General features: G+C 36.3%; 2 protein-coding genes, 1 long non-coding RNA gene and 1 pseudogene across 3 annotated transcripts; 2 read left to right on the plus strand and 2 right to left on the minus strand.

Moving 5' to 3' along the window:
* Positions 1-4,167: 4,167 nt before the first annotated feature.
* On the plus strand, positions 4,168-5,874 carry LOC126733044 (UDP-glycosyltransferase 91A1-like). The gene has a single exon (XM_050436162.1). The coding sequence runs from the start codon at positions 4,308-4,310 to the stop codon at positions 5,724-5,726; it is 1,419 nt and encodes a 472-aa protein (XP_050292119.1). The 5' UTR covers positions 4,168-4,307; the 3' UTR covers positions 5,727-5,874.
* Positions 5,875-23,947: 18,073 nt separating this feature from the next.
* LOC126689926 (UDP-glycosyltransferase 91A1-like) lies at positions 23,948-31,967 on the minus strand (annotated as a pseudogene).
* Positions 31,968-39,486: 7,519 nt separating this feature from the next.
* On the minus strand, positions 39,487-41,306 carry LOC126733045 (UDP-glycosyltransferase 91A1-like). The gene has a single exon (XM_050436163.1). It carries the CDS (start codon positions 41,208-41,210, stop codon positions 39,777-39,779), a length of 1,434 nt encoding a protein of 477 aa, XP_050292120.1. The 5' UTR covers positions 41,211-41,306; the 3' UTR covers positions 39,487-39,776.
* Positions 41,307-43,064: 1,758 nt separating this feature from the next.
* LOC126733047 (uncharacterized) lies at positions 43,065-45,085 on the plus strand. Its single transcript, XR_007659608.1, has 2 exons — positions 43,065-43,962; positions 44,572-45,085. It is a non-coding gene; the product is annotated as an uncharacterized LOC126733047 (long non-coding RNA).
* The last annotated feature ends 27,004 nt before the right edge of the window (positions 45,086-72,089 follow it).

Here is a 72,089-nt window from a genome sequence, read left to right on the forward strand (position 1 = left end):
AGGTCTGTGAAGTCTACACACATCCTCCATTTTCCACTTGCTTTCTTCACTAGGACGACGTTCGCGAGCCACTCAGGATAGTACACTTCCTGGATGAACCCTGCCGCCAATAGTTTGGTAACTTCGTCTGTAACTGCTTGATCTTGTTCTAGGGCAATGACTCTTCGCCTTTGCTGGACGGATTTCCGTTTTGAATTCACATTCAACTTATACTGGATGACTTCTGGAGCTATGCCCGTCATGTCCTCGAGGCTCCATGCGAAGACATCTATATTCTCTTTAAGAAATTAGATAAGTCTTGTTCTCATCTCAGGGCTTAGCGTCCTCCCTATTTTTGTCGTCTTGTTCGCTTCTCCTTCAGCCAGTTCCACTATTTCTAGGGCTTCCATTTTGTCTTCGTCCTTCTCTTCGATCATTCATGTGTGGTTCTCCTTTACAGCCAGGATGGCTTGATAACATTCTCTGGCCAGGACTTGATCTCCTTTTACTTCGCCAACACTGTTATCTGTTGGGAATTTCACCTTCAAACAGTAGGTGGACGTGGCCGCTTTCGACTTTTTGAGCGTGGGCCGTTACTGTCAACGTCATTATGCCTTTGGGGTATACCCTATCTCCACTGAAGCTGACGAAGGGGGACTCAAACGAGCGCAGTCTCCTTGGGTCTAGCCTTAGTTACTGGAAGGCGGGGAGGTAGATGATGTCTGCAGAGCTACCGTTGTCCACGAGGATCCTCTTGGTATTGAATCCCTCTATATTCAGCATTATGACCAAAGGATCATTGTGGGGCTGCTTCACTCCCCTGGCGTCTCCTTCATTGAAGGACATGTCCCTGTCTATTCGTCGCTGCTTAGACGGAGGTATGGTGTGGGCACTATTTACCTGCCTTTGGTATGCTTTCTTGAGGGATTTAAATGATCCCCCTGAGAATAACCCTCCTGTAATCGTCTTTATCTCCCCGATCACATCCTGTAGAGGTTGGGACGGGCGGTCGTCATCTCGGGAAGAGGACCCATACTGGTTCTTGTTACCGTCCCTGAACTTACTATATTCTCCATTCTTCACATATTTCTATAATTTCCCTTTCCGTATCAACTCCTTTATCTGCTCCTTTAGGTCTCTACAATCTTCCGTGTTGTGGGCGTGATCTTTGTGGAATCGGTAGTACTTGTTCTTGTCACGGACATTAGGGGATGAGTGCAATGGTCTTGGCCATTTGAGATAATGCTCGTCCTTAATCTGCGTTAAAATTTTGTCAAAGGCATAACCAAAGGAGTAAATCTTACCGTCCGAGGCCCTTTATCATCTCTCCTCCTATTCCCGTCATTGTTCCGATGATCTGGACGCTCTCTCTTTTGACCCATACAGTTGTCTTCTTTCTTTGCCTTGTCTCCTTGCTTCCCTACATCCTTTATGGCTGCTAAAGCATCATCAGCATTCATGTACTTTTATGCCTTCAGGAGCATTTCTACCATCGTTTTTGGTGGATTCTTTGCGAGGGAGGCCACGAGATCTCTGGATCTCAATTCCGCTTTGAAGGTCGTCAGCTGTACCTTGTCATTAGCTTCGTCCACCTCCAAAGTCTCCCGAGTAAAGCGTTTCACGTACGACCTCAGAGTTTCATTCTCTCCCTGCCTAACGGTGGGTAAGTGGTCCGTCGGCCTCTTTGGACGCTGTCCCCCTATGAAATGACGCAAGAAGGCATTGCTTAACTACTCGAAGCTGTCTACGGACGAAGTCGACAACTTTGTGAATTATTCCCTTGTAGCTCCTTTGAGAGTGGTGGGAAAGGAATGACACAGTATTTCGTTCGGTGGCTGTTGAAGACCTAGATTCGTCTTGAAGGTATTAAGGTGATCCTGAGGGTCTTTGAGTCCGTCGAACGGCTTAAGTTGAGGTAAGCAAAACTTCGACGGTACAGGGCATTCAAGTACCGCCGTGGTGAAAGGCGAATCCGTGGCCCTTACCATTCTGTCTACGCTTCGGTCTGTCTTCTCCTTAATAGCACTCCTCAGTTCGTCCATCTCCTTCCTCATTTCTCGAAGGAGATCTGAATTCTGCTCGTCCAGAGTAGTTGGCCTCTGAGGGGTACCCCTCTTGTGGCTATCCCCTTCTCCTTCCAGGTTATCTTTGGACCGGTTCTCTTCCTGTTGAGCCTATTGGACCTGTTGGAGTCGTAGCTTCATTTCCTGGTTTTGCTTGGTGAGTTCTTCAATGGTGGCCGCAAGGGCTTGAACTTGCTGGGCCAAGGCTGCAGAATCTGGATTGGGTTCCATCTGAATGTGGAGGGTTGATGGAAACTATGTTTTCAAATATGAATTTGAAAATGTCGTTTCCCACAGACGGCGCCAAACTGATGAAACGTGAATTCGTCAGTCGAGATGGGCAGATGGAATCGGCTTCTTGTTAGCGTGAATGTATCCTCTATGATGGTCACCGGTGTGGTGCCTGCCACAATGCCTTCGATGCTAAAGTTAGAACAGAAAAGCACTTTGCGAAATGAAATGTATAAGTCAGATAACAATAGGTGTAGTGTGTTTTTATGTACCTTCTGTTGACAATGTGAAGGCTTTATATATGTGGTTTTGGTTGCTAGCCGTTGGGGTGTTAATGCCTTTCTTAATAACGCCTCCTGCCCAATAATGGGGCTTTTAATAGACTCCCAACGGTCTGCTTGGCTGGTTTCGTAATTGCCCAAGTCACTGGCTGGCTTCATTGAATGATTTTCCTGCCCTCGTCAGTGATGACTGGTTTCCTCGTCACTAGGGATGACCTCGTCATTAGTGTTGACTTCGTCAAGGGGACGTAATCTCGTCACTCCCATCAAGGGGGATAGCGTTAATGTTAGGGCAAACTCTCTATACTGGAAATGGACTGTTCACAAGTTGGGCATATTTTGCAAGAAATAAAGATGCTGGTGGCTGATCTTTGCAATGGTTTTTTCTTATGTGTTAGACCATCTGGTAACTTAGTGATGCACTCTTTAGTTAAGTTTGCTAAATCTATTTCTAATTATGTAATTTGGATAAAAGATTTCCCTCCTCCTGCCTTAGAAGCTCTGTCTTTTGAGGTAAATGTTTCTCTGTTGTGAATGATAGTGTAGTTTTTCCCTTACAATAAAAAAGGATGGCAAAACTCAATAGTACAGAACAGATTTAAAAGCTAATTCTCCAATACCATCTAATCGGGACTCCCATTGTGGAAATAAGGTTAGAGGCTTAGCAATCAAACTGTGGTTTAAATTTACAATACAAAAACCTTTCATCCACAATCCAGGCTTTCGCCATTTTTTTCCTCTTTTCTTTGATTAGTACTTGAGCCTCAAGTTTATAAGTCTATACACTTGAACAATTTCAAGTACCTTTCAACTCCAACCAGTACCTATTTCCTTTTACTTAATTTAGAAATCCTGAATTTTCTCTAGTTTTCAAAACCTTTTTACTCTTGAAATCACAACTATAGCATCCCAAAATCCCCCTACAATTCTTGCTGCCAAAAAAATCCTTAAACGGAGATTTTTGTTTCTACCAATCCTGTAAGAGTCATTATTTCTATTCCAAATTGAACCTCAAACCTCGTAAAATTATAGGCCCGTGGCCCGCGGGCTTGATAAAATAATAAGCTCATTGGCCCATTAACAAACATCAATAAGAAGGGGGAAGCATGTTCGGCAAGCAAAGGGATGTGACGTCCAGCATACATCACCTCCAAATTAATGCTATCTACCGACTAGACTGGCCGCATTATTTATAGAATGACAGGAGATGGAGCCAGAACTTTGACGGGGCGAAAGGTTCTGCAGAATCTCAGTCTCTCAGACCTGCGAAGGTGCAGAGCCAACGATGCTACAGCATCGATTGCACTAGGTTCAGTGTTCAAAAATAAAAACACGCGTTTGGCAACATCATATCTGTGTTTAGTGTAGCTTGAAAATTGTGGTTGAAAATATGGTTTTTAAATGATGCTTTTTCGAAATCACCCGTGGGCCCGTGGCCTCTTTGTAAACAACAAACAACATTGAAAGTGACAATACCGTAAATACCTTCAAACACAGTAAAGATCACCCACCTGATGTGACATATCTGTGTTCAGTTCTCTTCCTCTCATAAGCCCCTCTGCCCTCGTCAAATAAAAAAATTTATTTTGTATAGGATGTCAGCTTTTTTTTTTAATTAAACACATATATCAAATATATATTACTCCTGACATCACGTGCAATCAACGTTAAAATAAGCTATTATTAATCAATCACGTCCTTCTTCTTCATTCAGCTATCCAACCAACCTTGGATTCCATTGCCTTGCGCTTCCATGACCAGCAACGAGAAGAAGCTTCACATAGCCATGTTCCCATGGCTAGCCTTTGGGCATATGATCCCCTACCTAGAGCTCGCCAAGCTCATAGCTCAAAAGGGTCACCGCATCTCCTTCATATCCACCTCTCGAAACATTGATCGCCTCCCCAAACTCCCGCCCAATTTGGCTTCCCTCATAGATTTGGTGAAACTTCCATTACCCCACGTGGACAACCTCCCAGAAGATGCCGAGGCCACCATTGATGTCCCTTCAAACAAGGTCCCGTACCTCTCAAAGGCATACGATGCTCTCCAAGACTCTGTGGCTCTGTTCCTAAAAGACTCACAGCCAGATTGGCTTCTTTACGACTTTGCTCCTTATTGGTTACCAAGAATAGCTCGGGAACTAGGCATCCCAAACGCTTTCTTCAGTATATTCATCGCTGCCTTACTGAGCTTCATGGGGTCGAAAGCCCTTTTCGGCGACCGCAAGAACCCAGAGGATTTTACAGTGCCGCCCAAGTGGGTCCCATTCCCAACCACGGTGGCGTATCGGTTCTTCGAGAGTATGAAAATCTTCGAGTGCACAGAGGCCGACGTGTCAAACGTGTCTGTTTTTTCCCGTTTCGTGGAAGTACTTGATGGTTGCGACATAGTGGTTGTGAGAAGCTGCATGGAGCTCGAGCCAGAGTGGCTATGTCTTCTTGAGGATCTTCACAGGAAACCGATTCTCCCAATTGGTCAACTTCCCACTATAGTGCTCAACAGCGAGGATGAAACCGACACATGGTTGTGGATGAAAGAGTGGCTGGACAAGCAAGCCAAAGGTTCAGTAGTGTACGTAGCATTTGGGAGCGAGGCAAAGCCTAGTCAAGAGGAACTCACTGAGATAGCTCTTGGTTTGGAACAGTCCAAGTTACCCTTCTTCTTTGTACTAAGAACTCGACGTGGGACAGCTGATACTGGGTTGATCGAGTTACCAGAGGGGTTCGAGGAGCGAACCAAAGGACAAGGGGTGGTTTGTACGAATTGGGTACCTCAGCTCAAGATTTTAGCTCATGACTCCGTTGGTGGATTTTTCACTCACTCTGGGTGGACCTCAGTGGTGGAAGCACTTCAGTTTGGGAGAGCTCTCATATTGTTGACTTTCTATTCAGACCAAGGGATTAATGCTAAGGTTCTGGAAGAGAAACAAATTGGGTATTTGATACCAAGGAACGAGCAGGATGGTTCGTTTACAAGGGACTCGGTAGCTAAGTCACTAAGGCTGGTGATGGTAGAGGAAGAAGGCAAGCTGTACAGGGACAAGGCTCAGGAGATGAAGGGTCTGTTTGGAGACAGGCAGAGTCAGGATCTATACTTGGAAAGTTTCCTTGATTACCTGAAAACCCATCAACGTCTCTCCAAATTGCCATCTGAAAACATTTGCAGTTGAATAAATCCTAGCTATATACCAGTAGCCAACAACATTTGGAAATCGTTATTTCTTCTCTTTGCTTCATTAATGGTGGGTTTGTTAAGGTATCAGCTTCCAGGGATTATGGTTAAGCTTTCTTGTAGCTTATTGCTTTTCTCGATTGTCAGCTTTTTGCTTTTCTGTCTAAATAAAGTTGTCTTCGTTTATTTAAAATTTAAAAAAAAAATTGTGGATCATTTGAAAATTTTGGGTTTGGTTTCAAAAATTACTTTGAAAAATATAAGAAATCCAGGCATCTTAGGGGGTGGGGTTTTGATATATGTGTTTGAAAATATATATTTTTGTTGTTTGAAAATATGTGTAGGTGAAAAAGTGTATGAAAATATATGTAACGTTGTTTAAAAATTAAAAATGTGTGTTTGAGTTGGTATACCAAGCACACCTTGGTGTTCTAATAATTATGCATGTTAGTTTTGGATCATTGTTCAAAAAACTGAAACCAATTCATAACATATTTTTCCACTTCAACCGGTCATACATTTTTTTCGTACCATTTCAAGGGAGAAGGCATATTACAAAAGTGCATAAACAACTGGAGAAAAACAGCAATGGGGCATTGGCCCACGGGTTGCCACTTTAGCTATAGATCACAGTTCTTTTACAACCACATGGAGTACCTAGAACACATCACAGTGAAAGCCACTTTGAGTCAAAAAACAAAGATCAGCTAATCTAGTACTATCTAGCCAATCAGAGGCTCTTTTCATCTTGAATGTTTGCAGAAGACTCTTGCTATCACTTAGAAACAAAACATGCTGAAAACCTTGATCTTTTGCTACTAGTCCAGCTTCAATCACTACCTCCAGCAATGCCCCAATTGATGTTCTAGCATTACTACTAATTGCTCCGAAAAACACCTTACCCCCTTGAACCGTTAATGCTTCATAAGCAGTGTCATTTCTATATGGTCTCCTGCTCCTAGCTCTTGCAAGCTTGATGCTTAGTTGCCAGTCCCCTGCTGCGGACTGATTCTCTAGTTTGGTGCATTTGTCATCTCTGCCCCTGGAGTGCTATAATTTGAGAGGGTGTCCTTGTACCTGCAAGATAAGTTTTAAGCAATTAGAATCACTTCCACTGGATTTGGGGTAATTCCTTGATGAACCACTATGTTCCTATAAGTCTAGATAGTCTAGAGAGTGGTAAAAATATCCTGCAAATAACACAGAATCCGAATCACTCAGATTATGTCTTGAGAGGAGTTGTTTTAACCAATGTTGAACAGAGATACTGGTGTAATTTGATGTGTGAACGGCTAGGGTAGAACCATGCCAGCAAGCTTTTACAAAGGGGCAGTGAAGAAAAAGGTGAGTATGGCTTTCTTCCTCCTCATTACACATTGGGCACAACCTTGTTGTTGAGATGCCCCTGGCATGTAGATTGAGGAGGGTAGAAAGACAGTTATGTAGAAGTTTCCAAATAAAGATGCTTTAGAGTACCTTTACTTTCGAAAAGGACCTCCACCAACCCATATGTGCTTGAAAGTGCCTAGATTGACTTAATGCATCCCTAGTTAAAAGTTCATAAGCTTTTTTCACTTGCTAATCCCCATTTTTTGAGAACTTCCAGTGGAGTTTATCCTGCATAGAATTTGTCTTGGAGATATTGTTAGGACATATGTGTTTCACTTGTTAGGACATATGTGTTTCACTTGTTAAGACCATATGTCATTTTTTTATGTAATTGGCTAATCCTTTGACAAAACGCACTTTACTTGTATTTGGGTAGATTTAGGATATGTTTAATAGTTCAAGAAACATGTTGTTCAAGTCTAGTATTAAAGCCATGAAGATTGGACCAAGAAACAAGTAAAGAAAAGATGTTCACTAAAGCTGGATAGATAGCTCGACACCTGCGGACAGATATCTCGACACCTCTTGACAGCTAGGTTATCTATCGAGCTCTTCAGTTGAGAGATATCGCAATCTTGACACCTCTCGATAGCTAGGTGGATCGATCGAGAAAGCTCCTGTCTCCTCGACAGCTCCTGAATAGCTGTATCTGTTGAAGTTTAAAGCTTGACACCTCCCGATTGATCGAGGTTACGGGAATTTAGATTTTCAAATCTGATTTTCAGCCTATGATGACATGTATGTGTAGGGTTTCTTTTTTCACAACCCTAAACCTATATAAGGCTTATTTTAGAAGCCGTCACATAAGAAAATATAAGGAGAACATATGCTAAAGGTGACCGATGCCTTATTCTCTCTAAAAGAAGCTACTACGTCTTTGCGCCTTAGAGTTTTATAACCAAGTGCTTCTTGATCTTCATTGTTGATGAAGTGAAGAACTTTGTAGCCAACATTCTTCTTCCTCAAGTTGGTGAGTAAGTCACATACTGGGATTCGTGCAAAAGAGTTAGTCACGTACTGCGATCCGTACAACAAAAAGGGTGGCATTCATATATTGAAGAGTTCAAAGGTTCTGGAGCAGTAGAAGGTTTTTGCTGTGAGTTCATTTACGGGGATTGTAGAGTTTAGGGACAAATGTTTTGTACTAGATCTGAAACTTCTCTTTACTATAATGAATTGCTTTTTGGGAAGGTTTCCCCCTAGGTTTTTTTACTGTGAAACTAGTTTGTTTCCTTGATTTTCCTGGGTCATCATATCTTGTCTTATTTATTTTTCCGCTGTATGATTTTGATATGATATTGATGTTTGTTTGTTTTAACAAGTTTTATTCATAATAAATCTAATTAACAAACTTGGATTTAAAACTTGTTAATTCTATCAACCGGGGTCTAAATTTTCCAACAGATACGAATTTGAAGAATTACAAAGGCCTTAGGAAACGGGTACAAACTTCTAACAAAATCTACCTTCCAATTCCTAGTATCGTGATCAATTAAATCCCCCACAGTACCTATGGGGAGATGAGGTTGGGATAAGTTCATATTTGGGTGTAAGGTCCAGTTCCTATGGTTTAGAAGGATGTTATATCCATTCCCAACTCTCCACTTTCCTTCCCTCAAAAACTGATTTTCTTGTTTGATGATATTGTAGGAGGCAAAATTTTAAGCCAATCATAAAATGCCACATCAAAATTTAGTGGCAAATTCTAAATTAATGTCACTAAATTAATCAAATTAGATGATGACATGTGTCATCCAACTTGGCATCACATTGGCACATCAAAATTTGCCACGTGTAATTTGGCCCACAAAATAAAGATAAATTTCATATTTAAAATTTATGGATAATTAACTTTATTAAAATAAATAAATAAATAAGATAAAGATAAATTTTTTTGTTCAAAATTTGATAGATAATTATCTTTATTAAAATAAATAAATTAAATAGAGATAATTATTTATCTTGGTTGATTATTATCTTTATCAAAATGTGATCTTTATCAAAATAAATAAATAGAGATAATTATCTCTAAGAAGAATTTGGACTAATCAAAAGTCTTTGAAAGTATGTCTACTACATACTTTCAAGCATATCAATTCAAAGTGGAGCTTATCCTCTGAAATCACTATAAATAGAGGACATCCCCTTTCATTTTGACCACAAAGTTTTCAAGAGGCCCAAGATCTGGAGAAATTCGGTCTCAAGAAACTTTGAAGAACTTGAAGAACATTCGAAGGGCTTGAAGAACTTGAAGGACAATAAATCTCTCATAAGCTTGAAGCTAGAGATTTATTGTGAAGACTGATCAATCCATCTACCAATTAAAGTCAAGAAGATTCTTGTTCGAGTCAAATTCAATAAAGATAGAATCAGAGGATTTTCTTTTGTAAAAGAATTGAAATAGAAATTGTACTCATTATACATCAATACAAATTTATATTTGCAAACCATATTTCTTTTCAATTGTTTGACTTTCTGCAATTGGGAAATTTTGTGTTTACAAATATTTCTCCAAACCTATGAGTGATGGGGTTTTGACCTACAATCCTGGATAGAACAAGTAGGAAAGTACCTAGACTTAAAGGTTTTAGCTAAGAGGGATTGGGGATTCTAACAAATTCCCCAACATTGTTTGTTAAGCATTGCCTGATTCATGTATTTGAACTTCTTAATTCCCAACCCACCAAGTTTCTTAGGTTTGCTAATCTTATCCCAGTTAATTAGATGAAGCTTGTTCTCACCATGATCATGACCTCACCAGAAGGCACGGATAATTGAGTCCATTTTACTACAAACATGTTTTGGAACTTTAGAACATGAAAAGGAATATAATGGTAGGGATTGAAGAACAGAAGCTATTAAAGTTGTTCTACCTGTTTGGGATAAAAGTTTCATTTTCCAACCTTGAAGTTTTGCTTTTTGTTTATCAATAAGAAATTGGACGTCAGCAACCCTGCTACCTCTCAACTTGAATTGGACACCAAGATACTTGTTAGGTTGTTGGACCAGATTGACTTAAAGAGTCTTGGCAAGGCTTGCTTGTTCCTTCATAGGCATGTTTGGTGAACAAAATACATTAGATTTAGCCAGATTGATAGATTGACACGAGATGGAGCAATACCACTTCAGGATGAGCTGAAGATTTTGAACAAAAATTTTATCCTTCCTTCCTTAGGGAAAAATCTGAGCAATGGAGGAAAATGTTGGAAAAGAAATCAAGAAATTGAAAATAACTCCAAAACTTCTAACATGTAATTTGATTTTCGTAGTAAAAAATGTAAAATTATGATACAGTTCTAACAAACAGTACCCGTCTTGGGCTTTGTGGTTAGTTTAATCATTTATGTGTTGTTTGTCTCTTTAGAAGAAGGAATAGCAACTAATTAAAACAAAATTTTCTCATTTGAATTTTTTTTTTTTTAACGAGAATTAACCTCATGTTTTATTTTATATGAAAACTGGTCGACTGCTTGTGTGTTTTAATAATTTTCAAACTTCTATACTTAAATTTTATGATTAGTTTGGATTGAGGGGAAGGAAGGGAGAGTAGAGAAGAGTAGAACAGAATTAACCCAAAATTAGCTTATTTTCAACTAACTCTACTCTAATCTCCCTTCATTCCAAACAGACCCCCAAGATAATTTAAACTTCTTGAAATTTTGTAGAACTTCAACTATAATTGAATTAATCTATATTTAGAGACACAATATTTTTCACAATTGTTAATATGATATGTTGTGATTTATGGATAATAAAAGTAGTGCCAATAGTAGAATAAGTGAAAATGAGTGCTCACACATTTTAAAAACTCAAACTTATAGAAATAATTTTTAATCCAAGGATAATTTAAAATTTTTAAAATTTTTGTATTACTTCAATTAGAGTAAAATTTCCATAATAAAAAAAAAAAGTAGATTCTATATATTTATACAACAAGTCTAGGTACACAATATAATTTACAACTACTAATACTTTCTATTGTGATTTGTTCATAATAAAAATGGTTTTAGTTGTAGGCCAAAATGAAAGTGATATTGCTCCAATCACAACACCATTAACATTTGTGTAAAAAGTTGTGACTCTAACATTATTCATATTTATATCTATATAATAAAACTAGCATAATTTTCCATAATAAAACTAGCATATTTCTAATGATTTATTTTTTATTTTTTATTTTTTGGTTTAGTGTCATAATTTTCCATTCATCTTAATTTGAGATTTACACGTTTGTACAATTGCACTTACAAACTATTGATACAACCAAGAGTGTTACGAGATTAGCTCCAAAAATAAACACTGAAATAGCATTGAAATCATAATTTTTTAATATTAAGTAAATGCATAGAAATGATTCTAATTAGCTCAATTGGTAAAGTCTTTTTTTATTAAAAAAGAGATTTGACATTTGAACCTTGCCTATACCATTAACCAATAACTGTCTTAGACTGATGATAAAGAGCAATTTATCGTGGAGTGGACGTCATAGGTTGAAAATTTTTTATTAAAAAAAAGTAAGTGCACCAAAGTGGGCCGAATGGACTGAATTTGACCGAAAATGATTGATACAAACCAAAGTGGACGAAAAGGGTCCAAATAGATCGAACGGACCAAATTGGACCGAAGTGAATCGAAATGGACTGATATAAACCTAGTGGACCAAAAGGACTGAAGTGGACTGATATAGAACTAATGGACCATAGAGGATCATATGGACTGATATAGATTGAAGTGGACCAAATGGATTAAGTAGACCGAAATGGACTGATAGAGACTAAAGTAGACTGAAATGGACTGATATAGACCAAAGTGGACTGATATAGGCAGAAGTGGACCGATATAAATCGAAATGGGCCAAATTTAGATATATATAAAAAAAAAAATTTCATAAACCCTAAATTGAGATTTATGGAAAGTAATATTTTTTATTAAAAAAAAGCAACTAAACAAGTGTAACATGCGTGCGAAGAGGCTAGTTTCTTCTAATACAACCGTTGATTGTGCTTAGAGGATTTTCTATTTCTTTTAAATCTTAGTAGTTTCTTTTTTCTAGGTTTTTTTGCCATTAATAAATAAATCTTAATGATAATGATAAGATACAAATAAAACAAACTTTTTGTGAACGGATTCATATCTACCTACCTTTACATGATTTATGATGCAAAACTAAATCAATTGCAAATTCATGCATCATACTTCTCTTAATAAGTAAGAACCAAAATGCAGAAAACAAAATAATGGGTCTGTAGTGGGCCTTTTGTGGTTAAAGTGGGCTGGGCTGCCTCCGGCGGTATTGGGCCCAAGTATTCTGAGTAAGGGAGTTGAGATCGGTCCAACTGCAACTCAACTTGGTCTAGCTTGTGCACAAACTATGCCTCGTCTGCCAGGAGCACACTTACGACGGGCAGAACTGTTTTAGATGGGTTATGGCAGGCAGATATGATAATAATAATAAAATAAAATACTTTGAAATCTTTATTAAGGTAAATAGATAATCCTTACTTAAGAAAAAGATAATCACAGTTTTAACAGCAATTATTTTATAAGAAAAGTAAGGGGAACAAGTGGGTAATATATGAGTTGATTGAGAGAGGAAATAAATTAGATCAAGTCTGATCCGCAAAACCAAAACCAGAGAGGGAAGAACACCTCTTCTCAAAGTGAATAATCTCTCAGCGAGATCCTACCATGGAAATTAATCACTTTGAGGGAAGTGGACCTGAATGTTTAGTACACAAGAATGTCTTTCGTTTTTGATAGAGAGCAAGATTTTGAGAGGGAGAGAGGGAATCAACCTATTGGTGCATGTCTGCCGTTCTAACTCTATCTTTTTCTTTCCTTCTTTTCTAATATTCCCCTTTTTCTTATCTTTTTTCTTTCTTAATCCTTGTTTCTATTTCCTGGCTTTCAAGTTTTCAATATTGTGGTGCTTATTGTTGTTGTTGTTGTTGTTCCTGTACATGGCAAGGGCCTCTTTGTAGTCCCTGCTGTGACCAAATTTTACTATTTTAGCCCTTGTAGGGGCCTTTTGTGCGTATTGTGCATTGGGCTGGGCTGCCTCCTGTTGTAATGGGCCTGAATGTTTCTGAGTAAGGGAGTTGGGGCCAGTCTAATTATAACTCAACTTGGGTCGGTTTGTACACAAACTTATGCCTTGTCTGCCAGGAGTAAGCTTACGGCAAGCAGAACTGTTCCAGATAAGTTACAGCAGGCAGATATAATAACAATAACCAAAACAGAGTATTCTGACTATTTAAATAAATGGCTAAGTAATCCCTACTTATAAAACATAATTACAGTTGTGATAATGTCATTCACAGAGAAAGTAAAGGAGAAAGAAAATAATATGAACTAATCAAGAATGGACATAAATCAAGTTTTAAGTTTGGTTTACCGAAGTAAAGCCAAAGAGGGGAGAACGCCTCCTCTCAATTCAAATAATCTCCCAGGAAAATATCTTGCCGTAGGGATTAATGGCTTTGAGGGAGTTGGACCTGAATGGTTATTGCTCAAAAGGAATCCTTGTTACGTTTTGGAAGAGAGCAGGATTTGAAGGGGGAGAGAGGGAAACCGACCTACTAGTGCATGCCCCTTGTATTATCTCTTTTTTTTCCTCAATTTCCTTTCTTTTTTTCTCTGTTTTCTTTCTTATCTTTTTTTCTTTTCTTTTACTCTGTTTTCTTTTTTTTGCTCCGTGAATGCTCTGTTTTTCGATCCCTACTTCAGGGCACGACAAAGGCCCTTTTATAGTGCCTGTGGTAACCAGTTTTTACCACTTTGCCCCTTAACCGCCTTTGTCTGGTCTGGGCGTACTTGTCGACCACCAAAGGTGTGTGACACTTACCCTTGCCAGACAAAGGCAGGTTTGTTTCATTCCTCAGTCCACCGTAGCACTCTTTCTTGCCACGGTATAAATGCTTTCTCTCTCTTTCCCTCAAGGCATGCACCTAACGGTTCCCCCCTCAACCTTGCCTCTTTTGGGTGGTCTGTCATCCCAATAGGACGTACCTCCCAAAAGGGCTTGGGCAGGAGCCGCAAAATAGGTCATTTCCCCTCTCCCCACCACTAAACCATACCCCCTTTACCTCTTACCTTTGGCCCATGGCCCCACCATGTCTCATATTGGCTGGGTACAGGCTGGTGGTGCTTGGGCCTTGCGCGTGCTCTCCTTTCAGATATGTCCAAAAGTCTGCCTGCTGCTCATGTGTCTGCCATGATCTAGAGACTCTCCGTCCGTGTTTTCTGACCTTTTATGTGAGCTTTTCTTTGGTTTCCCGCTCCATTTAAAAGCTGGACTTTGTCTGATGATGGGCCTTACCTTTCTTTGGCCCACTCTTGATTTTCTTTATTTCTTGCAACGTTGTACTGTTATTCCTACCGTAATAACTTAATCCTGCTGGACATTTTTTGGGCCAGCCGTTTATTCCTTCTTTTAGTGGCTTGTCATGGCCACTGTTTTTGCTTTTACTTATGGGCTCCTATGTCCCTTTGGGCATCCACGGCCCGTTTGCTTTCTTTGGGCTTCCTCGGCCCATTTGCTAATTCCACACTCCCATGGGCTTTTTACTAACTTCATTGGGCTTCCCTGACCCAATAACCTTATTCTCATCTTTGGAGTTCATGGGCCTGCCATAAACCCCTTACTCTCTTTGTTTGCATTGCCTTGGGCCTGCGGCGATCCTTTCTCCCTTTTCTTTCTCATACACTGCCAATGGGATGCTATTTCTTTCTTTCCGGGCTTCTTTGAGCCCACTTGCTTCTTCAAGACCCATTTGTTTATTTGTTGGGCCTGTGATCCATTATTCTTGCCGCTTAGGCCTAATGGTTTTTTGTTATCTATTTTGTCAATTCCTTGTTGCCCTTATTATTGGGCTTTCTTCCTGTCTGCCTGGGCTCTCACAAATGGCCCTCAACATTTAGCCCCCTGAACATATGAAACATTCCTACGATTCATATGTGAATGAAAAGGTGTTTCTGCACTTCTCTCATCTTTTCTCTTCTTCTCTTTTTCGCGGGTCTTTTTAACCCTAACCATACGTCTAATCATGCTTATCAAGCAAACCTAACATAAATCCATCATGACAATCATCTCATCACAAACCTTAGAATACATCTATCATGGCATCTCATTAACCTAGCATTCATCATGTCATCATATCACATCCAAGGCTTGTAAGCATTCATACATCATGTTAAGGCAACAACATAAACACGGCAACATTAAAAGATTATATTGGAGCATCAAGAACATATTATCCAACCAAACATATTCATACTCATCATCAAACCATGTTATCAAACAATGTGCATGTACATGTGAATGCATGACTTACATTCACTTACCTTACCGTATCAATGCATGAACATGTGAATGCGTGCTCATGGTACTTAGACAAGAAAAAAGAAAGAGAAAACCCTAATCTAACATGTTAGAAGCATACAACATTCACCTAACATTCATCTAGCATCACATCATATATCTCATCTAAGGCAACAACATGCAAACATCAAAGGATCATAGCAGTGTAACAATTTTTCTCTCCCTAGTAGGAGCCTTTGTCTCTCTCTTGTGTAAGGGAGTTTAGTGCCTCTCTCAAGTAGGAGTGTCTACCTCCCATAGTTTCTGTGTAACTGTGGGTTTGAGTGGAGAGTTTTAGGAGCTTTCTTTGTGCATGCGGTCAGGTTGCAGTCCCTAGTTATGGATCAAGTCATCTTGGATGGGCTGCAGAATTTGCAGCTCACCAAAGAAGAGGAAGAGGACATTCAAATATCAGCTTCTAGCAGAACAGAGAGGCTGGAAGAGTGTCATCTCAATTTGTTCAGAAAACTCTTATCTGATCGTCAACAAAATTTACGAGCCCTTAAGAGCACACTACGATCGGTGTGAAAAATGGGATCAGATTTAAGGATCGTGGAAGTGGGGAATGATATCCTCCAATTTAAATTCAATTCTAACTACCAAATGGAATGGGTCGAGAAGAATGGGCCCTGGAATTTTGATAACAATCTGCTGCTGCTATGCCGGTGGAGGAAGGGATTAACAGTCACGAACATCGTTTTCTCTCATTCGCCATTTTGGGTCCAAGTATGGGGGATTCCATTTGAGCTTATGGTGGAGGAAACGAGTAGGGATTTTGGGAACAGAATGGGCAAGTTTATTGAAGCTGATAAAAGAGCTTGGCAGTCGGAGCAGGCGAAGTACATGAGGATTAGAGTGGAGCGGCCATTGAATAAGCCTTTATGAAGGGGAGGTTATTTGGTGAATGGAGAAGGGGAGAAGGTGTGGGTTATGTTCAAATATGAAAGGCTCCCAACTGTGTGTTACAGGTGTGGAAGATTAGGCCATGATGACAGGCACTGTGAGGTTACGGAGCCGGGGCAAGCGGTAGAATATCAGTATGACGAATGGATAAGAGCTAATGGAAGCTCTAAAGGAGGGCTGGAAAAGGTAAAGCTGAGAAAGGAAGTGAACCGGCCATCAAGTAATGACGGGCGACAGTCTGTGGCTCAATCAAAAGGAGCGGAGGAAGCCATGGCTGGTAGTGGAGAAGGAGGTGGAAGCGGTATTGTGGATCAGATTACCGAGAAGCAAGATGGAAGGGGTGATGTGGGCAGTGATGGACGGATAGCAAGTCAGGCGGCTGGTCACTCTAGTGGATGGGACAACTCGATGGTAAGTCCACCAAACGCTGAGATGTCTGAGCTTACACGTGCTACCAGAAAATTTTTAAATTTTGAAAATATTGGAAGTGAAGGTGACGCGCCAGGAACAGACCAATCAGTAATGGGCTATCAAAGTGGGCTTATATTAGAGGAAATGGAAGTTACAAGCCCGGTCAAGCCCATAATGGACTTCTCAGAATATAAGGAAGATGGGTTTTTAGATTTGGGCCATAAGACTAAGGATTTGGGGCCTCAGACTATAGGGAGTTGGAAAAGGCTTGCAAGGGAGAAGGGCCTAACTAAAGAAGAAGATGTATTGGGCCAGGAAAAAAGAAGTGGAATTAAAAGAATAGGAAAGCTAAAAGAATTAGAAGCAGGAGAGAATAGAAAGTTGAAGAGGAAGTAGGGGAAAAACACTAAGGAATCGGCGGTGACTGCTGTGCAGCACCGCCGGGAGCCATGATGGCCTTAGGCTAGAACTGCCGGGGGCTTGGGAACCCCCGGTCAGTTGGAATGCTACGCAGTCTTGTGCGACGGTGGGATCCCAAAATGGTTTTCTTATCGGAAACTAAAATGACGATTACTGGAATGAAAAAGCTGAAGATGAAATTGGGTTTTGTTAATGGTCTTTATGTTCAAAGGAAAGGGAGAGGAGGAGGTTTGGCAATGTATTGGAAGAAGGAAGTAAATTTGGAGATCAAGAGTTACTCAAGACACCACATTGATGCAGTAGTAGTAGAAGAAGAGTCTGGGTTCAAATGGAGGCTGACTGGTTTTTATGGGCATCCAGAGACACATCGGAGGAAAGAATCTTGGAGGTATCTCAATACTCTTAATCTTCAATTTACTTTGCCTTGGTTATGTTTTGGCGACTTTAATGAGATTATATCAGTAGAAGAAAAATTAGGGGGAGCTCTGAGACCCCAAAATCAGATGGAAGCTTTTCGAAATATTATTCATAGGTGTGGTTTTAAAGATTTAGGTTTCTCGGGTTTTGAGTTTAAATGGTGCAATCAATAGGAAGGTAGTGATAGAGTCTATCTGAGATTGGACAGGGCTCTTGCAACTCTAGATTGGATAGAGCACTTCACAAATGTAAGGGTCCAGCATTTAGAGGATACCACGTCTGACCATTGCCCCCTGTTACTTGCTGATTCTCATGCTCTTAGTAAGTGTAGTAAGCGCAGATTTTTATTTGAGGCTATCTGGACACGACGAGCTGATTGTAAGGGACTGGTGGAGGAGGTTTAGAATGCTAACAATAATCTCCATGACCCGAGTAGTTTCAGTGCAGGGCTTAAAATGTGTGCGGACAACCTAGCCAAGTGGGGCAAAGCTGTGTTTGGGCAAATTCCAAAAAAGATTTAGGAGAAGAAGGAAAAGCTAAGTGAGCTATTAAAAAATGATACTGCACTTCAACATGGGGCTGAAATTAATAAACTGAGAAAAGAGATTAATCTTTTGTTGGATGATGAGGAGGTGTGGTGGCAGTAGAGGTCAAGAGTACAATGGCTAGGGGAAGGGGATCGCAACACTAAATATTTTCACCACGGCGCCTCAGAGAGAAGAAGGAAGAATACAATTGTGGGATTGTGGAATGATGAAGATATTTGGTGTGATAGTAAGGAGGGGATAGTTAGAACAATCACCAGTTATTTTGAAAATATTTATACTTCCACAAACCCGTCCCAAATGGAAGAGGTGACAAATCTAATTCAGGCAAAGGCGTTCGAGGAGATGAATGGGGAACTTACCAAGGATTTCATAGCAGAGGAGGTCAGAGCAGCTCTTAGGCAAATGCATCCAACCAAAGCACCGGGGCCTAATGGTATGTCTGCTATCTTTTATCAGAAATATTGGGATATTGTTGGTGTTGATGTAACTAATATGGTTTTAAATGTGCTTAATTCAAATGCCTCTTTATCTGATATTAATAATACTTATATTACATTAGTGCCGAAGGTTAAAATGCCCAATAGGATGAAGGATTTTAGACCCATCAACCTCAGTAATGTAGCGTACAAATTGATATCCAAAGTGCTTGCAAACCCTTTTAAGAAAGTGTTGCCTCAAATAATATCTGAGAATCAAAACGCCTTCTTATCGGAGAGATTAATTACAGATAATGTGCTCATTAATTTTGAGTTAATGCACTATTTGGATCATAAGAAGAGTGGCAAGGATGACTTTATGGCAGTCAAGTTTGACATGAGCAAGGCCTACGATAGGGTTGAATGGGATTTCATTGAGAGAGTAATGAGGATGATGGGTTTTCATGAGAAATGGGTTGGGTGGGTGCTGAAATGTATTACAACAGTAACATATTCTGTTTTAATTAATGGGGAAGCCCATGGTAGAATATCTCCGACTAGGGGTCTTCGACAAGGTGACCCATTATCATCCCATCTGTTTCTTTTATGTATGGAAGCCTTCTCTGCCCTTATTTCTGATGCAAGCAATAGAAATCTTCTCAATAGAGTATCCATATGCAGGGGCTGCCCTAAAGTCACTCACCTATTCTTTGCAGATGATAATCTACCTTTTTATAAGGCTGATAAGGAGGAGGTCAGCAAGTTGGTTGCAATTCTGGGGTGTTTTGAACCCGCTTCGGGACAAAAAATCAACATGGATAAGTCTTCAGTGACCTTTAGCCATAATACTCTAGTTGAAACAAGAGAGGAGGTTCTGGAGGTTTTAGGGCCAATGCAAGAGGTAAGGCAAAGGAAATATCTTGATCTTCCATCAGTGATAGGCAAGTCAAAGAATCAAGTCTTCGCAGAAATAAAGGAGAAGGTGGGGAAAAAACTCTCCGGTTGGAAAGAAAGAATGCTATCTGTGGGGGGCAAAGAAATTTTAATTAAAGTAGTCACACAAGCCATCCCTACATACACTATGAGTTGCTTCCAACTCCCTAAGGGCCTATGTGAGGACTTAGAAAGAATGGAGAGAAATTTCTGGTGGGGTCAGAGAGATCAAGAGGCAAAAATGGTTTGGGTCAGTTGGAGGAAAATGTGCAAGTCAAAGCTTGAAGGCGGTATGAGCTTTCGCAACCTACAAGCCTTCAATCTAGCAATGCTTGCGAAGTAGGCATGGCGTATCCTTATCAACCCAAACTCATTGATTGCTAGGATTTACAAGGCCAAGTACTTTCCTTATAGTGACATATTGGGTGCAAAACTTGGATGCAACCCTTCTTATGCTTGGAGAAGCATCTATAACAGCTTGGAGGTTATTAATAAGGGTATAAGGTGGCGGGTTGGAAATGGGAAGATGATTCATATATGGGAGGACAAGTGGCTACCTACTCCTACAACCTACAAGGTTTGCTCCCCCCCACAAGATATTGGTGATTTCCCAATGGTGTCTTCGCTAATTGATGAAGAAACGAGGCACTGGAAAGTGGACATGGTCAGGAGGTTCTTCCTTCCTTTTGAGGCTAACACCATCTTAAACATCCCTCTTAGCTATAATTTGCTGGAAGATAGTATAATCTGGATGGGGAACAAACAAGGCGTATTTTCTGTCAAAAGTGCATATTATGTTGCTCTTTCAATGGTGGAGAAGGCTGAGGAGGGTGAGAGCTCAAGTGGAGATAGTAGGACTCGCCTATGGAAGAAAATGTGGCAACTCCAGCTTTCAGCCAAGATCAGAATTTTTGCTTGGAAGGCTTGCTTGGATGGGCTTCCTACGAGGCTTAATCTAGCAAAGCGAGGTGTAAAGGTGGGGGCTGAATGTCCACTATGTGAGAAAGCAATGGAAAGTACCAGCCATGCATTAATTTATTGTTCTAAGATATGGGAAGTTTGGTGGAATTGGCAAGATTGTCCAATTAATTTGTTGGCTGGGAATATGTGCCTTGTGGATTTAACCTTAAAAATTTTGGATGATGGATCTCCTTTGGATCTTGAAACTTTCTTTGCCACTGCGTGGGCCATTTGGTTCAATAGGAATCAAGCGGTTCATGAGGCTAAATGCAGTCCCCACTCTCAGATATGGAATCTTGCAATGCACACTCAAGAGGACTATAAGAATGCCATACTGTATAGTCATCTTAAGCAGCAGGACCCAAATGTTGGTTGGGCGGCACCTCCTCCGGGTTTTTATGAGATAAATGTAGATGGTGCCACTGCGGGTTTTGGGGGTCGATCCACTGTGGGTGTGGTTGTTAGAGATAGTAGGGGGATGCTTGTAGTTGCGGCCTGCAAAGTTCTGAATGGAAATTATAGTGCTGCTGTTATAGAAGCCTTTGCATTGTTTGAAAGAGTTAGGTTGGCCATGGAGTTAGAGCTTCAACAAGTCATTGTGGAATCTAATTCGGCTGGGGTGGTTGAGGCCTTTAATGAGAGCAATTGCAATGATGATTTTGGGATGGTTATTCAAGGATCTCTGGGGCTGGTTCGGTCCTTTAGGAGTTGGAAGGTAAGATATTTGAAAAGGGAAGACAACAGAGCGGTGCATGAGCTTGCTCAGTTTGCTAAGGCAGCAAGTTCTTCGCAACAGTGGACAGGAGTGGAGCCGCCTATGCTCCAGCAAGTGTTGCTGTTAGATAGGGCCAAAAGTTGAGTTTGTATTGTTCTGGTTATTTTCGTTCCTGTTGCTGTGTTTTCTGTTGTAATCCAATTTCAGATTAATGAAATGCAAGCTCAGTTTCAAAAAAAAACATCAAAGGATCACATTGGGAATGTGAAGATCACCAAACACATTCATGCTTATCATCAAAACATGTTATCAAACAAACATGCATACACATATGAATGCATGATGTTAGGTTCTAAGTACTTAGGAACTAATGTATTAGAACTCTAATTTGTATTGTTGACAAACCATGATTAAAATAGGTTTTATAGTCTTGTTTAGACTTGCTCAAAGTGTATGCGTTTTATGTAAAGTTGGAATTGAGTTGCTGCAGAAGTTATAGTATGATTCTGTTTAACTCGATCGATCGAGAATTAGACTTGACCGATCGAAATTCGAGCAGAATGTTTTTCTGCAAAATTTTCCAACTTAGCCCTAAGCCCATATGACGTGTAGGATTTTATGTTTTGCCCTAGGTATAAAAGGGAAACCCTAGCCACGCTTTAGGTTGCTCCTTTTGCTGTGTGTGTGAATCTTTTGTGAGATCTAGAGGTATTTGCCTTCATTCATACTTAGGATTATCAAGAAGGAGAATTCGATTCAAGAACTTGATGATCATTCAGTTGCTGCAATAAAAGCTTAAACATACACAAGCAAGAGTGCTTGTACTTGCTGGAGAATCCAAGAAAGAAGGAATCCGTGGTCTTAGAGCTATTATGTGGTCATGTCGGTAAGTTTTCTACTGGTAGGTAGCAATAGGATGTTAGTGGTCTAAGTCGCTATTGTAAAACTTTGATTCTTTTATAGTGGATTCAAGTTTACCTTGAGGATATCTAGGTTAAATCCTCCTTAGGTTTTTACCGGTTTGGTTTCCTAGGTCATCATATATATCTTTGTGTTCTTTATATTCCGCACTTTACATTGATATGATTGTGTGTTAACTTAGATTTGAAATTTGGATTAAGTAATTACTTGGCTAATTAACTAGGTTAATCCAATTGTGTTTTAAGGGGTCTAAAAACGTACACATGACATACCTTTACTTATCTTCTTGCATCATAGCACCTATGGCATCAATGAATGGGCATGTGAATGAATGTATATGGCATTAAGACAAGAAACGAAGAGAAAACTCTAATTTAAACATGTAAACAAATAACCAACATGTGAAAGGTAAACAAACAACACACATGTGAAACTAAGACTCAAGACCATAAACATGTGAAAAAGAAACTAAAACAAAAGCACATTATACAAGATAAAGAACAAAATAGAAGATCTAGGGCTTCTAGGCAGGATCATGTGTACGCATAAACAAGCCTGTGTACGTAGAAAAGATTATGCATACATGGAAACCAGCCTAGAAAATTTAACAACAGAGCAAAAAAGAGCAAAGCATAATTAAACGATAAATCTAATGTCCTAACATGCTTAAAAACATAAAGAAAGTCTAAAACTAACATAAACAAACATATATAAATATGAACTAAACAAAGAAACAGATTAAAGGTAGAAATGGAAAAAGAAGAGTTTAAAAAAATACCTAAAAAAAAAAAAGCTTTCAAGCTTGATTTTGACATTTCCCCTCAGTCAATTTATTCAAAAATCAATAGAAACGTGATTAGTAATCTTAAACTCAAATAATCAAGGCCAGAAAAGGCCACAATCAAATAAAATTGACTTAAGGATATTTTGTGAAAAAACTCCCTCTTTGATTTACTATTTCTAGTAAATCTTAAATTTTTCCTTAGGATTTTCTGTGTGTCTGAAAAGGTACCGTGTAAGGCTTTATATAGTTGAAAAATAGGGGTTTGGAATGGCTCCCAGACGATGTGGGATTCATTTCAACCTAAGTCTTTAATGCAGAAAACTTGCATTTTTTGTCTCTAAAACCCTAATTGCGTACGTAGACTTGTGTCTGCGTACGCAGCGTGTGGCATTTGTATGCAAATCATGGATTTTCTTATCCTTTATTTTCCAAAAATATATTTTTGCTCGTTAAAAGTTATATTTTCTATTGTAACATATCTCAAGTCAATTTAACATCTGATTGGGCCCTGAACCAAACTTGGGCCTTGGAATTTGGGCATCATTAGAGAACGGGAGTCCAAGTCATAAGGGGTATAAAATGCGATGTTTACACTGCTGATGCAGTGAGTTTTACTATAACAAATGGTGGAACATATGGTTGTAAGTTCAACATCCATTAGATTTGTATATACATAAAATTATAAAATTAAGAAGAAAAGGAGGAAAACAATCCACATGCAATTTACAACTACAACACAAATTTCAAGAGATCCACTGGTCTTTTTATGAGTAACACAAAAACCATCAGCTACAAGGTCCTCACCCATCTCCTGCAACTTCATTATTGATACAAATACAATTGAAATGGAAAACAAACCTACTCGTAATTGAAACACATACGAGTAATGAGACAAATAAACATTGAAACATAAGTGCAGTTACCCCCAGTTATTTAACATAAAGAAAGGAAGATAATTATTGAAGTTTTTGAGATAATCATAATCTTCACCCACTGGTGGCTACTAGCTAGAATTTATTCAATTCTACAAAGGTTTTCACCTTTCAAATCCCATTTTGGAGTCGACAATGAGTTTTTAGGTAGTTAAGGAAACTATCCAGGTATTGATCTTGACTCTTTTTGTCACCAAACAGTCCCTTCATCTCCTTAGCCTTGTCCCCGTACAACTTGCCCTCTTCCTCTACTATCACTAGCCTTATAAACTTAGCCACCAAGTCCCAAGTAAATGAACCATCCTGCTCGTTCCCCGGTATCAAATACCCAATATGTTTCTCTTCCAAAAGCTTAGCATTAATTCCTGGGTCTGCATGAAAGGTCAAGATTACGAGAGGTCTCTCAAACTGAAGTGCCTCCACCACGGAGCTCCACCCGGAGTGAGTCAAGAAGCCACCCACAGAGTCATGAGCTAAAATCTTGAACTGAAGTACCCAACTCGTACAAGCCACCCCTTGTCCTTTGGTTCACTCCTCGAACCCCTTTGGCAACTCAATCAACCCAGTATCAACTGTCCCACATCGAGTTCTTAGTACCCAAAAAAAGGGTACCTTGGACTGTTCCAACCTGAGAACTATCTCGGTGAGTTCCTCTTGAGTAGGCTTTGCCTTGCTCCCAAATGCTACGTACACTACTGAACCTTTGGCTAGCTTGTCCAACCACTCTTTCATCCACAGTCACATGTCCGTTTTGTTCCCGCTGTTGTCATACACTGTAGTAGGAAGTTGACCAACTGCGAGAATTGGTTTTCTATAAAGATCCTCAAGAAGACATAGCCACTCTGGCTCGAGCTCCATGCAGCTTCTCACAACCACTATGTCACAGCCATCTATCACTTCAGTGGTGACTCCAGGAAATTTTTTCAGGGTGTTCCTCAATAAGCATAAATTACACAATTTAATAGAAAGAAAATTTTATATATTGACAACAACAACAATCAAAAAATACACAAATACATAGAATTTACAATTGCCTTCTACGAGTTTTCATATTTTAAAATCGTTGCATAATAGTCTCATTATCAATGCTACAAGTTACATCTTTTTCAATATACACAACTAAGCAATCATTCATCCATTGATCTCCCATTCGATTGCGCAGTTCATTCTTTACATATTTCATTGTTGAAAAACTTCTTTCTACTGTTGCAGTAGCAACTGGAAGGGTCAAAGCTAGCTTCACTAGCAAATAGACTAATGGATAAGTCTCGTGTTTTCTTGTGCTCACTAACTTTTCAGCAAGTTCACTAACTCCTTGAAGCTCTAAAAAGAAGTCATTGTTGCGCATATCAAAAATATAATTCTACAGTTGAGAGTCAAGTGCCAAAATATCTGTCCCAAGAAAATCAGAGGGATAGAACTTAGCTAGACGTATCAACTTTTCCTTATCGAAAGCCACAAATGAATTACTTGGATTCAAGCAAGCCATACAAAGTAGCAAATCGGTATTCATCTCAGAAAAACGGTTGTTAAGCTCTTGAAGTTGCATATCTATGACTGTGTAGAATAGCTCAACATGATAATGATGAAAATTTGTATTTTGTTGGGTGTTGCGTCGCGGCCTCCCACTAACTACAAATATCGCTTCCATGTCCAAGATAGGAATATCATGTGAGGTACAAAATAAAGATACTTCAGCCAATAAAGATGCCCATCCATCATCTCTCATCACTTGCAACCGCTGCTTAGACACTTTAACAAGATCCATAGCATTTACTATATCTTGATTTTTTTTTTTTTTTTTTGTAATGCTATTGACAACTCATTTGTGATCTCTAAAATATTTTTCATCAAGTGTAGAGCAAAGACAAATTCAAAAGAAAGAATTGACCTCATAATAGATCGAGCTTCAACTTTTTGGTCGGAGAGGCCATCTTCTTCAATAATCTCTAGTACATCAACAACAACAGAGAACATCAAAATCAAACTGAGAATGGTCCCATATTATGATCCCTAATGTGTATCACCAAGACGTTTAAGATTTGTCTCTTGATTCAAACCTTGCCCACTTCTACGTACACCATTCTCTAAATCTTCTTTAATTTTGGCAAATTGTGTATCTCGAAGAGCATCTCGTCTCTTACAAGAGCCTCCAACAACAGTTACTAAATTACTAACCACATAAAAAAATTCAGCAATGTTAATGTGATTTTTAGCAACAGCAACAAGTGTCAATTGAAGTTGATGAGCAAAACAATGGACATAAAATGCTGACTTGTTCTCTTTCAAAATTAAAGTTTTGAGACCATTGATATCACCTTGCATATTACTAGCCCCGTCATAACCTTGCCCACGTAGGTTCGATAAACTCAAATTATGTTCACAAAGTAAACATTCAATAGCATGCTTGAGTGACAAAGCGGTAGTACTTGCTACATGTACAATACCAAGGAATCGCTCTATAATAATTCCTTCTTTGTTCACATAACGAAGAACGAACGCCATTTGTTCTTTCACTGAGATATCACGTGACTCATTAACTAATATTGAAAAGAACCCATTGTCAAGATCCTTGATGATGGCTTTGGATGTTTCACGTGCAATTGCATTCACAATATCTTTTTGAATGTCAGGGTGGGTAAGCTTGCAATTTTTCGGAGCTTTTTGCAACACTTCATTGATAGATTCATTGTGATCCCCCAAAAATTGTACAAGGTCAAGGAAATTTCCTTTATCACTTGAACCTTGAGATTCATCGTGACCACGAAAAGCTAATCCCCGGCATAAAAGGAATCTTATGCAATCAACTATTGCATTTAATTGAATCCGATAGTTAATTTTATCTTGATTTGATTGCTTAACAAAAACATTTTGAATGTGTTGCTTTTCCTTCAACAAATCATTACTTTTCTGGACAGCTTGGTAATGAGCATTATTAACTCCTCCAACATGAGAATTTAACTTATCTTTCTGATTCCAAAGTTTGAATCCCTTCGTTACAAAAGTGTCACGTCCCCCTTGCTTACCAACATCTTGCCCAAATAGGTAGCAATAAAAACAGAATATTGCATCTTTGTCTATACTATATTCCAACCAGTATCTATCTTTATACCATTTGGATAAAAATCAACGGGGTTTTCTAGAAAAATAAGATATAGGGTAATCATCACTGTGTAAAACAGGTTGACAAGGGCCTTTTGTTAAATAATATCTTCTTATTTCATCATGATGATTAGGATGATAAGATGATATTTTTTCTTGTAGCCCAGGATCTGAAGGAAGATTCTCTAAGTTAAAGTCAACACGAATTCGCTTAGAAGATGAAGATGAATCTTGTGCAGGAGCTGAATCTTGGGTACGTGGTTTTCTTATCAAATATTTGTCCATAATTCTAGCAAAAGAATAAACAAAAAACTATAAGTTTATTTGAAATATTAATAAAATTATTAATTATTGTTATTTAGTTGTTTTATTAATTTGTTTGTCTTTTATAAACTATAATTTGTTACATTATTGTTTCATTAATTATAAAATTATTAATTATTATTTAGCCTAACATAATTTAATTTATTTGTCTTTTATAATGTATTGATTAATTATACTGTTTTAATTATTGTTGTTTAGCGTAACAATAAACTATATTACTTTAATTTATTTGTTATTAATTATATTACTTTAATTTGTTATATTGTTTAGCACATTACACTAAAAGAGCTAAACATTATACATCTCATGTGCAGCATAATAAAAGCAGTGTAATGTGCAACACATTACACTGCTTTAATTATTATTTACTACCCGGCCCCATGTGCCCACTGCCCATCAGCCCATTTATCCCTACCCCACTCAACAGAGAAGCACAAATCATCCTCCAATCACAACCTGCCAATCAGAAAATTTCACAATCACAATACATATTACTAGTCAGCAACCCACACTGAGTCACTGCCCAACAGACAAAAGCAACGAATAAAGCTATAAGATAAAGCCAAAAAAACAGACAAAAAGCAAAATAAAGTTAAAAGTAAAGATTGGTTCCAAAAAAAAAAAAAAAAAAAGGGAAAGAGTAAAGATTCGGCAGCCCAGCCAATCAGAGTATTACAATTCAAAAGAGAGAGAGAGAGAGAGAGAGAGTTACTGACTTAAAGACTAGAATAAAGAGAGAGAGAGGCATCAGACTTTTTCATTTCATGGTTTTCATTTTAGTGAGAGAGAGAGAGAGAGAGAGAGAGAGAGAGTCAGAGAGAAAAAGGGAGAGAAATACCTTGAGGCCGACTGGGCCCTAGCCGAGCATTGGAGCAGCTGAGACGGTGAGACCATTCTGATCTGCGACGACGGGAAGCGACGACAGGCCAGTGACGAGCGACGACAGCGGGCAACGAGCGACGACGACGGGCGATCGAGGGACGACGACTAGACGAGGAGCGGCGGAGGTCACGGAGCGAGCTATGCCTGCGAGCAGTGGCGGCGCCATTGTGGGTTTGGTTTGCTCTGGGTTTGGGGTTTCTTTTTTGCTCTGTATTTTGTTTCTCTTTTGCTCTGTATTTGGTTTCTTTTTTTTGTTTTGATAAACGCCTCTGTATTGCAGTGTTGGGTAATGGGGTTTGATTTGCTTTTGCTTTGTATAGAGTATAGACTGTCTTGATCTCTGCCAACGACGTGATAGTGGTTTGATTTCTGATTTGCTCTGTTATTTTTTTATTTTTTTATTTTTTTGGTGAGAATCCATGGGTTTGCTACCTCCGTATTATGTTGGGCTTTCCGGGTTTGCTGTGGGCAGTGGGCTTGGCTCTGTTAACAATTTTTTTTTTTTTTTTGGCTTGAAAGTAGGACAGATAATTTTTTTTTTAAAATTATTTAATTTGTGGGTATTCCTAATTTTTTGATTGAGGGTGTTCCTAATTTTGGGATGAGGGTGTTCCTAGCATAGATTAAATATAAATTTTTTTTTTTTAATTTTTTTCAGGTCAGGGTGTTCCTGGGAACACCCTGACCTGTACGTGGCGCCGTCACTGCATCACTTCCATGAAATGGGAACACCCTGACCTGTACGTGGCGCCGTCACTGCATCACTTCCATGAAATGATAAAAATCTGTCACGTTTGACTCCTTGCAAGTTATGCCGCCATTGAAGATTTACATAACCTCAAAGAACCAATATGCCACCATGGTTGGGAATGGGACCCACTTAGGCAGCACCGCATAATACTCGGGGTTCTTACGGTCACCAAAATGGACTTTTGGCCCAATGTATCTCAGAGCAGCCGCGATGAATATACTGAAGAAAGCGTTTAGGATGCCTAGTTTGCGGGCTACACCTCGTAACCAGTAAGGAACAAAGTTGTAAAGAAGTCAATCTGGCTATGAGTCTTGTAAGAATTGAGTCATGGAATCTTGGAGAGCATCGTAGGCCTTCTTTAGATACGAAAACTTGTTTAATGGGACATCTAGGAGTGGAGCTAGGTGGGGGCGCCATGCCCCCCCCCCCAAATTTTAAAATTTTTTTTAAAAATATATAATTATTTTAATTTTTTCAAAATTTAATCTACAAAAATAAGAGTTGCCCTCTCCCCCAAGTATTTAAATTAGTCCAATGATACTCTTAAAAAAAAAAAAAATTTTGGTCTGATAGTTATAGAGACATAACTTTATTTTTCACAATTCTATTTTTTATTGTAAAATGTATTCTTATATCTATTAAATATTTGATAAAATTTGACACCAAACATGTTTAAATCTATTTTTTTTTTAACTCGTTATGTGGCAATTAACAAGTCATTGACTCATGAAAAAAATCTTGTCACTAAAACCACACATGAAATGTCTCTTTAGTTACCACATAATGGGTTAAAGCAAAATAACTTCAAATAAGTTTGGAGCCTAACTTGTTCCACCAAGTTTTGGATCATTCTTGTTTTTGAAAATTTTATTAGTTCAATTGAAAGATTTTTTACTTACTTTAGTAAAAAATATGATAATTTGTATCGAAAATGAACCTTTTTAAAAATTGTATCATGAAAATGGTAAAAATGAATTTTATTTTATGAAAGATTACTATCAAACATAATTTTGATTGAAAATAAGCTCTTTTTTTGTTTTGTTCGGTGTGTGTATATATATAACTTATCAAAATAAAAATGTGTGTGTATATATATGTGTGTGTATAATAAAAAAGCGTTTGTATATATGTGTGTGTGGGAGGGTTGTTTTAATAAATATATTAGTTCTGCAATTTGGCCCTCCAAACAAAAATTCTTAGCTCCGCTACTTGGGACATCAGTGGTGGCCTCAGCATTGTCTGGGAGGTCCTCGTGAGGTAATGGAAGCTTAACCAAGTCTATGAGGGGAGCCAAATTGGGAGGGAGTTTTGGGAGGCGATCAATGTTTTATGTTTCGTGGGGTGGATATGAAGGAAATGCGGTGACCCTTTCGAGTGATGAGCTTGGCAAGCTCTAGATAGGGGATCATGTGGCCAAAGGCTAGCCATGGGAAAAGGGCTATGTGAAGAAATCTGAATGAAGATCGCGCTACTTTTATAATTGCTCCCTTGTTTACACTTTATGATTATTTGAACGTTGATTGAAGGTGGTGGGGTTGAGATTCTTTAATACTGATCAGGAGCTGTCTCACAATCATTGAAAAGTCTGGACACAATTTAAAAAAATTTCTTGCTACAACTGTACCGTGGCATATGATTGGTAAAAAAAAAAAAAAAAAAAAAAAAAAAGTGTAAGTGAGGGTTAAGAGGATTAGCATGCACTAAAAAGTCATATTCTTATTTCTTATTTTTAGCTCTATCAATACTAAAAAGCATGCTGCAACGGCGATGGTAAAACCAAAAAATATGGTTGTTGAGCTACACTTAGCTAAGATAGTAAAAAAAAAAAAAAATTAATTAGAAGTTATATTATTTTATTGTGTTGAATGCTAAAATAAAACTACTAATATTGTGTGTTTTGTAAAGTGAAGTAGTAAAATAGATAAAGTAGCTTTTTATGTGCCAAATTACTAAATTTTTTACACCACTAAAGTTAATGCTCATTCACAATTTGCCATATTAGAATTATGACAAAAAATTCGTAGAATAATTTGTAGCACCGTCACCACCCTGTACAGAAACTTGATCAGAATCTCATCCCCACGCAAAATTACCGCCATACCGCCATCTGACCAAAATAAAACAAACCAACGCTGATATATAAATATAAATATAAATATATATATATATATATATATATATTTATATTTTGTCGTTGTTGATTGATTTTACATTTGAGTTATTAAGATCTGCTGTTTGATTGTCTGGGAATGGGAAAAAATGTGATTCATACGTGGAATTGGTGGAATGGTCTTTGAATTATTGGAGATAAGAAATAACTTGATGTTAGAGCATCTGTAGCAGCTGGTGTAAATATTATGCCATTTTACCACATCAAATGCCTACTTTATTATTTTACCACATTATTTTGCAACATCTCATTTATCAGATGTTTTATAATCCAATTCTATAAATTAAAATAATATTTACTACACATTAAAATAATATATTATCCCCTTCCAAAAAAAAAAAAAAAAACAGCAACAGTAACAACAACCCACACCGCAGATCAACCGCCACAGCCCACAACCACCGGTCACCCCCACAGATCAACCACCGATCACCAATATCAGCCAGTGCTACCAAAAAAAAAAAAAAAAAAACTCAAACAAACACCAAAATCAGCCAACCCGATCAACCTAAACTCAAACACCAATATCAACCCAAATCTCACACCCACAACCTGATCAACCTACCACCATCAACCAAAATCAGCCAACCAGCAATAATCAAAACAACCAACCACCAAAAAAGAGAGAGAGAGATCGGCGAGATCGGAGCGGCGATGACGATGGCGATGATCGGAGTGGCCTCGCCCATGCCGCTTGCGCCTCCGACGGCGACGGCGATGACGATGGTGATGATCCGATCGAAGTGGCGATGTGGATGATCGGAGTGGCCTAACCCATGCCACTTGCACCTCCGACGGCGATGACAATGGCGATGATCCAATCGGAGTGGCCTCGCCCATGCCGCTCGCGCCTCCGACGGTGATGACGATGGCGATGATCCGATCGGAGTGGCCTCGCCCATGAAGATGATTTGCTTCTCCTTGGATCCGATCAGAGTGTCATTTGTTCTTTCTCTGTTGAGCTGTTGAGGGAAGCTTGGGTTTGATGGGAGAAGAGAGAGAGAAGAAATCAAGAGTCCAGACTGGAAGTGAGAGGAGAGAGAAAAGCAAATATAAAACATTATTTGGTTATACCACATCTGTCCGTACCATTGCAAATTTGCAATAGTACGGACACAAGTGGTATAATTTTGGCACATATGCCAAGTCTGATAGGAGCTCATTTTTGTGTTTGGTGTGGGATATGTGCCAAATATTTAGCATTTGGCACATATCCCACATCTACTGTGGGTGCTCTTAGGAATGGTAGATTGTGTAGTGTGGTGTCAGGAAGGCTACCTGGCAACCCTTAGGTATGTGATGATTGTTAGGGTGCATTGTGTCGCGTGATGTTAGGAAGGGTACCTGACAACCCGAGTACATGACAACTATTAGGGTGGATGGTTTCACAATGTCAGGAACGGTACCTAATGATCCTTGGGTACATGACTCCTATCAAGGTAGATTGTGTTGAGTGGTGTCAAGAAGGATACTTGACAACCCCTGGGTATGTGATGACTGTTAGGTTAAATTAAGTCGCGTGATGTTAAGAAGGGTATCTAACAATCCCTTGGTACGTGACGACTCCTTGGTGACATAACGACCCAAGCTTGGAGTGGAAGGCGTGTTGTATATTTGCAAGACTATGCCCGGTGTCATCCTTCTACTTGGGTTGTTGAATGGCCAGGATGCCTATTAGTTGGTCATTCGATTGACCTTGTTGGTATAGTTCTTAGTGTTGGATGACTAAACCGTGTAGAACGATTGGGGTTTAATTAGACGAGTAACTTGAGTTGATTTCTTTTTAACCTTATACAATCACCAATGGGTACCACTAATGTATTTAAACAATACGGCTGTTGTTTTGAATGTTGAGTATAAAGAGAACTAAGCTACAGGATGTATAATTGCATCATTCACAAACTGTTAAATATACTGTGCAAATTGATCTATTGAATCTTGATTTATTGCCTTCTAATAAAATATGTAAACTTCTTAAAATTTGATGCTTGTTAATGTTTGATTCTTTTAAGAACAATGACATAAGGAAATTTCAGTTGTCATTGTCACCTATATTATTTTAAATATCAGAAATCAGGCTGCCATTAAAAAAAAAAAAAAAAAAAAAAAAAAAATTCTAACTATTACAAGAGCAGATGAGCTTATGTTGTTGTAATGCAACATTACTATTAAACTAAGGCTTTTTCCAATCTAATTTAGATTGGACATTATGAAATACTGTATTACAATCTCTACTAATTTCATTTCTCCTTTCCTTCTAGATGATAATTCAAGTTTATTTTGATGCATTTCTACTAACTTTTGTGGGCTAAAACCTTCATTTTTCAATGCCTTCAATTACTTTCCTTGTTTGTTTTCGTCTCTTTTCAGTTGGTTGAAGAAGAGCAAAGGACACAGCACTTTAGAGTGCAAGATTATTGAGCACGCTTGTCAAGAGGTAATATTTCAGCACTAGTGGAAGCAAGAAGGAAAAGAGAAAGACCAAGGTTTAATGGTAGCTAGAAGAAAATCAACCTTTTGGTTTAATATTTTGTTTAGTGATACCCATCCTTTTAAGGATAGTGATAGTGCATTATACCTGTTTTTTATTTTATATTGCTAGAAAAATGTAATTATTGATTCATTATATGTTATTTTTTGTGAAACAATTTACTTTTGGTAAAAACTGATTGTATTTCAATTCAAGGTAGTTTATGAGAACAGTTTACTATATGTAAATCTAAGTGACTTAATGCAAACCATAAAGACTTACGCAAGCCACATTCTTGATAGAAGAAATTTTCACTACTTTCTCAATAATTTTCTTTATCTTTCTGTAAAAATTTCCACCATTTCCTAATAGGAGAAATTTTATTTAAATTTTCACATTAGCACTTCAAGCTAGAAACTTTGACAAGAACTTATTGTAGACACCTCATTTTGTACCCCATTAATAAATTTTGGTCCCCGGCTGGCCTCAATGATGAGCTTGACATATGTCACCCAAGGATAATTAAAGAGTTTACAATGGTTTGGAAGTAATCGCAACTCAAAAGTGCTCAAATCGTTTTGAAATCGATACTGAAAAATGACATTTGCTCACCATTTAGACCATAAAGTTTTATCCACAAAGAAATTTTGAGTGGGTTTTTGTTTCGTTGAAAAGTAGACATTTTGAGTTTCAATCTGAACACAAAATTTGTCTAATTTGGACTTATATTGAGTAAGTTACGACCACTTGAAATTGGGCCAACTGGGTATTCCAGTTTTTTGGGTTTTAAAACTTCATTTTAAGGGCCCAAAATATCATGTTTTGATGTGGGCCGGCCCATAAACTCTTGAGAACATCCAAAGATTATTAAAAAACCCCCAAAACCCTAATTTTAACTTATAAATACTCATCTTATATTTCCAATAAAAAACCTAGCTAGAGAGTGATTTTTGGCCTCAATCTTTTCTAAAACCCTAGGGCAGAACCTTAGCACGTTTTTTACAAAATTAAAACATCTCTTTAGTTAGTTCTAAGGTAGAAAGTTTGTTTTCCAAGTTGTTTTCTAAAACTTTTTCAAAACCTTTTGTTCTTGAGTTGTGATTACTAACTATTGTTGTGTTTTTTAATTCTTCTTATTCCCTCAATCTAATCTTTGTGTTGTAGGCACTGAGGGGTCAGTTAAACAATCTCAAATTTGTGATTATAAAGCAAGGTGAGTCTCTTTCCCACGATTTCTTACTTTGCAACATAGGATTCACATGATTCTTTGTTTGATGTTATCTTAAGTGTTCTTACCATATTTGTTTGATGTTATGATATTTTTATCCATGTTTTAATATGATTTTAGGTTGTTTATAATATGTTTTAGTTGTTCTTGTTATATTATTTTAGTTATATGTAAATTTTAACATGTTTATTTATTTTATATATGTTTAGTATATTTATTTGGTTTGCCTGTGGTTATTTATTTATGTTGATGCTTTGTTTTGTTTTCTTTATGTTAGTTTAGTGTTTAGGGTTCTAACATACTTATTTGATTTCTATTTTTGTATCTTTGAATGATTAAATATGTAAAAATGTAATTTTTTGAATTTGTGCTAAAGGATGCATACACATCTTTGAGTATGCGTACACACCCCGAACCCAGATTAGGGAAAAATCTTATTTTTATTTGTTTTAATTATTTTTCACATGTAATTTGATTCTTTTTTACTCTGTTTTAGGTTAATTATTTACTATGTTTGTTTGAGTCTTTTTGCTATATTTGGTTTACTTCATAATCTTTTCTCATGTGTATGATTTAATTGTTATCTTTTCCTTTTTTAATATAATATGTTTGATTGTGTTTTATTTGTTTCATTTTATATTATGATGTGATATTTAATATTTTGTGTGTGTTATATCCCTAAGTGCCCCTAAGCGCATGATGTATGTTTAGGTTAAGGATTAACTTAATAAATTCTTTAATTCAATATGGCCTAGCAACACATAATGGAGGCTAGCCCACAAGCCAAGCGGTCTTGGGTGTCTAACACCTTCCCAAGCCGTACCTAAACTTCGGACCCATAGTCTAGTATGCAGACCCATGCATGTAAGTAATTGGCCCAAAAGGCCCAATATGGTTTCTAGGCCCAATCTAGGTGACGACTCCATTTTTTCTCCGCCACGGTCCACTCGATCGAGGCGTACTCTCCTTTGTGCCCACACTTATACATTAGTAGAATGCCATTAATTTCATATAAGTTGAACATTACATAGTTGTGAACATTTTTTATATTACATTACATCTAATCTAAATAGGTAGGAATATTACATCATAAGCCCCCCCCCCCCCTTTTTTTTATCTCTCCTACATTAATAGTTATTGCAACTAAATACGACTTCCATCATTAACACTTTGACCCAAACAAAAAGGCTATCACAATCCCACTTAGAAATTGTCTTATAATGCATTGCAACTTCGTTCTTCAACTTTCAATTGGAGCCCAATAGTCCGTTATTAACATGTTTGCTCCTTGGCATGAATTCAACATCATGGCACTCAAAACAGTTACATACATTATGATCCTACATAACAAAAAAAGAGAAAAAAAAAATTATTAGACTATGCACAACTTAGAACCAAAAATAGGTAAGTGAAACCGAAATGAAACAAATGAACACCCTAAACCTAGTACTTGCACCACAAGATTCATGAAAGGAAAACTTTGTGTCATGTGTAAACTAGAGTCCTATCAAGACTACTTTATTCATTTAGGGTTAGGGTTTCTGGGCATTTTCATCATCACCCTAGGGTTTGTTTTACTATTTAAACACACTGTAGCCGTCAAGGCAATTCAGTTTTTTAGATTTATAAATACACAATCTTTGTCTATTTCTCTTTGGTGGATTCCAAAACCCTATTACCTTGTGGATTCAAGGGACCCCTCGTGGATTTGAGATTTTCATTTAGAAGCAAACGTGTTTAGTTTACTTTTCCATTTAGAAAGTAACGTGTTTGTTTTCTTGTAGCTTTGCGACATCACTTCTTATGGCTAATATATCTCTAACTATAATTTATAAATAAAAACTTAAAAAGTCAAATTTTATTTGGCAAAAGTATTGATTTGGTAATTGTGTAAAATTTATGGAGTAAATTAGCAAAAATAAATGTATGGACATTTTTTCCAAATCGTAATGATAATGATAAGATACAAATATAACAAACTTGTTGTGAACGGATTCATATCTACGGATCTACCTACCTTTGCATGATTTATAAAGCAAAACTAAATTATCTGCAAATTCGTGCATTATTAATCCCTACATCTTGAATGAATAATGTAACTATTCAGAATCCACCATTAAAATATGCTTTTTTTAAATCACTTTAAAGTCTACAAAGCATTTACTATTCATGTAAAAATACTTCTAAATGTAGTAGCCTGTTATTAGTAGTATAGAATAATATAGATAACATAAAAACCTTATATAGTTTTTAAACTTAAAAAAAATTTCGTCAAACTATGTGAATCCAACCTATGGTTTTTAATATAACAACTTACTAATAAACAAATTCTAATTAATTTAGAAAACTTACGATGACATTCATTTGCCTTTTCATGCATGTGTAACAACATGTGTGTAATATCTTTTATTTCTTTGTTAATACTGCTATTTAATTAGCATGTCTAAGAGGTGTATAATCAAAGAGGAGAAAAAAAAGTTAACTTTCTATAGAATTTATCAAAAATTTAATAGTAAACACTATACATTTCTTAAAAAGTAAAAACCAACATTCAGAAAACAAACTAATGGGTCCTAATTCAAATGACACCTCCTTATTGATGCACTTAAAACAATTGGCAAGTAGAAATTGAAATCAAACCAAATGCCTAGTTACTTATAAGTCTAAGAATAGAGAACAACTCTTCAAGAGCACTCTCTTGGAAAAAGTGCTAGGTTTATTAGTTCTCATTTGAGTCCGCTACTATTTTTTTTTACCAATCACCACATTAATAGTTTGTAAAAAAAATTATAAAATAGTTTGTAGCTCTAGCATTTTCTATCTGTATCTACATCGAAACTGAGTGGCTTCCTATTTATACAAGCTGGGCTTAAGCACTCATAGATTCACTGTTAATACATGGCCTGTTGCCAGCTCGCACAAGCCTAAACTAATAGCTAACAAAGTATGTTACAATTCCATGACAAAACTAACAACTTGTCCCTAACTGCCTGCCCCAAGTTGATAAAGCTAGTTGTAAACACAAAATCTAAAGTTTGGAAATCAAACAATTAACAATGTTTCACAAGTGTAAATTTGTATTGATGTATCACTACAAAAAACTGGGCCTATAGTGGTGTTTGTCGAAAATGCCACTATAACCCTATAGTGGTGTTTTTAAACAAGGGTCTATAATAGTGTTTCCAAGGGCCTATAGTAAATGCCACTATAAGTAAATTAATTTTTTTTTTCCAATTTGGCTATAGTGGCGTTTGAGAAACACCACTATAAGTCTATAACCTATAGTGGCATTTCTGAAACGCTGCTATAGAGTTTTAAAAAAATAATAATTTCACCCTATAGTGGCGTTTTAGGGTATACCTATATTGACGTTTGCAAATGCCACTATAGACCCATTTGGGTTATAATAGTGGTACAATAGTGGCGTTTAAATGGGCCTATAGTGGCATTTTTTGGACCTGTAGTGGCGTTTAAAAAACGCCACTATAGGTCCAGTTTTTTGTAGTGTATAAGTACAATTCTTGAAAATTGAATCTTGTTACAAAAGAATACTCCTCTGATTCGATCTCCTTGAAAAATCTTTGATTCAAGTATAAACTTGATTCGTACACCAGATGCTTTTCAATTTGATTGAGAAAGGGATCAAAAGATCTTTGAAGTAGAATTATGATGAATCTCTAACTATGTGTTTGTTAGGAATCCTTTGTTCTTCACGTTCTTCATGTGTTCTTTGTGTGTTCTTCGTCTTCAAAGATTGTAGTGGAAGTTCTTTGAGACTTTGGAGCCTTGAATTCGTAAATCTTCACTAAAGTGCAATCTTTTGTAGTTTCTAAACACTTTTGGACTTGATTCCAATACACTTTGAGATATAGAAAGATGACTTGAATGATTTTTCTTCGAATGTTGTTAAGATTTGAAGGTTGAAGTTCTTGGAGGTTTTAGAGTTTGATTCCGGTAGAGCTTCAAGACTTTTGAATGTGTGTGAATCTCTCTCCTTTAAGATTGAGAAAGGTCTCTATTTATAAAAGTCTTGAAGATATTGGAAAGGATGTGATTGCCTCACATTAGTAACACATGTCATGATTTGAATGAAGGGACTTTATGTCTTGTTTTCCAAGGGACACATGGCATTATATGATTAGCCAGAGTGTTCTAATTTAAAATAACACATAACAATATTTAATTTGACTGCTTATGTCAATTTAAAATTAAAATATCAACACGTGTCAATGTGTGATTGACCCTTAAGTATTCTTTGCAATTCTTATTTAGAAACACTTGGAATATTTCGATTGGTCTTTAAATAATGTCAATGAGGCCCACTAAATAGCGTGTGCCGCTTTGTGATTGGTTGCAAAATTTCCACTTCTACCCTAGTAACTAACTACAAACAACCTTATTATTTACAAACGTATGACACTAAAGTACTACAAGGAAGTAAATCATATTCCAACTACTGGCTTAATAGGCTGCTAGCTCACAAGGATGCAAGGCATGTCTAAAATTGTTGCATCACTTACTCTAAGAAAGAAAATGTTAGAGTTACAATCTATTTCACAATATTTTTACAAATTGTTAATGTTGTGAATTTTACCCTAACAAATGGTGGAATGTATGGTTGTAAGTTCAACATCCATTGGATCTATATATCATTAAACTTATCAAATCATCTAAAAGAAAATGAGGAAAACAATCTACATGCAATTTGCAACTACAACACAAATTTCAGGAGATCCACTAGTCTTTTTATGAGTAACACAAAAAGAATCCGCTACAAGGTCCTCACCATCTCCTGCAACCTCATTTTTTATGCAAACACACTTGAAATGGAAAACAAACCCACTCGTAATTGAAACGCATACGAGTGATGAGACAAATAAACATTGAAACAAACGTACAGTAACCACCAGTTATTTAACGTAAAGAAAGGAAGATAATTATTGAAGTTTTTGAGATCTTCGCCCACTGGTGGCTACTAGTTAGAAATTATTCAACTGCAAAGGTTTTCACTATTTAGATCCCATTTTGGAGACGACGATGGGATTTTAGGTAGTCAAGGAAACTATCCAAGTACTTATCCTGACTCTTCTTGTCTCCAAACAGTCCCTTCATCTCCTTAGCCTTGTCCCTATACATCTTCCCCTCTTCCTCTACTATCACCAGCCTTAGAGACTTTGCCACCGAGTCCCTAGTAAAGGAACCATCCTGCTCGTTCCTTGGTATCAAATACCCAATATGTTTTTCTTCCAAAAGCTTAGCATTAATTCCTTGGTCTGCATAAAAGGTTAAGATTATGAGAGGTCTCTCAAATTGAAGTGCCTCCACCACGGAGCTCCAACCGGAGTGAGTCAAGAAGCCACCCACAGAGTCATGAGCTAAAATCTTGAGCTGAGGTGCCCAACTCGTACAAACCACCCCTTGTCCTTTGGTTCGCTCCTCGAACCCCTCTGGCAACTCAATCAACCCAGTATCAACTGTTCCACATCGAGTTCTTAGTACCCAAAAAAAGGGTACCTTGGACTGTTCCAATCCAAGAGCTATCTCGGTGAGTTCCTCTTGAGTAGGCTTTGCCTCGCTCCCAAATGCTACGTACACTACCGAACTTTTGGCTTGCTTGTCCAACCAATCTTTCGTCCACAGCCAAGTTTCGGTTTCGTTGTCCCTGCTGTCATGCACTGTAGTGGGAAGTTGACCAACCGGAATAACCGGCTTCCGATGAAGATCCTCCTGCAGTTGTAGCCACTCTGGCTCGAGCTCCATGCAACTTCTCACAACCATTATGTCACAGCCGTCCATCACTTCCACGAAACGATAAAAATCTGTCACGTTTGACTCCTCGCAGGTTATACCGCCATTAAATATTTTCATAACCTCAAAGAACCGAAGTGCCACCGTGGTTGGGAATGGGACCCACTTGGGTGGCAAAGCATAGTCCTCAGGGTTCTTGCGCTCACTAAAATAGGCTTTTGGCCCAATGTAGCTTAGCGTGGCGGCAGTGAATATGCTGAAGAAAGCGTTTGGGATGCCTAGTTTGCGGGCAATACCTGGCAACCAGTAAGGAACAAAGTCGTAAAGAACCCAATCTGGCTTTGAGTCTTGTAAGAACTGAGTCATGGAGTCTTGGAGAGCATCGTAGGCCTTCTTGAGGTACGGGACCCTGTTTAACGGGACATCATTGGTGGCTTCAGCATTGTCTGGGAGGTTGTCCACGTGAGGTAATGGAAGCTTAACCAAATCTATGAGGGGAGCCAAATTGGGAGGGAGTTTTGGGAGGCGATCAATGTTTCGCGTGGTGGATATGAAGGAAATGCGATGACCCTTTTGAGCAATGAGCTTGGCGAGCTCTAGGTAGGGGATCATGTGGCCAAAGGCTAGCCATGGGAAAAGGGCTATGTGAAGCTTCTTGTCGTTGGGCATGGAAACGCAAGGCACTGAAATGGAATCCATGGTTGGATATCAATATTTGACAAGAAATCTGAGTGAAGATCGAGCTACTTTTATAATTGCTCCCTTGGTTACAGTTTATGATTGGGGGTGCTTCTTTTACGTACTGTATTTTTATTTTTTATAAACCGAAAACGTGACGTTACAGGGTAGACAAGACTATTTTTCTGTAAGTTACTTGATGTTATTGAAGGTGGTGGGGTTGAGATCCTTTAATGTGGTTTACTTTCCAAGCAGAAGCCAACGTTGCTGTCATACTGGTCAGGTACTCTTTCACAAATAATTCTAGCACCATTCAATACCACGTGTATAGGAACAGAAGAATCGAACCATATCCCCAGGCAAAATTATATATATATACACGTCCACACACACACACACACACAAATGCTCAAGCACGCGTGTGTTGGCACACAAATATATTATTTGGCCCCAATCTTGATATTGCCACATTGGACAATAGATTCATATATGTGAATTTTTTTTCTTTCATTGCTATTAATATAAACTTATAAAGTATTCAATTGTAACAATTATAAAACTATATTATGAATATTTATGGATCTGCAACTTTGAGTTTTAGACTTGAAATAATATTAGATTCTAGAGATTTTAATTTCATTGGTTACAAGATTTCATTACATTATTATACACTTTTTATGCAAAATAATAAATTATTACATATAGAATGTGTCTTTTTAAGGAAAACAAAATTGAAATGGGACAATAATTTCTTTTCTTTTCTTTTTTTCCCTTTGATAGGAATGCATGCTTTTATATTATTTGTCCTTAACATTGTTTCCTTTTCAAGTGAAAAATCTTAATATTATTTGATTATAAAATAGAAAATTACTCTCTTCTCTTAAAATAAATTTAGATTTTTATAAAAAAAAGGCTAACTATGTTATAAAATTTTAATTAAATAAGAAATAGTCACTTGTTGTAAAGAAAAGAAAATCACTTAACGAAATCACGACCTCTAAATCTAATTTTTATTATATTAGTATTAATATTGGGGTAATTTTTAGGTACTTCCGGAATACCATAAATACGTATTTCTCCTTTTCATATAACTGCAGGTCCCACTAATTAAATTTATAATGTGACTTATAATTCATGTGAGAAGGGGTACGCATTTATGATACTTCCGAAGTATTCAATAATTTCCCATTAATATTGTATGCTGAAGATAATTGATATGCATGCTCTTATAAAATTGCTTCCTACTATTATTATTATTATTATTAACGGAAATTCTTTATTGTTGGGCAAACAAAAAGGAAGGGCCATTTAAAAAAAAAAAAGAAAAAGAAAAAAAAAGGAAGGGCTTGCGACCATCTCCACGTTCAGAGATGGGGACGGTAAAAAAAAAGAAGAAGATGCCATTGCTGTTGCAAGCAGTAGCCAAAATAGGAAAAGAAATAGTATATAACATGGAAAGATTTCGAAAGCCTGATATATACTGTTATCTACAATCATAGTAATGGACCAATGGAGGGAAAGGTTCAGTTTAATCACATTATGATTCGTCTCCTCCTACAAATACAATGATAGACCTTTTTTTTTTTTTTTTTTTTGATTGGAAGTCTGCAATATCATTAAACTTGGGTAGGACCCAGAGAAATTACACCAGAGTGAACTGCAGATACAATAAAAGGGGGAGTGTCCACCCAAATAATACAATCTTCAATTTCCTTAGCATGTCTAGCCATTAAATGAGCTGCTTTGTTACAGTCCATGCAAAACGTGCCTTCCAGCTTATTTGACGTATATTGCAGAATGCATATGGTGGGTTGGCTTGGGGTCCCCTTTAAAGTTTAAAGTTGCTATCTAATTATCCACCTAAAAAGACGATAGTGTTATGATGCATCATGCATGGTACCAAGTTGGTTTTGCTGAGCTTGCTTTTTTTCCTTAGATGTCCGCTCAAAAAATCATGTCTTTAAGACATCTTTTTTTCTTTTTGTGTGCTAAGATTTCAAGTTCTCAACCCCCCTCTCTCAGGCTCTCACTTTACCAAATCTATTAACATTAATATTTTGTAAAATTCCCCATAAATTATGGTTTTGTAAAAAGATTATAAAATATTTTGTGCATTTTTTTAAATATAATATCTCTTGCAATATGTAAATTTCATATGACACGTGGAAATAACACATATTACGCTTTTGAAACTCGAGTTTGAAAAACTTGTATTTGTCACATAACTTGAGTTTCAAGAACACAAATTTGATAAAAATAGCACTTGTGCAATGTATCACTCGAGTTTCTAAAACATGAGTACCATGTAAGAAAGAAAATCCATTTTCATGCGCTATGTAATTTGAGAGAAATTATTAGCACCTCCGGGAGGACAGTTGAGCTGGTCCTCCCAAGTAGTCCCAACTAATATAAAAGGTCATTTGTTAAAACAATGCTAACTCAGCTTCCTAACTGGCAAAGCAAAAAAAACCAAACCATTTTTAAACCCAAATTATATTGTTTGAAGTTTGAACACCCAAATTCATTTTATTTTTACCGCTCCATCCTTCTTCCCACTTCTAAATCCATTTTTTTTTAGAGAACCAGTAACTCCTCTCTACCTTCTCACAATATGAATTCTTCTTAGCGGCATCTTATAATTTTGATCGTTTTGAACTAAAAATTTCACAAATGCAAATCATTCTCATCACAAATCATCTCATTACTTGCTTTGTCAGACTGGTTGAGGTGGTTGTCCAAACACTACCATTGCAACTAAGCATGACTCATCAAGGTATGCTACAATGGCTTTAAAATCTTTTTCTTCTTGTATTTTCTCTCTATCTAGTTATTTGTGTTAAGTTTTTTCTCCATCTAGTTTATATGTTAGTGCCCTCTAGCTATTTGATAAAAGTCCATAATGAAAAATTAGTACAAGAAACTCTTAGATATATGTGTTTTCTCTCTCTCTCTCTCTCTCTCTTTCTCTCTCATTTATATATATGGTGCCCTCTAGCTATTTGATAAAAACCCAAAATGTGAAAACAAAAGTAGAAAATGAATTAACTCTTAGATAGTTAGATACCGCGTTTTTGCTTTGCCCCAATTGTTAGCTTAGTGTTCTATGACTTCTGTCTAATGCATAGACTGAACCAACAAGAAATCCACCATAAATAAGTGATCAATTTAAAAGAAAAAAAGAAAAAAAGAAAAAAAGAGAGATGATAAATTTGAAATAAATTTGACTTGAAATTAACTCTTAGATATTGAAAAACACAATAAATTTAAACCGGCAAGATTCAAAACTTGAAATAAATTTGAGGCTTAAACTTTAAACAACCAACACAAATAAATTTGAAATCCAAAAGTTCACACTCATTAGTGACCAAATTTGTCTGTACAGAAAGGGGTCCTCTCTCGAAACTCTAGATTAGTTTTCTCAGCCTCAGATGTTCTACGAGATGATGTCAAAGAAGCAACACCATGAGTCAAAGGCTCTCCGACGAGAAACACCGCAAGCTCCGAAAAATGCATTTCAAAACTCTTTGACGAAGCACATACAATGACGACTCTTCGAGAGCGAAACAGCTAGCTGGGGTACTCTTTCCTTCAAGATTTGATTCCTTAGTTTTTTTTTTTTTTTTTTTTTTTTCAAATAATTATTTATCTGTTGACTTTCTTTTGAATTTATTTACATTAATAGTTTTGAAGAAATGGCTACTAACTGATGTGCGTGTAGAATCAGCTATAATCTAATAGCAAAGATTGATGTCAAAGTTTTGAATCGAAGATTGTAATTGTTATATTCGGTTGTGGTTTGCTGTGAGCTTTGAACATTGGTTCTAATGTGATATTGTGATGTATTTCTATGGTTTGGAATATTTGTTTTAATTTGGAATTGTAATGTTTTTGGCTTATTAGAAGGTTGGTGGTATTTGTGGAAGTTAGTACTTAGTAGGTTAGTATTTGCAAAATGATTTGTGTTTCAGGGGTTGATTTTGTTTTGGTGTTTGGAATTTGGATGTCATTGTATTTTTTTTTTTTTAATAATAAAATTTCTCCTTTATCCAAATAAATAGGAAAAAGTTTGTTAGTGGTATGTGTTGCCTGTAAAATGCTTTTAACAGGGTAATTTGTTGTGCCTGGTTATATGCTTAGCCATATTCAAAATGGATTGTATTGAATAGGGGTTCTAGGGAATAAAGCTAGTTTGTGTTGTAAATGAATAAGCTCCTGCAAATTATCCTATTGTGATAGATTCAATGGAATAAGGTGCTAATTCAGCTTAAAAATTAAAAAATAAATATAATGAAAACACTGTTATAGCAATGAAAACACCATAGCATTAAAGTCATACATAAAGAATAAGGCTAGTGAATTGATTTGGCATTACAAATATTACACTCACTTCACTAACCTGTTATACAATGGGCATGATTCAAATTAATTTACCCAACCCTATTAACCACCACAATACAAGTTCACAAAAAAATTGTTTACAAGCATTATTTGAAGAGAAAATACTTTTCATTAGTATTGGTTTTGTACAATTGAAAGTGTAAAAATGTCGAAAAAATAAAAGGTGGAAAAATGTATGTATTCTAACATTTCCTTTCACAAAATTCTAAATAGACCTATTTTCATTGCCTTCAAAATACAAAAAGACTTTCACTCCTCCAATCATCAATCCAAACTTGATTAATCTTCCGTTTCATCGCCTTCAAATACAATAATATTCCTTGTAACTTTCAAGGTAATCATCAATCCATGCTTAAGTAATCTTCTAACTTGAATACTTTTCAAAAATCTTCAGATATCGAATCACTTTTGTTTAGGATTTAATTGTCCAAAACCATTTGAATTAGAATCCTGCACAATTAGAAAGACATTTTCAATTATTATTGACAAAGTAATAACCTTTGATTCAAATAAACAAACAAAAATAATGAAAAAAGGCATACAAAAAATAATAATTGAGAGTAAATAGCAATTTGGGATTTGAGATACACAATAAAGATAAATGGCATGCTAGAACTTATGACCTACTAGATGGTCTAATAATTCAACAATGGCAATCACAACGTAACTAGTTTCAATTTCAAACATCACCTCCCATCTCAACATTTATGGCATATTACTCTTGGAAGTTATCATGTCAAAGACCTCATACCCATGTGGCAATCACAATGCTCTTGCTGTTTAGCTTTTATATGGCCATCATCTCTTCTAATTTTGTTTTGGTTGGGTGCTCAGTTACATAACAGGTTATGAGTAAATTTAATCGGTCAATACAACGCAGTTATCATCTCCTTTTCTTTTTTTTTTTTTAAATTGATCACTTATTTATGGTGGATTTCTTGTTGGTTCAGTCTATGCATTAGACAGAAGTCATAGAACACTAAGCTAACAATTGGGGCAAGGCAAAAACGCCGTATCTAACTATCTAAGAGTTCATTCATTTTCTACTTTTGTTTTCACATTTTGGGCTTTTATCAAATAGCTAGAGGGCACCATATATATATATATATATAAATCAGAGAGAGAGAGAGAGAGAGAGAGAGAAACACACACACATATATCTAAGAGTTTCTTGTACTAATTTTTCATTATGGACTTTTATCAAATAGCTAGATAGAGAAAAAAACTTAACACGAATAACTAGATAGAGAGAAAATACAAGAAGAAAAAGATTTTAAAGCCTTTGTAGCATACCTTGATGAGTCATGTTTAGTTGCAATGGTAGTGTTTGGACAACCACCTCAACCAGTCCAACAAAGCAAGTAATGAGATGATTTGTGATGAGAATGATTTGTTTTTGTGAAACTTTTAGTTCAAAACGATCAAAATTGTAGGATGCCACTGAGAAGAATTTGTATTGTGAGAAGGTAGAGAGGAGTTAATGGGTCTTTGAAAAAAATGGGTTTAGAAGAGGGAAGAAGGATGGAGCGGTAAAAATAAAATGAATTTGGGTGTTCAAACTTCAAACAGTATAATTTGGGTTTAAAAATAGTTTTGTTTTTTTTGCTTTGTCAGTTAGGAAGCTAAGTTAGCATTGTTTTAACAGATGGCCTTTTGTTATTGGTTGGGACTACTTGGGAGGACCAGCTCAATCTCAGAGGTGCTAATAATTTCTCATAATTTGGGTCGAAAGTTGAAATTTTTTTCATTTTTTACGGAGTGGGGTCTTTGACACTCCAATCAGGCAGTCACATGAAAAAAAAAAAATGCCACTGTTTTATAATTTTAAAACTCGAGTTTGTGAAACTCAAGTTTTAAATGTAACTCAAGTTTCAAAAACTCGAATTTCATAAAAAATGCCACTAACCTGAAATTTGTTTAATTAAAAAAGGCATAGAACTTGAGTTTCACAAACTCAAATTCCTTGCTAATAAACTTTCACATTGTTTGCCTAATGCCTTTCTAGATCTGGGCACTTGGCGGTTTTGTCTTTTTTAAATTGTCAAAGATACTGTTTACATAGCGCATGCAAACCAACTTTATGGAAGGTTGCTCTTCAAAAATTTAGAATACAACCCTAACCTCACAAAAAAGAAATGTGAAACTGTGCCAGTAAATTAATATGTTGTCAGAGTCTTGGAGCTTCCTTTTTTCATGTTAACCTAGATTTGAGTAATTTGACTAAGTAATCACTTGGCTAATTAACTAGGTTAATCTGGTTGTGTTTTAAGGAGTCTAAAAACATACATACATACATATATATATATATATATATATACATATATATATATATATATTTATATATATATATATATAATTATATTTAAACTAACGTATATGCTTGTCTATATTGAATACATTTATTTGAGTTTTCTTGGAATTTGGGTTTAACAAAAATAAGAGTAATGCTAAGAATATAATAAAATGTCACAACAATTTCACAATATTTCTAAATTAGTTTGTTAATTCACACATGGACACACCATAATCTTTAATTGAAATTTTTGGTATTCTAAATTTAGGAATGTTGTGAAATTATTGTCACATTTTGTTATGTCTCTAACATATCTCTTAAAAGTAAACTTCGCCCCTCAAATATAATTCTTAACCTCTTAAACAAAAAATAAAAATAGAAGCCCAAATAATAAGAATAAAAATTTTCCAAATTAACAACAATAAAAATTTACCCAAACAATAGCAAAAATAAGCCAAACAATAATAAGATTAGCCCAAACAATAACAAATGAAAAAAATTTCCAACAAAAGCCCTAAAAAAAAAGAACCCCTAATCATTTGGATTCATAACTTATTCAACTCATTCCATAAAATTAATTAATAATTTCATTTTTCGTGAAAAAAGTACCAAGAAAGAAATTGTAGACTTGAGTTCTCTTTAGTGGCATTGACAACTCATTTGCTTCTCAACTTTGCAGTCACAGGCTCGCAGTCACAATAGTCTCTCTTTCTCTCTCTTCATTTTTCTCTTCTCTATAATTAGTTAAAACTCTCTCACACTTTACTACTCTTATTCTTGCATTCTCAATTCTCACTTTATTTCTTGTCGGTCCCTTTTTGCTTTTTAATTTTATTAGTAAAAGGACATTAAAAAAATTCATTTATTTGCGTATGTTTTTTTTTTTTAATTTATTTATTGTTGATGTATTATATTTTTATTTTTATTAGATTTTTTCTAATTTAAAATTTTTAATAATCATCTTGAAAAAATTTCTAGATTTGCAATCATGAGAAGCCAAATTGGGAGGTAGTTTCGAGAGGTGATAAATGTTTCTGATGGGAATATGGCTATGTAAGGATTAGGATTGGATGCAACACTTAAGGATTGCACCTATCGTATTGCACTAGGTGCAATTCACCTAATCTTCTCTCATAATATTTTTCACTTTTTACTTTTTTCACTTTGACTTTTGACTTTTCTTTTTTTAATTAATGGTTGAGATTGAAAGTTTCTTTTTGCAACTATCAAACCTAACTATACGTAATAATTGCATCACCTAATCTCAATCCGCTATATAAACTATAAAGCTTCTCTTCATCAAGCATGGAAGAATGTGATGCTATATAATTGCTCCATTGGTTGCAGTTTGTGTTATTTGACGTTAATTGGAGGCGGTGGGCTCGAGTTTCTTAAACGTAGCTGTCCTAACTCATAGGTCACACTCCCACAAATTATAGGAAGGAAAAGTCTAGGGCCAGAAATTTTTTCACAACTTGTCACAATTGTGACATGGCAGCATGTGATTGATGAAACAAAAAATTGTAGGTCCATGTGTAACAATGTAAGTGATGATTAACCATTCACAATCTGTCCCCTTAGAGTTGTGGCAAAAAAGTTGTGAAATAACTTTTGGTCCTAGAACTACTATTGTAGGAATATGGGAATAATATCTCATACATCTCCCACTGTCACTACCTGTCCAACATAAAACACAATAATAATTTTTTTTAAAAAATTAGGTAATGTTGAACTCAAATACCTGTTCTAATTTAATTTAGTTGTATTTAGAAAATATAATATGTATTGATAAATGCATTTAGGTCTTTAAATCCAATTAATTAGAAAACATAATGTACCAAATCAAAGGAGTACCATACCTAACTTTTACAAAACGACAATTAATCCAAGCAGGTAACACTTATTAGGCTGTCAACATGGCCGAAGGTAAGAGTACTTACTTGGTGCCAACCTTTTTTTTTTTTTTTTTTTGAGAAACCACCCCAGGAAGAGGGGGAAACAATTTATTCAGGCAAATTAGAAAGATAAACAGATGCTACGTCCAGAGGAACATCCTCCATCCAAACTTGAAAAGGAGAAAAATTACAAGCCATTCTAGCCAATCTATGAGCTACTCTATTCCCTTGCCTACGAGTGTGGTTGTAGGACACATTGTGAAAGGCCAAAGATAGGAGTTTAATGTCCCTAATGATGTGTCCAAAGCTTGAAGACGAAAAATCTCCACTGTTTATGGCTTTGATAATTACATCCGCGTCACCTTCGATGATCACCTGGTCAAAATTCAGCTCCTTTGCCAAACTAACTGCACTACGCACTGCCAACACTTCCATCGTCTCTACTGAGGTAGGCAGTGGAATAGTTTGTGAATAGGCAGCCATAACAAGACCCTTGTCGTTACGAACAATAGCTCCCAAACCTGCCAGGCTTTTGGAAGAGAAGATTGTGCCATCAAAATTGACCTTAAGCCAACCTGAAGGGGGAGGAGACCATTTGGATGGGCTGACTGTGGGCGATACTCGCTGGGGAGGAGACGAAGCTAGATGAAATTCCTGGAGATTGTCTACTGCCATTGAGCTAATTCTTCCCACTGGAACTGCTGCGTCTCCTACTCGGATATGATTTTGACGAGACCAAATCATTGATGTTGTCATAGCAAACAGTTCTAAGTGGTTACTCTTCTCCTAGTAGAGTTGGATGATATCCAACAAGGATGCGCAGTTCACAGCTTCCTTAATTAACCACCCAAAATGAACCTTCCAAATTGGATTCAAACTTGGATAAGACCACAGTGCATGGAGGGAGGTTTCTTTGTCAAGGTTACAATGAGGGCAAGAGTCATCAATCCATAGTCTTCTTTTCTTGAGGTTCACTCTAGTGGGCAGGGCATCCGGTCCAGCTCTCCACATTAGAGTTTTCACTCTATTTGGAATCCGTAGACTCCAAATACCCTTCCACACTTTTTTGGTCAAGGAAAAATTAGAGGTAGTTGGATTGTCCTTCATCTCACTCTCCATGATCAGCTTGTAGCCCGATTTGACGGAATAAACCCCATTTGAGCTCCTAGACCAAAATAGCTTATCCTCACAATCTTCCAAGCTAAGTGGGATAACTTTGATCAAAGCAACTTCATGAGGCAAGAAGGTATTGTCTACCACTTCTTCAATCCAGGATCTCTTATTATGATCAATCAAAACTAAGACTTGAGCATCATTACCAAAAAAGTCTAGATGAGATATTACCTTTTGCGAGTGGGGATTTGGGAGCCAGTCATCATGGTAAATTCGGATTGATGCACCATTGCCCACTCTCCACTGCATTCCTTTCTCTATCACAACCCTTCCTTTCAAGATACTTTTCCATGCTAATGACCCGTTCCCTTCCTTAGCTTCAAGAATGGACCTATTTTGGAAGAACTTCGATTTGAAGAACCTGTGGAACAGCGTGTCCTTGTTTTCCATTAGTCGCCACACCTGTTTTGCAAGCATGGCATCATTAAAATTTTGAAGTTCTTTGAAACCCATACCTCCCATGTCTTTTGGCTGACAAAGCAAGCTCCATTTAGTTCAATGGATTTTCTTTTGGTTCCCCCTCTGCCCCCACCAGAATTTCCTGATCAAAGACTCAATTTCTTCACATAGAGTGATTGGGATTTTGAAGTAGCTCATTGCATAGGTTGGTATTGCTTGGATGACTACTTTGAGGAGAATTTCTCATCCCATTTATGAAAGCAACTGTTCCTTCCAACCTTGGAGCTTAGTTAAAACCTTCTCTTTGATGAACATCAGGCTTGCTTTTTTGTGTTTTCCAAATAAAGACGAAAGGCCGAGGTATTTCTTGTGTTGTTTGATCTCTTGAACCCCCAGGAAATCCTTGATTTGGCCAAGGATATTTGGTGGAGTGGACTTATTGAAAAATAGACCCGTTTTGTTCCGGTGTAACTGTTGACTGAAAGCTTTCTCATGGACATTCAGCAGGGTTTGGATTTTCTGACATTCATCTAGAGTGGCTCTGCAAAAAACCAAGATGTCATCAGCAAAAAATAGGTGGGTTAGTCTTGGGCCTTTCTTACAAATGGATACGCCATGAATATGACCCGCCTCTGTTTTTTTTTTTTTTTTTTTTTTTTTTTTTTTTTTTTTGTAATAAGCCATGAAGACCTTCTGAGCAAATAAGAAAAAGGTAGGGAGACAGCGGGTCCCCCTGCCATAATCCTCTAAATGGTTGGATAATGTCTGTGGGTTCACCATTGATCAGGATGGAGTAGCTAACCGTAGTGATGCATTCCATTATAAGGGCAATCCACCTTGCATCAAAACCCATTTGCTTCATCATGCCCTCTAGAAATACCCATTCCACGCGGTCGTAAGCCTTGCTCATGTCCAGCTTTAGTGCCATAAAGCCAGCACTTCCTTGTTGATGGTGTTTCATGTAATGAAGAGTTTCGAAGGCCATAAGAATGTTATCTGTTATGAGCATCCTTGCTTGAAAAGCACTCTGATTCTTTGAAACAACAGCTGGAAGGATTGCTTTTAATCTATTGGCAAAGACCTTTGAAACAAGTTTATAGACCACATTACATAAACTAATAGGTCTAAATTCAGTGATAAATTCTAGGGATTTTACCTTCAGGATAAGAGTGATGTTGGTATTAGCATAGCTGAAGAAGCATCATTACCTATAAGATTTCAGAAAGAGTGATAAAAGAGGGGCGGCATACCGTCGGGGCCTGGGGTCGTGATGGATTCCATCTGGTTCAATGCTACCTCAACTTCCTCTTTTGTGAAGGGCTTAAGGAGTTGCCCATTCATTTCCTGGGTGACAGAAGGTTTGACTGCCTCAAAGATTTTAGATTGCTCTATAGGATGGGATGATGCAAATAAGGAGTGGAAGTAGTCAACGGATATGTCCTTGATTTGCTTATCCTCAGTGCACCAAGCATTGGCTAAATTTCTTAGGCCAAAAATTTTGTTTCTTTGAAATCTGTGTGAGGCTTTGCTATGAAAATAACTAGTGTTCTGTTCCCACACTTCAGAAAAAGTGCTCACGCTCATTGCTCTCACATTAGACTTTCTTTATCCAAAAAATCATTCAGCTCTGCCTTCAAACCTTTTACCACTTCGTAATCCGCCTCCCTCTTTGCCACTAACTCCTCAACTTTTGACAACAACTTCGCTTTAGTCTCAATTAGCTTCTTGATACACCCAAAAGACTGCTGACCCCATTCAGTAAGCTTTTCCCCCACAATTCTTTATTTTTCCTGCAATTAAAGGCATGGTGGCATTCCCTGTGCTTGGACCCCAAGCAGAATTCACTGTCTTGCTACAACCCTTGTCTTTGAGGCACATTTGCTCAAATTTGAAGGGCTGGTTCGGACGAGGCACTATTCCCTCCATTTTAATTACAATGGCCTTGTGATCAGAAGAGTGAGTGTTTAGATGCCTAACCTTTGTTCCTGGGTTAAGAGAGAACCAATCATTTGATGCTACAACCCTATCCAATCGTTCAAGAACCAAACCTCCAGCTCTCTTACCCTTCCAAGTGAATTTGTCCCCAATGAAACCAAGATCCATGAAGCTGCACTCGTCTAGGACATCCTGGAAAGCCATCATTAGCACCTCCTGCCTAGGACCGAGACCAATTTTTTCATGAGACCAGAGGATTTCATTGAAATCTCTTGCGCACAACCAAGGGAGGGAAAAACGCCAATGGAGGTCACGGATCAGGGACCACGTCTCATGCTTCCTGGCCGTGTTTACAAATCCATACACACCGGTAAACCACCATTGCTCATGTACTGCTTCTCCAACAATGGCATTGATGTGGTTTGGAGAGGCTGAAACCACATCAATGTGCACCGATTTCTTCCAAAACAGGGCTAAGCATCCTGACTTACCAGCACTTGGTCCGATCCAACAGTGGTCAAATTTCAAATCAACACACAACTTTCACAGCCTAGCTTCAGCTGACCACGTCTCGGCTAGGAACATGGCCGCGAGATCTTGTGCCCGAGTGACTACCTCGAGCTTTCGGATTGTGCGTCGGTTCCCAAGCCCACGCATGTTCTAGCAAATCCAATTCATTAAGCTCGACAGGCCTGAAGATCAGCCTCCGCCGTTGGGAAGGAGTTTTCATCTGGTTTAGCGCCGTCAAAAGCTCTGCGCTTAGATGGTAATGTGATGATCTGTGAAACATAAGAATTGCGTTTGCCCAAGGAAGACTTTAGAGGTTGATTCTCACCGAGGTGGGCTGGCCTCAAGATACGGACCCATTTTCCACTTGATTAGGCTTGTCTCTGAGATAAAGGTCCATATTAGATAAGTCACTTAAAGGGGTAGGCTTATTGGGCTGACTAATTGACCTCTCGAATACTGGGCCTGAATGGTGAATTGGAGAGGAATTGTACAGAGTAAGGGCGGGAGGAGTGTCATTTGAATTTTGAAGAGATGTCGTCTCACTGTCATATCGTTTGATATCTCTATCTTTATGACATTGATACAACAAATAGGGTAAATTACAGCAACCTACCCAAAGGTTTGGGGTAATACCAAGTACATCCAAAGGTTTTTAAAAGTTGGTCCTTAAATACTAACACCATTTGTGCATTGTGTATTAAACTATTTTATTTCATTTCTTGGCTCTCTCTCTCTTCGTTCTCTCTTCCTTCACACCAGAAAATACCTCTCTCTCCCTCAAGCTTAGTCAAAGCCATAAGGTTTTAGAATCAGCAAGGACAACAAACTCCACCACCAAAAAGATTTCGTGCTGATTTACCCACAAACCCACGCTATATGTTGCCGTTTAAAGCTGGGTGGTTAGGTCCGGATCTAGGAGGATGGTGGCTGGGTGGGTCACGATTTAGGAGAATGGTGGCTAGGTGGGTCGCGATCTAGGGTGGTGGATGATTGTTTCTAGGTCATGATAAGTGGTGGGCGGCAGTTGCAAGGTCATAATCAGGTGGAACTTGCCGTTGTGGGTATGAGTTTTTTTTTTTTTTTTTTTTTTTTTTTTTTTTTTAATTTGGGTTTTTTTGGGTTTGAGGTGTAAATCATGTGATGTTGGATGTTTGGAACTATTTGGGTTTGAGGAGGATGAGTGCGTAGTGATATGTGATGCTGATGTGGATGGTCACATGATGCTCACTACTGAATGTCTGGGTTTTTTTTCTTTTTTTATTTGGGTCTTTTTGAGGTGTGATGTTGGATAGTTGATTGGTTAAGTTGTCTTATGTGATGCTGAATCTAATTGGGTTGATCTTGGTTTGATCATTTGATGTAGTGAGATTTTTGTTTTTGAATGTTCTATAAATTTTTTTCCCAAATGAGACTATATGGTTTTGGAAAATTGATACACTGGTATAGTGAGATTCTTTTTAGAATGGTTCTTAAATACATGGTCGTGAATGACCTTTGGATATATTGGTTTAAGCTTGAGAGTAAGTGAGAGGGAGGGTTTATGTTCTAGGCAAAGGACAGGGTGAAAGAAATAGATAATATAAATGAAATAAAACAAATTTTGGGAGAGTGAACAAACGGCATTACACGTGGTTAGTGTTTAAGGACCAAATTGGTCATTTTCAAAAATCTTTGGATGCTCTTGGTACTACCCCAAATCTTAGGGGAGGTTGTTGTAATTTACCCCAATAAATAATAAAAAACTATATACATTATGGTAATCTAAAAAAAATTTATTATATTTATAAATTTTAATGAATATACAAAATATATCTTTTTTTAGATAGAAATCATACTCTAGTTTGATATAAGAGTATGTGCGTAAAGTTTCTTCCTATAGAGACTTGAATCCAAACCCTTACCCCCTATCTTACAAGAACTTGTATTAATAAAGTGACCATCACGTTAAGGGTGTGAGACGGTTATTGCCTCCTAATTTGCTGGCAAATGTAATGTTTAGTTGTTAGGATATAATAAAGGGGAAACTGCATTTTACCCACTGTGGTTTGGCCTGTTTTAACAGTGTCTACCCGCGGTTTAAAAGTTATCACTTAACCTACCTGAGGTGACCTCCGTTAGACCCCTGTTACCCACTTCTCTCTTACCCAATGCCCACTGCAATTGCCAAACATACTTTTACAATGACAAGAAAACCAATACACCTATAGTCATAAACAAAGCCACAAATCCATGTGAACATACACCCACGGATTCGCTAGCCTTCCACTGCTAAATCCAAAAATTGACTACTTAATTCTTCATAAAACAATCATAAAATAAAATACAAAAATTAAGAATAAATGGTATCCACCAGTTTGCTGGATTCTATATTTACCCTAGGCTTTCTCTCTCTAAAACTCTAACCCCTTCTCTTTTGCTGGGTTCTCTAAAAAAAAAACTCAGATTTGCAAGTAAAAAAAAAAATCTACAAAAAAAAACCCCAGCAATCTAGCAAATCCAACACCACAACCAACTCATTGAACAAACAATACAGGCGTGTATTACCTAGGAGCAACTGAGCCATGCCTCTATTCAAATTCCAAAGAAGGAAGAACGACCGGCTGTCTTACTACTGTACATATGACATTGAGGGCAATCACACAAGTGGTTTCCTGCTTTTTAGGAAAAGAGGAAGATAGATCTCCAAAAGCTATTGCACTTTTTGACGTGGCTATAGCAGGATCAAGAAAAGGCTTTAGCATCTCCACAAGAAAAAGATGCTTGACTTCCTAAAAGAACCACAGATAGAGTCACACAATTCTAACCATATATGCCCACTACATAGGAGGTGCTTAGCTGTAAAGCTACCAAAAGCCAACAAATCTAGCAGCAATATCCTAAGCACAGTGATTGCCAACCAGACACTGAAGGGTTTTTTGCCAAAACATTCAATCCAGATGCACAGCCTAAAACCCCAGATCGGGAAGAAAAATAAAGAAACAAGAAAAACGAAATTGTGAGATTGGCTGAGCAGCAGAGCAACTTGATTGTCTAGATCGGCTGAGATCAAAGCAGTGAAGAGTGGTGGATTGGTGGATTCAAACTTTCTGGGGTTAATGGATTTATGGGTTCCTGTTTATTCTCCCCTGCTATTTGGGTTTGTAACTTAAACTGTTTTTTATTATTATTTTTTTTTTACGGCAAGATTTGATGTATATTGTTGGTAGTATATACATCAAGAGGGAACCATTATTGTGTCGATTGAACAAGATTTGGGTCATGAAATGGGATTTGGGTTTGAAGATTTGACTTCTAAGATAGGGAGAGAGAAGTCGTTCTTCAATATGTTGCTTCTAATTCTGTTTCTATTGTGGCTTATATAGTAAAGATGATTTTTTAATAGAAATGGTAGAGGTGGGGTAATAGGGGTGTCTAACGGAGGTTACCTCAAGTGGGTTAAGTGATAACTTTTAAACCACGGGTAGGCACCGTTAAAACGGGCCAAACCACAGGTGGGTAAAGTGCAATTTCCCCTATAATAAATGTTGATGTAAGAAAGGTCAATAGCCACTTCTTTTGAGGATTACTATACTGATCGATCAACTTACATGATTGATCTAAATAGATATTTTTACAGGACAAATATGGTTGATCTAATACACCTTTTTTGGTCCTGTAAAGACTATCCACATCTTTGAAGAAAAAGATGGAAAAACTTTATCAATTATTAAAGTATGCCCAGAAGCTTGTAGGACACAGTTTATTGAGGTGGATTTGAATTCATGAACAATGAGAACTATTCAGCTATTATGATATACAAAGACTTTCAGAATTGTGGTAATTCGCATGTATTAGTAATTATGGATGGCATAACAACACTAGAAAGAAGTCTCAATGGACAGCTACAACCTTCACATGTAAAGATCAAAATGGGTCCAGAATTATCTCTGGCTATTATTCTTTGGCAAGTTAACAGGCAGAACATCACAATTCTTCTCATGATTTGGAAAGCCCTAATAATTTTCTCTATACAAGATATGGAGAGAGGGTTCAAGGAAGCTTTAGGGCCATTTGATAAAGGAGTTTAAAAAATTGTGGTAAAAAAAAAAAAAGTTCTTGGTAAGAGTGTTTGAGTCACAGTTCTCATTTAGAGTGTTAAAACACTTTATTTTGGAAACACCTCAAAGAGTTTTTTTAGTTTTTAAGTAACAGTTTTGAGTGACATTATTATAAGGGGAAATTGTACTTTAGCCACCTGTGGTTTAACCCGTTTTAATAGTGCCCACCCGTAGTTTAAAAGTTATCACTTAACCCACCTAAGGTGGTCTCCGTTAGAAAATCCCCTTTACTATATAAGCCAAAAATTAGAACCCTAAAAAGAAGAACGAGTTCTCTCCCTCTCTCTACCTTAGAATCCCTAAAAATCTCCAAACCCATAATCCCTTTCTCTCTTCACTTAGATTGCCAAAGTGAAATCTGACACTTGCAAGCAAGAAGGTGTATTGAAGCTTGGATTTTCCTTTATATCAACTTTAGCTTAATCTCCTTCACATTGTCCATCAAAGTCACCAACACAAGCACCTGCTCCTAAAGCTTCAGTCCTGTCGCCTACAGTTAGAAAGACTCCAGTGCCTGCTCCGTCTTCGACAGTGGTGAACTCTCCACCATCTCCTCCTCCAACTTCTTCTGAGGCTCTGGTGAGTCCTCCATCTTTGATTAGTATTCCACCTATTAAAGCTCCTAGACTGGCTCAGAGTGGTGCCGTTTTGAACAGAGTTGGGTTCGTTGCTGGATCTGTGGTTGTAGTAGTATTGACCCATTAACCGATAAATCCATTAAACCCAAAAAATTTGAACCTAGCAATTTGAATAGATTGTTGGGGTTTTTTTTTTTTGTAGATTTTTTTTTACTTGCAAATTTGGTTTTTTTTTAGAGAACCCAGCAAAAGAAAGAGGGTTAGAGTTTTATTTGTGATTGTTCTATGAAGAATTAAGTAGTCAATTTTTGGATTTAGCAGTGGAAGGCTAGCGAATCTGTGGGTGTATGTTCACATGGATTTGTGGCTTTGTTTGTGATTTTAAGTGTATTGGTTTTATTTTATGTTTTATGTGAAGAAGAAGAAGAAGAAGAAGAAGAAGAAGAAGTTGGATTTAGCAGTGGAAGGCTAGCGTATCTGTGGGTGTATGTTCACATGGATTTGTGGCTTTGTTTGTGATTTTAAGTGTATTGGTTTTCTTTTATGTTTTATGTGAAGAAGAAGGAGAGAAAAGAGGAGAGATACATAAAATATAATGAAAAAGACACATTTACCCCTATTTTTAACGGTGAAAAGGAAGAGGTGGGTAACGAGAGTCTAATGGAGGTCACCTCAGGTGGGTTAAGTGATAACTTTTAAACCACATGTGGGCATTGTTAAAACGGACCAAACCATAGGTAGGTAAAGTGCAATTTCCCCTTATTATAATTAGGCAAATTACAACTTACCCACCTATGGTTTGGTCGAAATTTAAGGTGCTTACTTGTAGTTTGAATTTTGGCATTTTACACACCTAAGGTTAGCTTTGTTAGAGTTCGGTAACCCACCTATGACTTTTCCATTAGAAAACAACTTTTAACATCAAAACATAACATAAAACTGATCAAAAAGCTAGGGTTTAAAGATAGCTTCCTCTCCCTTCTATCTTATCCAAGGAACCAATGGTGGTTTTTTTTTTTTTTTTGGATCAAAACATAACATATGGGTTGAGTTTGTTGGAATGTTCACCATTATAATTTGGGCTGAATAAGCCATATAAGGGTTGAGTTTGTAGGAATGTTCACTATTATAATTTGACCATCCCGTTCAGATGGGAAAGAGAGATACTACGTACGTAGCAAATGTAAGAGATTAATCCTAGTTAATAGAATGAGAGCCATTCAAGTTTGACACTTTTGGGGCATCACAATGTGAGAGATTAATCCCAGATGAATCATTCTAGTTAGCTTCAACATCCCAGTTTTGCACCATATGTGTTACAATTGTTGAACTAGTCCAAGTGTCCGTTTGGAACAACTTATTTAGTTGAAATTGAAATTTTTTTTTCTAAAAGTGTAAAAAAAAGGTTAAAAAATAAGCTGAATAATATAGTGAAACCCATGAATAGTATCAAAAAATGTAGTGGAACCCATGAATAGTAACAAAATAAGCTGAAAGTAGAGATAAGCTAAAAATTCAGCTCATTCCAAATGCACACCAAATGTTTCGAAAGCGCCTTTTTCAAGTGTGTGTGCTGGTTTTATTTCATTATTTGTTTTTCCAAGAAGCATTGCTGCAATTGCAAGACCATCTGAAAAAAAATAAGAGAAAAATGATAGAAGTGATGGATCAATCCAAGAATGAGTTTTATGTTATGTTTTGATGTTAAAACATCGTGGGTTCCTTGGATAAGATAGAAGAGAGAGGAAGGTATCTTCAAACCCTAGCTTTTTGATCTGTTTTATGTTATATTTTGATTTAAAAGTTATTTTCTAACAGAAAAGTATTACGGAATTCTAACAATGTAAATCTCAAGTGGGTAAAATGCAAAATTTCAAACAAAAGGTAGGCAACTTAAATTTTGGCCAAATCACAGCTGGGTTAGTTGTAATTTGGCCATATAATTATTTCAAAAATAGTGTAGAATAACATGACGTTTTTTTTACTGAAAATGTGTAGAATAACATGATGTTAACAACACAAAACATACATTTTTTTTCCTTAAAAACATATAGGCGAAAATATTATTTTGGTTCCTATATTTTGGGGTCACAATCAATTTGGTCCTTATATTTTGTAACAGCTAATTTGGTCCCTATTACTTTTAAGTTTTAAATTGAAATCAATTTAGTTTCTACCATTAACTCGCTGATGGAAAATGCCTATGTAGTTAATGGATTGCACAGTTGGCACACTTAAAGTTTATGGGGCTAATAAAATTTTTTAATTACTATTTAAAAATGTCACGTCAATTAGATCATAAAAATCCATGTCAAAATTTTTTTTTTAACTACTTATTTTAAAGAAAAAAAAATCAACTTAGCAATTCCTTTTTTCTTTTAGTTTCTTGGCTGCCAAACACATCTAAAACCATTGTGCCAAAACACTTCCAATCCCCAAATCCACATTCTGGCGATGATAAACCACCACTATGAGATGGGTGCTTGGGATAAATAAACTCTCATTGATTTCTTGTTTTACAACTTGCCAGATGGAAGTCATGGGATACTAAATTGTCAAGATCTTCACACGAACCAACCTGTCAAAGTTACCCTTGATAGACTTGATTCCATAAATCTTTGCTTCCTCATGGTTACCATTGGAATTGGTACCAATATCAAAGATCACAATAGTTAAATGAGGCACGGGGTCTTTAATTTGGGCATGGGGTTGGGCCGAAGATGAAGATGAAGATGAAGATAGATTAGATGGTTAGTGGTTTTGGCGGCGGTGTGGCTTGTTGTTCAATTTCGATTTTAGAGGTTCAGATTCTGGGTTTGGACCTGGGTCCGAGAGAGGGGAGTCAGGCCATTACGTACATATGACAGAATTGGGTGACTGTTCATTGTTTTTGTGCCTTGAGTTTGGGACATATGAAAAAATTGCATATCTGATTTTTTTTGCAGATTTAAGTAGAAAAAAGTTTGTTCGGACAATGGCAGCTTTGGGTACTCATTGAGAAAAGTTTGATCCAAGCAAACACATCCCTGGGGTTTTAGATGTGTTTGGAAGCCAAGAAACTGAAAGAAAAAGAAAATAGCTAAGTTGTTTTATTTGATTCATTTTTACTTTTGTTTAAAATTAGCAATTCTTCTTAACTTTTCTTAAAAAAAAAAAAAAAAAAAAAAAAAGCAATTCGACTTTTCTTTTTCTAACACGTATTTTTATGGGGTTGACATGGAATTTTTAAATAGCATTTAAAACATTTTATTATTATTTTATTGACATAAATGCATTTTTAGTTCTTACATTTTAATCTCATTTCTATTTTGATCCCTACTTTTCTATTTTACTGCTTTTAGTCCTCAAAATGAAAAATGCGTTCTATTTTAGTTCTTACAGTCATCTCACTAACGGAAATATTTTATGTGGCAAACGGAATGCACAGTTGGCACACTAAATGCTTACGTGACCAATAAAATAATATTAAAAAAAATTTATTTGGCATTTAAAAATGTCATGTCAACATTTTAATTAAAAAAATAAAAAACAAATAAATTTAAATTTAAATTGGAAAAAAAAATGAAGAATTTTTTTTTTCTTTTCAGTTTTAAAGATTGAGAAAAAAAAAACTTGCAATAACTTTCTCAATTTTTCTTAAATTTTCTTGTTAACCAAACACAACATTATTCTATCAAAAAAAAAAAAAAAAAAAAAAAAAAAAAAAAAACAAAATTATAAATAAAAACAAAAAACAAACAAAGTGCCAAACTCATTTTTCATTTTCCCATCTCTCTCTCTCTCTCCCTCTTGGCTTTCTCTAATTTCTTTTTCACTTTAAGTTCAAGTTGTAGTTTTTGGGATATAGCTTTGATCTGGGTTTAGAGAAAGAGAGGTTGAGATATGGTGGTTTGGATTTGGAGAGAAAGAGAGGCTGAGTTATGGTGGTTTGGATTTGGGTTTAGACTTTAGAGAGAGACGAGCTTAGATCGGCAGTGATTGGAGCAAATCAAGGGGAAGGAACCTCTAAACCCAGCCCTTTTGCTCTTCGGGTTCTCCCTCGACCAACAATGAGCAGAGTAAGGGGCAGATCTTCAAGGTTTTAATAATGGATGTCGTGGGTTCTTGATCCGAAGATTGATTTGATAATTTTTTGGATTTGATTATTTTGTTTAAGTTTGAGAATATTAGCGGTTTTGGTTTGTTTTTCTTTTGGGTATTCAACCTGATCTTCATTAACGACTCATTTTCTCTCTCTCAAAATTCAACTGATCTAGATTTTTTGTGTTTGTTTCCCAAGAAAATTTATGGATTTGAAGATTAAGGTTTAATTTGTTGGAGATCAGTTTGGTTGATAGGTTTATAGGTTCTGGGTTTGATTGTTTTGCTGGAGATTTGGGTTTGGTTATTTGTTGGAGATTGATTTTGAAGGAGATCTGTGTTTGAGAGTTGTAGCTGCAACTATAAATACAACCTCACCCATTTGGGTTTGAAACATTTTGCAGGGATCAATTTTTTTTTTCTTGGCTTTGCTATGTATATTTGCAAGTTTTTTTACTAAGAAAACCAAAGAAAAGAAAAAAGAAATCTTAGATATTGTAATTTGTTTGGGCAATGAAACATGTAATATGAACAATCATGTTCTTCCAAAAAACTAATGATTTTTTTTTTTTTTTATAATTTATTTAGGTTTTAATGTTTGTTTTTAATTTATTTTTATTTTTTTGTTCAAACATTTTTTGAGGTGGCCTTTCTTATATTATTAAAATGCTGATGTGGCATTTTTTAAATGCCAAATAAAATTTTTTAATATTATTTTATTAGCCATGTAAACATTTAGTGTGCCAACTGTGCACTCTGTTTGCTACATAGGATATTTTTGTTAGTGAGATGATGGTAGAGACTAAAATAGAATGCATTTTCATTTTGAGGACTAAAAGTGATAAAATAGAAAAGTAGGGACCAAAACGAAAATGATGCTAAAATATGAGAAATGATATGTCTACAACATTTTTATAACAAATCCTAAGTGGCATATTGTTATTGGTTGTTATTGTTAGGGCAAAAAAGTAATCTTAGTGTTAGTTTCAAATTTGAACCAATAACAACTAACCATCTGTGATTTGTTGTAAAAATGTTGTAGACGTAGCATCTCTCCTAAAATATAGGGACCAAAAGTGCATTTACACCAATTTTATTAGCCATGTAAGCTTTAAGTGTGCCAACTGTACAATTTGTTAGCCACGTAAGCATTTTCTGTTAGTGAGTTAACAACAGAGACCAAATTGATTGTAAGTTGAAAATAACATTGATCAAATTTACTACTATTAAAATGTAGGGATCAAATTGACTGTGACTTTAAAATATGGGGACCAAAACGGTGGTTTCACCAAACACATACTCATACTAAACACTCAATTTTATTTGTTCACTTTTGAAAATATAGTATTAGAAATATAGTACCAAACATGCATTATGAGTACTTTAAAGTTTAAATATGTATTTTCACAACATTTTAGACCACAGTTTTCACATGATTTTGAAAACTAATATCTAAACTCTTTTACCAAAAATGCATTTAGTTTTTCTTTGCGAGACCACACCCCCCCCCCCCCAGCGCCCCCCACACACACATACACACACACACACATATATATATATATATATATATAAAGTGTGTTTAAAATACTAAAAAAAACTTGTTTTTAAATGTATATAATTTTTACAAGAGAGTCTAAAGTTATTCATCCGTTGTAAACCCATATGTATACATCCCGTAATAATCTTCTGTCACATCATACTTTTTTTCTCAATACAATAGGCACTTGCACATATTATCACAATTTGTTTACATATATCCTAATATTAAAAAGACAAAAGGCGTAAATGCACTTTTAGTCCCTACATTTTAATTTTACCACTTTTAGTCCCTAAACCAATTAACGCGTATTATTTTCGTCCTTTTCGTCAGTCAACCGATGGAAATAGCTGAGGTGGCAGCCAAAGGAATTAAAATATTATAAAAATGCCACATTACCCATGACACATTAGCATATAAATTTAAAATTTTGATTTATTAATTTTAACAAAATTAAAAAACATAAAAACAAAATTTAAAACATAAAAATACATCAGGTTTGAATAAAAATAAACAAGAAGATGAACCTAGATCACAGGAACATAAGAACACAAGAACATGAACCCAGATCATAAGAACACAGGAACATGAACCCAGATCATAAGAACACAAGAACACGGACCTAGATCATAAGAACACAAACCCAGATAACAAGAACAGTACTCAAAAGAATTTCTATATCAAAATTTGTATACATTCTTCCACCAAAAATCAATTGTAAATTAAATAAAAAAATGGGTGCTGTGTTCTTCCACAAAAATCAAAACCTAAACCATCAAACCCAATGACCACCACTACAATCCGCCACACTAACCCATATCCACCAGCACCAAACTCGAATGACCTCCAGCACCACCACTACCAAATCCATCACCACCAAATCCTACAATCAAATTTCAACCACAACTCAAACATATTTTGAACCATTGAACAACCCAAACCCCCCACACCATCACGGATCAAAGAAAGAGGCATCGAGTGGGTGAGTCCAAGAAAAGAAGAGATAGAGGGAGAGATCAAGGAGGCTACCTTGATGGTGGCTGGTGGCAGTGAATAGTGAGGAAGGAAACCACAGCCACCACCACCGATCTGAGTTTCACAACACACACAAGGGGGAGATGCCGTGTTGCCCATCATTTTCTCCGATCCATGCTGCCCACCAAGCACCGAAGCCTCCATGATCAAAACCTAGAAAAGGGATAAGCAAATCTGCTCGCCGTTGGTTCTGGCGCCAAGCGAGCCTGACAAGATCGAGATGTACTCGCTAGCCTTCTACGCCACCTGTACCGCCGGCGGTATTCTTAGCTGTGGTCTCACTCACATGGCTGTCACTCCGCTCAATCTTGTCAAGTGCAATATGCAGGTTCGATTCTTCTAAATCCGTCACTCTCTTCTGTTTTCAGCTTCTTTTTCTTCGATTTGATTCTACTTTACATTTCTTTACTCGGATTAGATCTATGTGAGAGGAGAGAGAGCTCAGGTATGAGCCATGAAAGAAGAGAGAGTTTGAGATGAAAGAATAGTGTGTGGCCGTGTAGTTTGAGTTTGAGATGAGAGAATAGAGTTTGAGTTTGAGATGAAAGTGTGTGGCCGGTTTGAGAATAGTGTTCAGGTTTGGATCTTATGTTAATTTTTTGGGTTTTAAAATTTTTGGGTTGGTGTTCTTGTTCAAGAAACTTTTAGATCTTAATTCATGTGAATTTTGGTTTTATTTTTTTTATTTTGTTAAAATTAATAAATTAATTTTTTAAATTTACATGCTGATATGTCATCGGTGATGTGGCATTTTTATAATATTTTAATTCCTTCAGTTGCCACTTTAGATATTTCTGTCGGTTGACTGACGGAAAAGACGAAAATAACACGTGTTAATTGGTTTGAGGACTAAAAGTGATGAAATTAAAATGTAGAGACTAAAATGAAAAGAAGCCAAAATGTAGGGATTAAAAGTGCATTTACACCAAGACTAAAATATTATTTTCATCCCTAAATTTTATTAAAATTTTTTTTATTCATTCCTAAACTTTCAAATGTTCATTTTTTGTTAGTAAACTATTGAAAATATTTTACTTTTGATCCTTAAACTAAAAAATATATATTAATTTTTTTTTATCATTCTTAAACTATTGAAGTAAGTTATTTTTTTCATCCATATATTTTTTTATAAACTATTCAAAAATTAAAAAAGAGCCTTTATTTAATTTAGGGACAAATTTTTTTTTTTCATAAAATTTAAATACCAAAATAATATTTTAGCCTTTTAAAGAAAGGATAAAAACAAAAATAGTCGGAGCAAAGTGCTTAGGAAAGAGTAGTCGACTGCTGGTCTCCAAGATCAAAGGCAGGAGATAGTCACGCTGAGAATTGGTCCGTAGTGACATCGATCCCTCACCGTTCTCGGATTCATTTCTCAAAATATACAAAAATAAAAACTAAAAATTCCAAATCTGAAAACAAAAAACATAGAGAATTTCACAAACACTCAAAAGATATTTTTCTCCGGTAATTAAGCAGTTGGTACTTCTCGTATATAAAGGATGTTCTTGTACAGATTGTAAAGTTGGTGAGAATAGATTTAAATTCTCTCTCTCTCATTCTCTGTTTTGCATTTTCTTCCTCCTTGTCTTCCTTCTTCTATATTTGTTTATTACTATTTCCTCGATACCCAATTGAGAAGTCAAAGAACCCAGTTGAGGTGTGCCGTGTGGAAGAATATAAAGGAAAAAGTTAGAAAAATTGAGCTTCTTAAAGGGAAAAAAGGTGAGATTTTTATATAGAAACCAGTAGAACAACGACAAAAACGATTCCTTGAAGGTGGCGGTTCCTTGCTCCGGCGTTCTCTTTCTTACATCCAAATAGAATTTAAAGTCTTCAATTCATAAAATTATTATTATCTCAAATAAAAAAGAAAAAACAAATAAGATCTTTTTTTATTTTCATGAAAACAAATAAGATCTTTAGTCCTTAAACCTTGTTCTTTAAATTTGTAATTTTTTTTTTTTTACTTATTTAATACCTAAATAATTTTTTTATTAAAGATAGGCTAAAAATATTATGACAAAGTTTGGCAACGAGCCTACAGAGTCTTTTGGCTTAATATTGCTAAATCTGAAATTTATTTTCGTTATAGGTACTATTCCAACTTAATTAGCAAAATGAGGAAAGAGAGAAAATTTCAACAACACTGTTGCCGAAATTCAATAAAAGTAGGAGAGAGAAAGAGGAAAAGTTGGAGAGAGAAAGATTTTGAATTTCGACAATGCTGTTAACGAAATTCCTCTGCCCAAATTCCCTGCCCGAGTCCTGTGTCCTGTCCTGTGTGCCCCGAGTGTGGAGTGGTCCCAAGAAAAACCAATTGCGGCAATGCCATTGCCGAAATAGGGGAAAAAAAAGAAATTTTTTTTTGGTAATTGTGGCAATGGCATTGCCAAAAATGGGAGGAGGAAAAAATTGAATGGAATTGTGGCAATGTCATTGCCGAAAATGGAAGGAAAAAAAAATTGTTGTTGCTGAAATCTGGGGAGAAATTTTAAAAAAAAAGTGTTACGTTCACAATATTTTTATAATATTTTCACAAAAAATCACAGATGATTAGTTATTATTAGTTCAAATTTGATTTTAACACTGAGATTACTTTTTTAATCCAACAATAACAACCTGCCACTTAAAATTTGTTGTAAAAATATTGTAAAAATTGTGTGCACCTATCATTTCTTAAAAAATAATAATAATAATAATAGAATTGTGGCAATGGGATTGCTGAAATAGGTGGAAAAATTTTTCACTTATTTCGGCAATGCCATTGCCGAAAATGTGAGAAAAAAGAAAAGAAAAAAAGAATAGAATTGTGGCAATGGGATTGCCGAAATAGGTGGAAAAATTTTTCACCTATTTTGGCAATGCCATTGCCGAAAATGTGGGGGGGGGGGGGGGGAAATAGAGTTGTGGCAATGGTATTGCCGAAATAGGTGAAATTTTTTTTTTGGTAATTGTGGCAATGCCATTGCCGAAAATGGGAGGGAAAAAATTGGAATGGTATTGCCGAGATAGGTGAAATTTTTTTTTGTTAATTGTGGCAATGTCATTGCCAAAAATGGGAGGAAAAAAAAATGTGGTTGCCGAAATCTCCGAATTTAAAAAAAAGTGTTACGTTCACAATATTTTTACAAAATTTTCACAACAAATCATAGGTGATTAGTTCAAATTTGAATTTAACACTGAGATTACTTTTTTAATCCAACAATAACAACCTGCCACTTAAATTTTTTTGTAAAAATATTGTAAAAATGGTGTGCACTTATCATTTAAAAAAAATATTCACCTATTTCGGCAATACCATTGCCGAAAATGTGAGGAAAACAAAAATGAGAATAGAATTGTGGCAATGGCATTGCCAAAATAGGTGAAAAAAATTTTCACCTATTTCGGTAATGGAATTGCTGAAAATGTGAGGGGAAAAAAAAAAAAAAAGAATTGTGGTAATGGTATTGCCGAAATAGGTGAAAGTTGTTTTTGGTAATTGTGGCAATGCCATTGCCAAAAATGGGAGGGAAAAAAAATAATGGAATGGAATTGTGGCAATGGTATTGCCGAAATGAAATTTTTTTTTTTGGCAATTGTGACAATGCCATTGCCGAAAATGGGAGGAAAACAAAAAGTGGTTGTCATAATCTGGGGAGGAATTTAAAAAAAAATGTTACGTTCACAATATTTTTACAATATTTTCACAATAAATCACAGGTAATTAGTTATTATTAGTGCAAATTTGAATTTAACATTGAGATTACTTTTTTAATCCAACAATAACAACCTCCACTTAAAATTTGTTGTAAAAATATTGTAAAAATTGTGTGTACCTATCATTTTTTTTTTTTTTTAAATGTGGAATGGATTTGTGGCAATGGCATTGCCGAAATAGGAGGAAAAAAAAATTGTTCCAATTGGTTTGTGAAAATGCCATTGCCGAAATAGAGGAGAGAGATAAAAAAAGTATGCATATTATTCTTTCAATATTTTTTTGACTGAACCAGTTTGGTTTGTTATCTTCTTTTAGAAATAGATAAGGATAGATTCAAGTACACTCTCTTGTACATTGATTTTTATTCTAAAGTGCACGCTGTAAACAAAAACAAAAAAAAGTACATAGATTCTTATAGAAGAAAAAAATGACTGATGTGCACGCTGTAAACAAAAAAAACAAAGAAAGTATATAGATTCTTACAATAAAAAAGAAAAAAAATAATTGATGTGCACACTGTAAACCAAAAAAAGCAAAGAAAGTACATAGATTCTTACAATATGGAAGAAAAAAATTATTGATGTGTACACAGTAAACCAAAAAAGCAAAGAAAGTACATATATTCTTACAATATGGAAGAAAAAAAATTATTGATGTACACACAGTAAACCAAAAAAGTAAAGAAAGTACATATATTCTTATAATACGAAAGAAAAAAAATGATTGATGTGCACGCTGTAAACAAAAAAAAAAAAGCAAAGAAAGTAAACCAAAAAAAACAAAGATTCAATCAACCAATCACCTCAACTCCTCATCTCATTTGATTTTTATTCTCTGCAAGAAATATATTTTGCCAGGCTTATATCACGCCTAAATCTCCAACATCGATTCTTTTTTGTCTTTTTATTCTTCAGTTGGTAATAAAAGGCAAGGCAAGTGCAAGGTAAGGCAAGTTGCTGAAGAATTAGAATTACATCTCATCACAGTTCCTCAGGTTGCAAAGTTACTCTTTTACTTTGCTTCAGTGTGCCACAACTAAGAATTGTAAGTTTTTTGTTAATGTAAGTTTTTTTGCTTTGCTTATTAACTTATAGCTCTAGAAATTAACAGATTTATTATTATTATTGTATAAACATGTGCTTTGTAAATATTAGAAGCTAATACATTGTAAAATATTATGTATTGTTGTAATTGCAGTTAATATTATTTGTATGCCTATGATTATGATTATTGTTGTTGTTATTGTTGTTGTTCTTGCTCTTGTTGTTGTTCTTGTTATTCAAATTTTAGATTAATGAATTATTTTTTATGGTTAACTGATTGTGCGTGTTTTATTTATTTTTTTTTTTGGCAAGTATCACTCTATAATTCTCACTCTTTTAGTTGGCATCACAATTGTGGTAAGCATCTCAATTATAGTTAATACTAATTATTGTATGTATGATTATTTTTGCTAAAACTATTATTATTAAAAATTTTGCTTCACAAATCCTTTATTTGAGTTTCTTTCAATTTTATTGTAGGATATATTTGAAATGGAGCAACAACAATATCACATCTCTAATGATGCAATGGAAGGCAATGTACATTGCAAGATCCAAATTTATTAATGTCCTAATAATATCTACAATTATTCAATTTACATGAAAATAATTTAAACATTAGCAATATAACATTGTATTTTTTTTTTTTTTTAAATTCAGGTTTCCACCTTACGAGTGCGACCCCAATCGTTTGCACCCCCCCCCCCCCCCCCGGAGCAGTTAGGTGAGCGTATCACCCCATATTTGCATCAATGTAGATTATACCGTGTTACCCGCCTACCACATATAGATATTGATTGGAGTCTTATCACTTCTTTGGTGGAGCGATGGCAATCTAGTACCCATACATTTCACCTACCTAATTGTGAAAAGACTATAACTCTACAGGATATAGCAATCCTTATTGCCTATTGATGACAATGCAATGTGCGGGCCAACTAATTTGAATTGGAATCTAGTTTGTGGTAATTTACTTGGGGTGACACCATCTGCAACAGCATTGAATTTTGGTGGCCTTAAAATAACATGGGTAAGGGATACATTCTCAAACCTACCAGAGGGTGTCAATGCTATAACAACCCAACAGCATGCTAGGGCATACATGTTTTAGGTTTTGGCTTTACTATTTGGAAATAAGAGCCAAAGTATATTGGATTGTTGCTTTCTCAAGCTGTTAGACGACTTTGGTGTAGCTAGGGAATATAGCTAGGGTAGTGTCACACTTGCTTATCTTTATAAAGAGCTGTGTACTGCTGCTATTAAAAAAAGCACGGAGATTGCAAGTCCTGTTTTCATATTACAATTATGGGCGTGGGAGCATCTTCCATATCTGATCCCAATTCCAATAAATCCAACAAATTTAAATGGCAACGACCCATACGGTTGCAGGTATAATATTTACTTTTTATTTCTATACAATTTTGTAATCCTTGATACTTCCAAACCCTAAATATTGTATGACAATCATTAATTGTGTATAGGTGGGATACCAAGAGAACGTTTACTCACACACCAACGCATGTTCTGCGTGCGTACCATTCTAATCACGATACACATAATAATGAACAGGTAAAATATCACAATGCATCAATGGTTAATTTACTAGTTATATTATTGTCTTGATTGATTATAACATAGTTATTGTAATTGGAATTGCAGGTTGTTTGGACACCATACGATAATTATTTGCATCCATGGTGTCTTGTAGAAAAACATATATAGACTACAACAGCGCCATTGTTGTGCTTCCAAATTGTAGAGTATTACCACCCAGAAAGAGTCATGCAACAGTTTGGGTTGTTGCAAAGATGTCCAAGGTGGCCTACTGACAATTTGGATAAATCTGTGCATTGTGTAAAGTTGACAGGAAAATCCACTGTCAATTGGAATACGCAGCATGAACAATACTACCAGCGTTGGAACATGCGAGCAGAACTTCTAGTTGGGGATGACCATTTTGATTTAGGTGTGGACTACACAATATGGTACCAGCAACATGGTCACCTATTCATGACACCAGAGGCGGCTGCCCATATGTACCAGGTTATTATTTTAGCTTTTTCAATAATACTGCACTAATATTGATAACAAATTATTTACACATCCAAATACTGCACTAATATTAATAACAAGTTATTATTTTCGCTTTTTCAACAATACTGCACTAATAAATGTTATTTTTCTTTTTTTGCGGCAGCAAACTGAGGTCAATAATATGTTAAAT

This window comes from Quercus robur, chromosome 6 (assembly GCF_932294415.1).
Source record: "Quercus robur chromosome 6, dhQueRobu3.1, whole genome shotgun sequence".
Taxonomy (NCBI): Eukaryota; Viridiplantae; Streptophyta; class Magnoliopsida; order Fagales; family Fagaceae; genus Quercus; species Quercus robur.

Bases quoted from the DNA above. Each gene is read 5' to 3' on its own strand.
- LOC126733044 (XM_050436162.1), top strand. From the start codon at position 4,308: ATGACCAGCAACGAGAAGAAGCTTCACATAGCCATGTTCCCATGGCTA.
- LOC126733045 (XM_050436163.1), bottom strand. From the start codon at position 41,210: ATGGATTCCATTTCAGTGCCTTGCGTTTCCATGCCCAACGACAAGAAG.